The sequence below is a fragment of the Apodemus sylvaticus genome, chromosome 4 (assembly GCF_947179515.1).
Source record: "Apodemus sylvaticus chromosome 4, mApoSyl1.1, whole genome shotgun sequence".
NCBI classification, from domain to species: Eukaryota; Metazoa; Chordata; class Mammalia; order Rodentia; family Muridae; genus Apodemus; species Apodemus sylvaticus.
Window position 1 is genome coordinate 57175901 of NC_067475.1, and position 72089 is coordinate 57247989.

Consider the following 72089-nt stretch of genomic DNA (forward strand, 5'->3'; position numbering starts at 1 on the left):
TTTTCAATAATCTGTCCACAAAATCCTGAAAAAGTTCATCAGGAGCCTGTCTGACACCTGTTAAGCTTCCACTAAGATCTCCCTTCAATGGTAAAAGATTCCAAACATGGTGGGCAGCCATCGCAATCTGTGCATACACTGCAATAGGAAACCCAATCTGATTAGTATTCCCTTCATATACACCTTCTCCCAGTAACATATCAGCATCCCAATCTGGATGGCCTGCCTAAGTATTTACGGTGGCAGTCCTCTTACTAGCCTCACGCCACTCAGAAATCCAAAGCAAAAAATCTCCTCCTGACAAAGTAGCCTTACACAGAGTTCTCCAATCCCGTGGAGTTAAATTTGACTCTATCACAGTATCCAATAAAGCTTGTGTAAAAGGAGCTGTAGGACCCTACTGAGCCACAGCTGCCTTTAATTCTTTTATCACTTTGAATTCCAATGTCTGATATCGTCTAATCCTATTCTCCTAGTCTGTGATCTCAAGGACAGGAAAGGCTAAGAGTTCTGATGTATCCTGCCCTTCTCCATGAACCTGACTTACAGCTCCTTCTAGTGGCTATTGGTGCGTCTCAAGATCATTGTTCTCTCTAGTATTTGATACCCTTTTTAGCTCCTGTAATTCATTAGTCAATCTCTGTAACTCCAATTTTTGTAACTGCATATCACTCTGGATCTCGTCTCCTGCAACCAAAGTCATAGGCGGAGCAGAGGGCATGGTAGGGGCCCATTCTTCCCATGAAATTCTGAGAAATCATTAGCTCCTCTTCTCAGTGGTTTGCCTGCTGGGATTAAAGGACTTCCTGTCTTACAGGTCCAGGGATTTTTCCAGGTGAGACTGCCCTGAGGCAGCCTTGATTTCCAGGTGAAAGCAGCTGTATTGTTCTCAGAAGAACAAAGGTCAGGGATAATACAAGTGGAAGACTGGGGGTGGCGGCCAGGAATGTTGCAGGCTGATCAAATGGGCTGAGAAGCCCAGCTCAATGCTGTGGGGGAAGGGACACTTTTAAAAATAAATGCTATTCCAGATCAATTTGCAAATTGTTCTTTCTAACTCTATGAAAAAATGAATTGGATTTTTGATGGGGATTACCTTGAATCTGTAGATTGATTTTGGCAAGATAGTCATTTTTAATAAATTAATCTTGTCAATTCAGGAGCATGGGAGATCTTTCCATCTTCTGAGGTCTTCTTTGATTTCTTTCTCCAGAGACTTGAAGTTCTTGTCATACAGATCTTTCACTTGTTTGATTAGAGGCACCCCAATATACTTTATAATGTTTGTGACTATTGTGAAGGGTGTCATTTCTCTAATTTCCTTCTCAGCCTCTTTATCCTTTAGTATAAAAGGATATTTAGTATCCTTTAGTAGTATAGGAAAGCTACTGATTTTTTGAGTTAACTTTATATCTGGCCACATTGCTAAAGTTTTTTATCAGCTGTGGAGTTTTTTGATCACTTAAGTATACTCTCGTATCAACTGAAAATAATAATAATTTGACCTCTTTCTTTCCAGTTTGCATACTTTGACTTCCCTTTGTTGTCTAATTGCTCTAGCTAGATTGCTGAGTACTATATTGAACAGATACAGAGAGAGTAGGTAGCCTTGTCTAGTCCCTGATTTTAGCAGGATTGCTTCAAGTTTCTCTCCATTTAATTTGAAGTTTGCTGTATATTGCTTTTCCTATGTTTAGATATGGGCCTTCAATTCTTGATCTTTCCAAGACTTTTAGCATGAAAAGATCCTGAATTTTATCAAATGCTTTTCGGTATCGAATGACATGACCAGGTGGTTTTATCTTTCAGATTGTTTATGTAGTGGATTACATTGATGGATTTTCATATATTGAACCATCCCTGCATCCCTGGGATGATGCCTACTTGATTGTGGTGAATGATTGTTTTGGTGTGTTCTAGGATTCTGTTGGCAATAATTTTATTGAGTATTTTTGCATCAATATTCATAAGGGAAATTCGTCTGAAGTTCTCTTTCTTTGTTGGATCTTTGTTTGGTTTTGGTGTCAGCATAATTGTGGCTTCATAGAACAAGCTGGGTAGTTTTGCTTCTGTTTCTATTTTGTGGAATAGTTTTAAGGGTATTGATGTTAGGTTTTCTTTGAAGGTCTGATAGAATTCTGCACCAAAACCTTCTGGTCCTGTGCATAAACCCAGGACAGCAAAAACTATTTTAAATAGTAAAATAACTTCTGGGGTAATCAGTATCCCAGACCTCAAGCAATACTACAGAGCAATAGTGTTAAAAGCTGCATGGTATTGGTACAGTGACCATCAGGTAGATCAAAAGAATAGTATCAAAGACACAGAAATGAACCCACACAGCTACGGTCACTTGATCCTTGACAAAGGAGCTAAAACCATCCAGTGGGGGGAAAATATAGCCTTTTCAACAAATGGTGCTGCCTCAACTGGTGGCTAGCATGCAGAAGAATGCAAAATCAATCCATTCTATCTCCTTGTACTAAGCTCAAGTCCAAGTAGATCAAGGACCTCCACATAAAACCAGACACACTGAAACTAATAGAAAAGAAATTGGGGAAGAGTCTTGAACACATGGGCAAAGGGGAAAATTTCCTGAACACAACACCAATAGCTTATGCTCTAAGTTCAACAATTGTCAAATGGGACCTCATAAAATTACAAAGTTTCTGTATGATAAAGGACACTGTCAATAGGATAAAACAGCAACCAACACATTGGGAAAAGATCTTTACCAAACCTACATCTGACAGAGGGATCATATCCAATATATACAAAAATTCAAGAAGTTAGACTCCAGAGAACCAAATAACCCTATTAAAATGGGGTGCAGAGCTAAAGAAACAATTTTCAACTGATGAATATTGAATGGCTGAGAACAACCTAAAGAAATGTTCAACATCCTTAGTCATCAGGGAAATGCAAATCAAAAGAACTCTGAGATTTTACCTCACACCTGTCAGATTGGCTAAGATCAAAAACTCAGGAGACAGCAGGTACTGGCAAGGATGTGGAAAAAGTTGAATACTCCTCCACTGCTGGTGAGATTGCAAGCTAGTATAACTACTCTGGAAATCAGTTTTGTGGTTCCTCAGAAAACTGGGCATAATACTATCAGAGGACTCAATTATACCACTCCTGGGCATATATCCAGAGGATCCTCAAGCATGTATTAAGGAAACATGCTCCCCTATGTTCAAAACAGCCCTATTTATAATAGCCAGAAGCTGGGAAGAACCCAGATGTCCTTCAACAGATGAATGGATACAGAAAATGTGGTATATTTACACAATGGAATACTACTTAGCGATTAAAACAATGAATTCATGAATTTCTTAGATAAATGGATGAAACTGGAAAATATTATCCTGAGTGAGGTAAACCAATCACAAAGTAACACACATGCTATGCACTCACTGATAAGTGGATATTATTCCAGAAACTTGGAGTGTCCAAGACACACTCTGATCCTTTGTAGAAGGGGGAACAAAATACCTGTAGAAGGAGATACAGAGACAAATGGTGGAGAGTCTGAGAGAAAGACCATTCAGAGACTACACCACCTTGGAATCCATCCCATATACAGTTACCAAACCCAGAGTCTATTACTTATACCCACAAGTGCTTGCTGACTGCAGCCGGATATAGGTGCCACCTGGGAGGTTCTGCTAGTGCATGAGAAATACAGAGGGGCACACCCTCAGCCAGCCACTGAACTGAGCACAGGGTCCTCAATGGAGGAGCTAGAGAAAGGACCCAAGGATCTGAAGGGGTTTGCAGTGCCATAGGAGGAACAACTATGTGAGTCACCCAGTACTTCCAGAGATTCCTAGGAACAAAACCATCAACCAAAGAGTATATATGGAATTACCCATGACTCCAGATTCATAGGCAGCAGAGGATGGCCATGTTAGACAAAAAAGGGAGCGAGGCCCTTGGTCCTGGAAAGGCTCGATGCCAAAGTTTAGAGGAATACCAGGACAGAGAAGTTGAGAGGGTTGATTGGTGAACAGGGGAAGAGGAGATGGCTTATGGGATTTTCTGGGGGAGGGGAAGAAACCAGGAAAAGGCACATTTGAAATGGAAATAAAGAATGTATCTAATAAAAAAGATAAATGCTAAAATAGTTTTTCTTTTTAACTGCCAATTATTGCCTGCCATTAAGAGAAATTGGATGAGAAAGCTAACTTGCTTGACCACACTGCTAATCTAAAAAATTTTGCGTAGGTTTGAATGTTTGTAGGTTGTTGGTAATATTTTTACCTGTACTTTGTAATGTTATTTCTTGTAAATGAATTGGGAAACATACTATTTTTTCATAATCATTCATTAAAAGAAAACCAAAATATAATCACATTGTAATTATTTATACTGCTTGAAAGATTTTGTTGGTATATGTATCTATGTATATATATGTGTGTGTGTGTGTGTGTGTGTGTGTGTGTGTGTGTGTAAGTAGTAAGTAAGTAAGTAAAATTTGTGTGAGAGTGTTTTGGACTCTCTTCCATTCATCAAATCTGTTTGTATGATATATGTAAAGCTTGTCAGGGTGTGTGTTGGATCATCATTCATCAATCAATGGAGTGAAATGTGTGTGTGTGTGAATGCTTGCAACCTGCTTGTTAGAGCATTGCTCAAATCATTCTTTTTTATTGAAAATGGAAGTAAAAGCACTTTATATTAAAATTAAAGATTAAATGGAAAATATTTCAGATAAAATAGAAGAGATACATACAAAAACAAGTTAAAATTGACAATTTTTAGCGAAAATTAAAGAGTAAAGTAGTAGACATGCAAAACATTGCTAAATAAATTGAAATATGAAACAGAAGCATTTTATGATAGAATTGAAGATTTACATGAATAATATTACTGATAAAATTGTGGAAAAATGTAGAAAAACACATTAGAATTGAAGATTATCATGGACAATTTTATATTGATATAATAATGGTAGGCATAAAAATATTCCTAAATTGATTAAAAGTGGAATTATAAGCATTTTTGATAAACTTGAAGATTTTCATGGAAAATATTTCTGATAAAATTGAAGAAATATATAGAAAAACATGTTAAAATTAACGATTATCATGGAAATTATACAGATAAAAAGTTAGGCATAATGATAATTCTAAGATGATTGAAGGAGGAATTATAAACATTTTCAGATAAAATTGAAGATTTACATAAAAATATTTCTGGTAAAATTCAAGAAATATATAAACAAACATGTTAAAATTAACTATTTCATGGAAAATTTTACATGTAAAATGGTAGATATAAATACTCTTTCTAAATTAATTGAAGGTGGAATAGAAAATATTTGTGATAAAATAAAAGATTTACATTGAAAACATTGCTGATAAAAATAGAGGGAATACATAGAAAGACATTAAAATTGAAGATTATCATGAAAAATAATGCAGATAAAATGGTAGACATAAAAACATTACTAAATTAATTAAAAGGGGAATTACACACATTTTTTGATAAAATCTAAGATTTTCATGAGAAATATTTCTGTTATTCTATGTCTTTTTATTGGGGAGTTGAGTCCATTGTTGTTAAGAGATATTAGGAGTAGTGATTGTTGCTTCCTGTAATTTTTGATGTTATTTTTATGTTTGTGGGGTATCTTCTTTTGGGTTTGTTGGAAGAAGATTACTTTCTTGCTTTTGCTAGGGTGTAGTTTCCCTCCTTGTGTTGGCATTTTCCATCAATTATCCTTTGTAAGGCTGGATTTGTGGAGAGATATTGTGTAAATTTGGTTTTATAATGGAATATCTTGATTTCTCCATCTATGATGACTGAGAGTTTTGCTTGGTATAGTAGCCTGGGCTGGCATTTGTGTTCTCTTAGGGCCTGTATGAGGTCTGCCTGGGATCTTCTAGCTTTCATCAACTCTGGTGAGAAGTCTGGTGTAATTCTGATAGGTCTGCCTTTATAAATTACTTGCCTTTTTTTCCTTACTGCTTTTAATATTATTTCTTTGTTTAGTGAATATGGTGTTTTGATTATTATATGCTGGGAAGAATTTCTGTTTTGGTCCAGTCTGTTTGGAGTTCTAAAGGCTTCTCATATGTTCATGGACATCTCTTTCTCTAGGTTAGGGAAGTTTTCATCTATAATTTTGTTGAAGATATGTACTGGCCCTTTAATTTGGAAATCTGTGCTCTCATCTATACCTATAGGTTTGGTATTCTCATTGTGCTCTGGAATTCCTGGATGTTTTGGGTTACCAGCTTTATGCATTTTGCATTTTCTTTGACTGTTGAGTCAATGTTTTCTATGATATGTTCAGCACTTTTGTTGTTGATCCTTACATATATGACTCCAGAATTCTTTCCAAGGTTTTCTGTCTCCAGAGATGTCTTACTTTGTGATTTGTTTATTGTTTCTACTTCCACTTTTAGATCCTGGATGGTTTTGTTCTGTACAGAGCCATAATGGGGTGTCAAGCCACGTGGTAGGAACTTGACCCTGGCCAAGGACAATTACTGGCTTCAGGCAGGAATCTGACATTAGGGTATAATAGGGAAGTAGATTACAGAAGGGATTTTTATCCTAGGGTGGAGTGCTCAGAGTGTACTTGACATTGGTCAAGGTGAACTTCTCCCAGTCTATGTTGAGCACAGATTTCCATGCTAGTTAGGATCCTGCTCCACCTAAGGTGGAAAAGTTCAGAGTGAAGGTTAAGTTCATTGTTCCTCCAGGTCTACAAATTCCTGAATTAAGTAGGTGACCCACCCAGCTGCCTCAGCAGTAGAGTGAAGGACTGCCAGAAGACTTCCCCAGAACTCAGCCCAGGGTCTGTGGGGAGGGGCTTGCCCAAACTGTTAAAAGGTCTGACCTCGATTAAAGTTGGGGCCTCGATCTGTAAACTATCATCCTGGCCTCATTCTTTTCACCTCTTCCCATCTATCCCTCAGCTTCTGTTCCAGCAACCCAGTTCATAGTAGCTGCAGGCAGCTACAGAATATAGCATTGTTCAGTTCCTCCACTTGATTGTGCTTTCCTGTAATTCTTTTAAGGAATTTTTGTGTTTCTTCTTTAAGGGCTTCTGTCTTTTGACTGATAATCTCCTGTATTTCTTTAATGGATTTTTGTGTTTTCCTCTTTAAGGGCTTTTACCTGTTGACTGATGTTCTCCTGTATTTTTTAAGGGAGTTATTTAAGTCTTTCTTGAAGCCCTCTATCAGCATCATGAGAAATGATTTTAAATCCAACTCTTGTTTTTCAGGTGGGTTGCAGTATTCAGGACTTGCTGTTGTGGGAGAACTGGGTTCTGATGGTGCCATTGTAGCCTTGATTTCTGTTGGTATGGTTCTTGTGCTTGCCTTTTGCCTTCTGGTTATCTCTGGTGCTAGTTGGCATTGTTGTCTCTGGCTATATTTTTTTCCTCCTGTGGGCCTATAAGCCTGTGTCCTCACTCCTCTGAGCTCAAAAGGTGAAAGCACTGCTGGGAGATCTCTCTTCTGGCAGGCTATGCTAGAAGGCTGTGGAGTTTCCCAGCTCCCTGGCGCAATTGGTGGCAGGATTTCCGTCCAAGCTGCTCCACTGATCTTATGCCCTGTGTGGTCCTAGCTGTTCCCCTTCAGAGAGAAGGTGGAGATTTCACCTCTGCCTTTAGAAGTGAAAGTACTCCTTGGAGATCACTCTCTCCTGGCGGGCTATGCACAGAAGTCTGTGGAGTCTCCCGGCTCCCTGGTGCCAATGGCGTCAGGAAGACTTCTGTCCTAGCTGGTCCACTCTGCTCAAGCCATTCAATGTCTCAATATATATGTCTTTCTATAGTAGTGTATACATATATTTATGCATGTATGTATATATGTATGTATGTATGTATGTATGCATATAGGCATATTAATATTTGTATGAATAAAGTAAATGGAGTCTAAATGTTTTCTTTCTCTCAGTGTGTATACATGTATTTGTGTGTGTAGAAATTTTCTCCTTTTTGGGGTTTTGTTTTGCTTTGTTTTGTTTTTGAGACAGGGTTTCTCTGTGTAGCACTGGCTGCCCTGGAACTCTGTAGATCAGGCTAGCCTTGAATGAGTCAACGTGTTCTGGGAACTTTAGAAAGAAGCCTCAAGCCTAGGACTTAGAAATAATGTAAATAGAATTTGGAGTGGTTTGGTTCAGAGGATAATTAGAATAGATCTTTTGTATTTTCTTGTTTGCAGAAATTTATAATAAAGGAATTTTTGTTAAAAAGAATTCTCCTTTTACCACTTCTTTCCCATTGAGATCCAAGGTGATAAAAGAGTCAAGTTTTTCCATAGCCACAAATAGTTCCAGGCTCAGTTCATTGAAATTTGTTTGCTCAGAGAAAAGACCATTGAGTAATTTATCTAATTGCTGGCTCACATAGACAGCATCCTCTGTCAGTATCTGTACTTACCGCCCCCCTCAGCTTCTCTTATCATTGAACCCCACTAGCTGCCTACCTTTTTTTACCCTGTGGTGTCAAAGCTGGGCATTGACAGCAATGGAATGTTTAGTTAAAAATGGATATGCTGAGAAGTGATAAAACATAGAAGAACCTGAGAAACATTATACTGTGTGACAATACTAATTTACATTATGAAAAATGTATATTCTTTTTATTTTCTTTATTTTTTATTTGATATATTTTTTATTTACATTTCAAATGATTTCCACTTTTCTGCCCCCCTTTCCCTGAAAGTCCCATAAGCCCTCTTCCCTCCCCCCTTTTTTCCTATCCACCCCTTCCCACTTCCCTGTTCTGGTTTTTCCCTATACTGCTACACTGAGTCTTTCCAGAAGTAGGCCACTCCTCCATTCTTCTTGTACATCATTTGATGTGTGGATTATGATTCGGGTATTCCAATTTTCTAGGCTAATAACTAATATTACTAATATTAGATATACTACTATCCACTTATTAGTGAGTGCATACCATGATTAATCTTTTGAGACTGGGTTATCTCACTTAGTATGATGTTCTCCAGCTCCATCCATTTGTCTAAGAATTTCATGAATTCATTGTTTCTAATGGCTGAATAGTACTCCATTGTGTAGATATACCACATTTTTTGCATGCATTCTACCGTTGAGGGATACCTGGGTTCTTTCCAGGTTCTGGCTATTATAAATAGGGCTACTATGAACATAGCAGAGCATGTGTCCTTATTACCTGCTAGGGAATCCTCTGGGTATATGCCAAGGAGTGGCATAGCAGGATCCTCTAGAAGTGACATGCCCAGTTTTCTGAGGAACTGCCAGACTGATTTCCAGAGTGGTTGAACCAATTTGCAACCCCACCAGCAGTGGAGGAGTGTTTCTCTTTCTCCACATCCTTGCCAACACCTGCTGTCTCCTGAGTTTTTAATCTTAGCCATTCTGACTAGTGTAAGGTGAATCTTAGGGTTGTTTTGATTTGCATTTCCCTAATGACTAATGAAGTTGAGCATTTTTTAAGATGCTTCTCAGCAATTCAAAGTTCTTCAGGTGAAAATTCTTTGTTTAGCTCTCTATCCCATTTTTAATAGGGTTATTTGGCTTTCTGGGGTCTAACTTCTTGAGTTCTTTGTATACATTGGATATTAGCCCTCTGTCTGAAGTAGGGTTGGTGAAGATCTTTTCCCAATTTGTTGGTTGCTGATTTGTCCTTTTGATGGTGTCCTTTGCCTTACAGAAACTTTGTAATTTTATGAGGTTCCATGAAAAATGAATATTCTAAGAATCCAAATAAGATTCTTAGAACAACAAAAATCACAGAAATGTGTTATCTTAGCTTGTGAGTAGAAGTAGGAAACTTACTTATTGTTAAAAATAGAGGTTAATTTCTGTCACACACAGTACTTGTGAAATTGGATGACAGTAATGCTTAGATAATATTAGGTATATTTCTAATGGTGCTGAATTTCATTCAATGGTCATGGTAGAGTATATATCTACTTGACTACAACAATGAAATGCCAACAGCATTCAAAAAGTGAATGCTATTTAACTGTCAAGCCAGGTAATCAGGGGACAGCAGAAGATAACTAATACTGGTTTTATTATATGAGGTATCTTAGGAAGAACTTTCTTCAGTCTCAAAAATGTGAAGGAACCTCATAAAAAGTCCTTCCAGATCTTTCAAATCAACAAACCTAGGAAGTTCCCAGATAGTATTGGGTCCTCATAAGGCAAGAATGAATTTCCTTGAAAGCATTAATGGGCCATCAAAGAGCAATGTGTATCAACTAGAATACTGTAGTAGTTGTGACAACTTGTAGAGTTTGGTCAATGTGGCACAGAAACTTCTTTCTGCATTCTGAACATTTATGAAACATCAAATATTGCCTTCTTATAGTCTCCTACTTAATGCAGAAGCAGGTATGTAAATAGAATACAGAAAGAATATTAGAACTAGCTTTGCTCCCACAGGTGCTTTCAGCAAACAATACAACCTATAAACAGATGGCATCAAACAGGAATGAATGATTTGCTCAAAATGACACACTGAACACACGGATGGTAATGCTTTGAATGCAGATTTTATTTTAAATTCTAGGTAATAATAAGAAAGCCTTATAAGAAGCATGGGAGAGCATTCAGAGCTTGGAGAAGCCTGAAAGCTGAAGACCACACTGATTGCATCACAGCTGTTGCTGAAGGGAAGACCCACATTGCAGTTAAGTTGTGCTGATGTGTGACTCAATTCAGGCTGGAGCAGAATTATGGGAGGGAGACATAGAACACAGTGCCCCAGTGCTACGGTTCTTGCATTTATTCTCACAATTGAAGTCCAATGGCAAGCTAAAGCTCCTTATGGTAAAGGCACTTATCACCTAAGACATAAAACAAAAGGATTAGAGTGCTTTTCCTGGAGGTAAGGCAGTATATTCTAGAACTGAATAGAAGTATGTGCATGCTGGAATGCACTGGGGAGGCAATTAACTCATAGCCTTTTATGTTAGATAAGAGGTTTAATGAAGAAGTCAAATACTGTGAGGAAAACTTACTGCACAAATCACGTTTTTATTAGTTCTAGCTCTTCAAGGCCTACCCCAGATAACGTTGGATTAACAATAAAATTTACTGCCTTTACCAACATTAGGACTAGCATTATCTTATGAGTAGCCAGTGAGTAACAAAGTTTGATAAAAATCTCAGTATTCACAGTTCATCAGAGAGTATATTGAGAGTCATATGCAATGCAATACTTTTGAAGTCTTTCTTGAAAGGGTCAGGGTAACACTAATGAATATTGTTAAAGAATGGAAGATTCAGGAAGTAAACCACTAAACTTTCTGTGAATTCTAATGCCTTGAAATTTAGTAGACATGAAATATCCTACCATAACATTTGGCTACTTTATGGGTTCCTATTTCTCTCACCCTTCTCTCTTCCAACACCCAATTCAATTTCATTACACTACTTCATGCTGTTCAAGGGCATAGAGTTCCCTGGGTCAATTTTGATGATTGTCACCATGTACAACAAACAATCAGCCACTAGCATCAATCCACCAACCACTAGCACCCAGGCACTAGCAAACAGAAAACAACAAATAGGAACAACAGAAGTAGCAGCAGGACCAACCAGCAGAAGCAACAGGAACAGCAAGAGAAGCAGCAGCCCCTCTACCCACTGGACTGTAGCTTTACTATACCCTCTCAAGTATCCCAAGGATTCAAAACATTGTACATTTGCACAAAGTATTTGAAGCTCGGGATGTCATGCTCCTGTCAGAGCATGAGAAAAATCACAGGCCGTTATGGACAATCTGATGCAGGCCCGGATTGAAACAAAAATGTATTTCTATAAGAATTTTACATTTTTAGCACAATCAAAATCTTTACTACCTCCAACCCCTTCTCCACAATTTAGATGTTTTCGAAGAAGTATGCAATACAATTTATGAGATTCAAAGAGAATCTCAATTTATGAGATTCAAAGAGAATTGGAGAAATCAGTAACTTTCTCTCATCTTAGAACATTCCCAAAAACAAAATGGAGAAATTCTTCCTGGCAATGGGGGTGGGCTTTTCAAGGCTACATTTGAATTGACAAAGGGCATTATATATCAACAATAAAATCCTGCTCTCACTTACTTGCTACAATCTCTTGGAAAACATTTTTTAAGACCGTGATCAAAGGAAACTTGGCATTGTTTTGGTTACAGAAAGTACCAGTGAAGTCATCCATATCCAGGGCCCAGACCATAGCACCTCCAAAATTGTTCTCCTTGAGCCACTGAGCCTGTTTTAAAGATGAATATGGTTACCTGTGAGTCAGTGCTAAGATCCCAGCACATCTAATTGACTGAGCTTACCTTCTTCTTGAAGCTCTGGACATTATCATAGCCAACCCAATCTAGGTTCTTAAAAGCATAGGGCACTTCCTGATTGGCATTCCATTTCTCAGTGGCTCCCTCCTTCAGGAAGCTGCAAATCTTTAAAATGCAACAGATTCAAATATTTGAATCTCAATTCAAAGATAGAAAAATAACATGACCTTTGCTTTTCTTTCTTTATATTCTCTTCAGAGATGTTCTTTTTCTGAAGGAGATTTATTTGTCTTAAAGAAAATCGAGACAATGTTCTTTACCCCTGATATGCTTGACATTCAGGCCTTGGCTCAGGTTAAGTAAGTGATTTATTTATAACAGAGGTTCACCTTGTTTTTCCATTCTGACAGAGGCTAGGTCTATAACAAAGACATTCTACAAACTAATCTCCTGCCCAGGCCTCTTCAGGTTAAGATTCTAGGAGTGATGATCCACAGATTTGAGTAAATATTCATGGCATGTACTTGCCATATGTGATTTCATTTTTATATATAGTAATGGCAACAGCACACAAGGGCAAACTCATCAAACAAAGTTGGAACACAGAGACATTATCAAGGTATGAATATTTTCATATTCATATATGGCATTCTTATATTGCTGTATAAGTTTGGAATCCACAAAATTCCTACAAGACATGATAGGTAATTATTTGTATTGTATCCATAATCTTGTAAATATATTTAATGGTATAATCTAGTTTAAGAAGAATTTTTTATTCTTTAAGTACTATTAATAATTAATATTTAAATATTATAAAAATAAAATAATTTAAAATATCCATTCAAGTTAGGGTATGTAGATACTGGATATAATAAAGATCTGGTTTCAGCGGATTTTTGTTCCCAGTTTAAAGAACTGGGCCAGCAATTCACTCAACCTACTGACCTCATAGTAGGCCCAAATTCCTGCTTCTTTTGTGTACCTCCCTGCTGGTCCAGCACTACTGGTAAGGACACCAATTCCATTATCAGTGGGGTCCCTCAAGGTGAAGGTTTGTCCATATGTTGGGAATCCAACAATAAGCTTCTCAGGAGCACAACCATTGTTCTTCCAGTAGGACATGATATAATCCTGTAGTAGAAGATATTTAGTTGTAGAGTCAGAGTGGCTGGAGATTGGTGCTTATTTAACTTAGTTGCCTGTTCTGAAAGCTCAAATTATATAATGTTACCAAAAAGATGCATTCTAAAATATATTGCTAATTTTAGTTTTTCAAATATTCTAAGTATCTTAAGAGGTCTGTATAAGTTCAGCAAGCAAAGATGAGGTATGAATACCCCACAAGACATAGAACATATCTCATTTTCATTTGAATTTTTCCAGTAACTTACCACACTGAGGTAGGTGCTAATGCCATGATCAAATGGAGAACTGAAAAGGGGACTGTTTTCTCCAGAATAGCCATCATTAGAGCTATGAAGACTATATGTCATAACCTGAATATAATCAAGGGACCTGGAAAGAAACATAAATTCTAAGAATCATAATTTACTTTAGTTAATTTTTTAAAAGTCCCTCATTGTACCATTCCCCATATGTTGAGACTTTAAACTTTTGACCTCATCTACTCCCATGATTGATTTTAATTTTATTTATAATGAAGGGTTCTGGAAATGAACGTGATTTTTTTTTGTTGTTTTATATATATCCGAGATACCCAAAACAACCCAGCATGTTGCCATTTTTCTTTGATGATGACTGAAATTTAATGCAAATACCTTATCATTGAATATGGTAAACATTAACTCTAGACAGAGAAGTCAACCTAAAATTGACAGTGCAAACTCTCTTACTGTGAGCATGCATACATCATGTTAAAATATGTTATGATATTTGGTAGGAAAGAAAATACAATAGTTGTCTTACTTAGTGGTAGAATAACCTGTGACATATTACATGTTATATGTTACAGCAAATTTGTTCAATTTAGTGGGTAATAATTTATGCAGACAGTTCTTGTTTAAAGTACAAGAACTAACTAATTTTGATTCCACAATAGTGAAATAGACATATATATTAGAATGTATCAACTTCAAGCATCAATGAATATCATAAAGATGGTCATGAAAAGAACTTATGTAATGGTTACTGAGATGTTCTCAGTCCCGGACAATGCACAGTTGTTGGAAAATATAACTTGTAACCTGAAATACATGTACAAGATCAAGGCAGGATCAAGCCATGCAAATTTAAAGTATGGATGGGTCAATGCCCATTCCATACAAGAACTTTGTGAAGAAGCTTTTGGTATTTATAGCATAATGAAGCAAAAAAAAAAAAAACCCTCAGATTTTCTTGGGAAGGTTTTGTGAAATTGTGGATAACAACACAACCATGTATGTACACATAGGCAAAACTGATTGGATCTCTGTGTTATGAAGATATAAATAACCCCCAAATTAGGAAACATAAAAACTCAATGAATTAAATGCTGTATATTGTGAGGAAGACATGGAGTGAGACATTAGTTTGAAAAATGGTCAAAACTCATCATGTAAATGCAAAAAACATTTAAAGAATAAAAATCTCATTTAAAACTTCAAATCCAATTCATTCTGAGTCCTTTTGTTATTTCCAAGATAGCTAAAACACTCCCTTTATGCAGACCATTCTTAGAACACTAGAGCACCAAAAGAGACAAGGGGAAATAGGTATTAAGTTCTGAAAATTGATTCCCACTTACTGTGACAGTTCTGGGATTTTATAGCCAGACTCAGTGATTGAGATGATACCAGACACTGTGGCAGTGATTAGCAGCCTTGTCCTTTGTTCCTTTAAAGATTCTTTCTCAAATGCTTCACGAATTTCCTACAAAAATTAGGCAATGATTTTATTTCAAGTTTATTTCAATTTTTCCCAAAATATTTTCATAGTATTAAAATAATTTCTTGGTACATTTTCTTGTTTTATCTTCATTTTTACTCTGTGGTAAATTCCCAATAATTTCAGATTAAGTAAAATTAGTATATATGCCATACTGCTCTACAAAATCATTCAAAATTTTGATAAAGTCCTACAGTCATGGCCAGAATCCGGGATTCAAAGTCGTTTCAGAAATACTCTTGAATTTGGCTCTCTGGTAATGACTCCAGCCTTGGTCTACAACCTTTTGCAGTACTGTGGAGAGCTGCTTCTATTTCTGAATCAACAGCCCTACATCGGCCCCACATTCTGTCTATTGATGTGCTGAATTAATGGGCTAAAAAGGTAGTAAAAGCGGATAACAGGCTGGAATCCATGTGCAGGGTACTCAGCCAGAATTATGTATAATTCTAATATTGTCTTCATATTTGCATTATCTCTCATCTCTGGTTTTTGTAGGTTTGGGGTGGTTCCAGACACTTTTTCTAAACAATATCTCCAGTATTCACCATGTATGAAACAAGTCAAATAATGAGAAAACTTACTTGTGAAAGTGGCATAAGGAAATTTGTTATTGATACCTCCAAATATTAATTGCATAAAATTCCACATGGTTACTTTAATTTTGTCTAGGGACATAAAATCACCTAGAAACAATGGCTGAAAATGTAAACTCACAAAAAGTTTTGTATCATTTCATTATTTACATGCTACTTATTTCATAGTTATTGATCATGAGCTTCCAGTCATTGACTAGGCACTTAATATTGAAAGTTTTCAGAGAATGGGTAAATATCTAATCATTATAGTATTAATGAAAATAATTTGTTATTGAGTTTAGATTTATAGCTCATTATTTGAGCAATCAAACACACACACACATATATACTAGTATTTATGTAATGTATATGCATATATAAGAGAAGATATGATGTTTTAAAAATGTCTCTATACATTCTTTTGATCTTTGCTTGAATATTACTACTCTTATTGAAAATTCCAGTACAGTTTATCAAATCTGGTCCTAAATCATAAAATTTGTTTAACTCTTAGTCAGCACATTGCTTTCATGTACACACCACATGTTCACTATTTTCGTAGGTAAAATAATAAGTTCTTCTCCCTCCAAATCAACTCTTAGTCTATTTTATTCTCAAGACAGTAATATATACTGATATTGTGCTTCATGTATTAAAACTGGGTGGTTTTGTCAACTCTAACACAAATTGGCCCCTGGTTATTATTAAAATTTATGTTCTTTGTGTTTATGCCCTCTTTCTCTCTTATGAAACCATTGTTTTTCTCTGAGAGCATATCTCCTAGTTTACCTAAAGAGCTTACCACTGAGTTAGTGGCTTCTCACTCTATGTATTTATACTTAACATAACAATACCTATTCAAAAAAACTATGACATATTTGTCTACTACATATAACCCTGCAAAGTATCTCAAGTTCTTCCAAGTGAATTGCATAACTGAATCTATCTATAAAGCACCCAATATTCTGAACTTGGCTTATATGTAAATTTACCTGTCTTACAAAGAAGTTTGCTCATTATTCTCTATTTCTTCATTATCACAAAGCCAAGCTTACTTTCATTTGTAAAAAAACAGTTTTATTTTTAGACTCAATTCAAGTTTTACTTTCTCTAAAGCTCTTTCTGATCCTTCTTCATTCAGAGTCAATTTCTAACATGTTTGAATTTCTCTTGAACCCTCTTGGCTTTTCTCATGTCTCTTATCAAGGTGGGCTTTAATTGTTGCCTATGTAAGAGTGTTCTGCCTTAGTTTTGGAAAATTTGCTGCAAAAGCTTCTGTTTAAGCCTGTGCCTTTTAACTGTCATTGAGCAAACAATACTCAGTAACATTAGTCATTCTGATGCAATTGTTATGACGTTTTACATATGTACAGAAACAAAATTACTTATGATGCTCTTTTCTAAGTGATTCTTGTAAATGTTTTAAAGATTTATAAATGTATTTCGACACCTTAGTTATTTGTCTATAATGAAAATACCTTAATGACTCTGGAACTCACACCATATATGCCACATGAAAATATATGATGGTTCTACACCTGCTTGTAGAGTAGTGTTACACATGTATGCTGTACAATGAGTGATATTTGAGGAACTATGCAATGCTAACATTATTCTAACTTCAAATTTGGTTTCCACTAGAAGAAATCATTACATCTTGAAAAGCAGAGACTTTGAATCTTCTTGGATAAAAGACATTTCAGGATTTCCCCACCTTCACTAAGACAGTGAAGAGATACTTGTCCTTAGGAGGGCTGCCACGAGAACCAGGATACTGCCAGTCCAGATTCAGCCCATCGAAGTTATGGTCACGCAGAAATTTGACGACTGACTTAATGAATGTCTCACGGTTCTTAAAAGTAGATACCATGACACTGAACCTGTGGGAGAGCAATAGAAAACGGATTATTTATGTGAAATTACCACATTGGGAAAAGAAAATCGACAGCTAATTTTAGATTCCAAAAAATCAGATTTTGTGTTCTTTACCATGACGCCTTCTTTGTGCTCATCCTCCCCTTGCATTCAAACCACCAGCCAGAAATGTCCTTTCATCATCACCTTTATTTTCTTTGTGCTGCTGTAGCTACTAGCATGTTGCCCCCTTTATGTATAAAAGCTTTCCAACCTTGTTGATCAATCACATACTGCCTCAAATCACACTCTAGTTCACATTAACTCATAGAATTTTTTTCCTGTATGAGGAACCCTCAATTCAATTCTTGAAAAGGTGGAAAGAAACAATATATAAACCTCCTCTTACTTGGGATATTTAAATACTTTAAGAAACACCTTTTTGTGTTAGGTACCATTTAATTGGTATTTGTAGTGAAGTAAAATTGGATTATCCTATTTACCCAATGTATACTCTTAATTTCTTTCATAAATGTGAATCTATGCACTAAGATTTTATTGCCATAGCTTTCCTTACACTAGTAACAATAGTATAGTGTTATAAAAAGTAACAATAGTATATGTGTACAAAACTTACGGGGCAGATCCAAAGTTCCAGCCTCCAATAGCCAGGAGAGTTTTCAGCTCTGTGTTTCTTCAAAACAACAATAAAAACAATTCTTGGTTTCTTTTATGTAAATTAGCAATGTTATTTGAATATTCTTCATATTATTTAGTGCTACGTTGCCATGAAAATGAACACACTCCAGTTCAATTTTCAATTACTTTTGAAAAATTTCTACCAAAATTATTGTTATACTTTTACTGAAGGGTCTTTAAAGGAAGGTTCTCAATAAAAGTTTGCCATGCAGTCTATTGACTGAATTTCTATGTCACAATTTAATACTATAGTTAAACTCATATCTTTCATGATCACTTAAAATAACAGATTTTTGGACTTTATTCATGTCACTATATCCATAAGGGAATACAAATCATTTTTTCAGACATGCATATCCTATGGTAATAGTTGTTTTGAGACATTATTTTCCAAATAATTATGATTAGCAGTGTTGGAAAGGCATTAGTGTTATAGGTTTCTTGACTCTCTCTTAGAGATTAGGATTCTATGGTCTGGAGTAGGGGTAGATATTACTATCAGTTCTTTATTTAATTTTGATGCAAGTAAATTAAAGAATAAAAGTCTAAATAAATTTCCATAAGAATCCCCACGCTCCATCCACTCTTTAGCTGTGGGTGTCTGCATTTGTCTGAGTCATGTGGTAGGTGGAGCATCTCAGAGAACAGCCATGCTGCACTCGTGTCTCAAGTATAACGGAGTATCTCGATTAATAGAGTCAGAGATTGGTGCTTGAACACGGCAATGGGACTCAACAGGAAGAGTAGGAAGAAGGATTGAAATCCCTTAGGAGATAAAAACTACACAAGAAGAAAAACAGAATCAATTAACCTGGGCACTTGGAATACTTAGACTAAACCATCAACCAAAGAACATGCATAGGCTAGACCTATGTATGTATGTATATATGTATATATGTATGTATGTTCTCCCAGAACATACGTAACAAATGTGCAGCTTCATCTTCATGTAGTTCCGGAACAACTAGAGTGAAGATAGCCTAAAAGCTATTGTCTATACATGGGAAATTCTCTTCTCGCATGGCTGCCTTGTCTAGCCTCACTGGAGACTTGAGGTGCTAAGGTTGGGGGGATACCCCACTCAGAGGAGAAAGGGCTAGGGGGCTGCAGGTGGAATCATGGAAAGTGGTGAATAGGAGAGATGCAATGATTGGGATGTGAAGTGAATAATTAAGAAAGAGAGAAAGAAAGAAAGAAAGAAAGAAAGAAAGAAAGAAAGAGAAAGAAGGAAGGAATAAATGTAAAGATAATTATACTGCATGCATTTATTTGTACTTTGGAATCATTTCTGATGGTAGAAATCATGGACTTTTGCTTGGATTATGAATAACCAAAGTAAGAAATGTGGATTTTTTTATATAATTATGGAATATATGAATTTAGTACATTATTAAACAATGAAAAACTGAGACAGGTAAAATCAAAATTTCTGATTCTATGGATCAGTGCTACCTACATCCTAATAGGCTCCAATTTCTTTATTTTAAACCCCTCCAATGCATAACCTATCCCAGATACTATGCCTACCAGAGAGCATATAGAGGCTGATATGGCCACCGCCTTTAGCCAGTCAGGACTATTGGTGAAGGAAGAAGTACAGCAAAACCACCCACAAAATATTCATCCCAAAAATTTTCATGCCAAAAAGATGTGATGGAATGAAGATGGAGCAGAGATTGCAGGTATAGCCAAATGATGACCAGCACAACATGAGACACATACCATGGAAGAGAGCCTTAGGCATACAACAATACTGTTGGAGAATAAAAAGAATGAAGACTGCTTTTACAACTCTGTTTTGTTTTAATCTGGTCAAATTTATAGGAAGTGTAAAATGTTATTTAAAAACAAATAGAATATGGTCTATCTTAAGAATGCCAGCTAAAATTTTCAAACTATGTAGAAAGTAAATGTAGAAGGGTGATATTCAAGAAAGGGTAGGAAGAGATTAAACAGAGAAAATCTGACAAAAGCCTAATTATGTATGAAATATATGTGCAAAATCAACAGGTAAGAATTTTTACCACATTCAATAGGGTGAGATGACATAAACATAACTGAAGTCATAAGCCATGTGGAGTGTAGATAGAATTCAAGGGCAATATTCAATAAATAAATATCTGTTTTTTCTCAATTTAAGATATAAAACAACTACTGGCAGATTGTCAATTGAAACACACTTTTTCTGAGCTGTCCTTAAATAACCTTTGAGGTGTGGCAAGTATTGGCACACAGATTACAAGCCAAAAAGGTATCTCCTCCCAGGTATTTCTTCCTGAAACTTTCTCTTACCTGGTTTTCAGATTATTTAATTCTTCATACTCCTTTGAGTCCTCCTGACTTATCATGGTGATCTCATTGTTCTGCATCCCAGCATATGCATAGATAAGGTGAGTACATAAGAAAGGGTCAATGTTACCAGGTTTGAAACTCCCCACGTCCGGACGTTCCTTTGCCCATCTGGTATAATAGCACATCAGCTGGTAGGTAAAACCTAGGAAAATTATCATAAAGCAATACCATAATGTATATACCAGTACATTTGCTTACAATTTTGCCAGGATTCTTTCAGTTTTCATGCTTCTTACATCAATCATACAGGGTGTTTCAAATCAATAATTGTTCAATTATTGATAACTAGTGGAAATTCGTCATTAAAGCTTAGATAAGCAATAAAGCCTCTTGTGAAAAAAGCCCATTCATTATTCCTGTGAAATGCAGAAATTGCCAGTTGCAATTTCTCACCAACTCTCACCAACTCATTAGAGAGGAGAGGAGTGAGAACAGAGATGAGTCTATGAAACTCGAAGCCAACCCAACCCTTTTGCTGACACAAATTAAACTCTTAACATTTTTGCCAATAAATCAATATGAGAAAGCAATATTGAACTGAATTATGATAGGCAGACAATTATGTTAGGAGTCATTAATTAGAATCATAGACATATTGAATAAGGTTTTTGCCAGCAACTCACCCAACTGAGCATTCAGCACAATGGCCAAACCTACAGAGGGAAGACACATTTTCTCTGGGTCAGTTGCTAGAAGCATAAGGATATAATTTGCAGTTCCTGTGGGTCATCCTACTGACTATAGATCATTGAATCCCCTAGAAACATTACATTCGTAAAAGGTGCTGCCCTTGAAGTCATCTTGCAATTCAAGTATCTCTTCACTGATTAGTAAAACCTGGCAATGTTCTCCTATGTCCTAATTGTTGCAAAATTTTAATATCTTAATTTTTCCAATATTATTGAATGAAATTACTGACAAAATTATCTACTTAATGAACAAACAGACAGTAACAGTACCCTCAATATCTAGAGCTTCAATGCATCACGTTTTCTCCCAGTCACGAAAATATCTAAAGTATATCATTCAATATCATTTGGAACTTTGCCAGTATTTGGAAGTTTATGTCAAGAGCATTGCTTTAGGGAATATAATCATTTCTTCCAAATGGCAATTTTAGCTCTACAGGAACCACTGAAGTTTGAGGATGTTTCTCTTTTCCTGTGATCTGTGGCCATTTATATAAGGTGTCTCTGTGTAGTCCAGGCTGCCCTTCTACTGAAGAGACTTCTGACTGTGTCTCAGTAGTGTAGAGCTTTGGAGTTTGAATCATGGTCATGTAGCTAGAACACCCCTTCTGTGAATATTTTAAACATTGGGCTTCAGTCTTAACTTGAAGAAAGTTACGAAGCTGAAAAATTGTGTAAGGCATAGATTTAGAGCTACTAATAAGTTCTGAAGAACTTGGCTTAAAACACCTAAATAAAATCTCTTTGAAAAACTGAATGTTTCTTCCTGTGCCAACTTGAGTTATCAATGAAACAGGACAATGGAGGATAGATGGAAAAAATCTGAAAGGAGAAGGGCAAAGAAACCTCAGATTGCTCTATCTCAGATTATATTGGTGTCCATCTCTGAAAACCTTGTTCTAGAACAGTAACATGAATATAAGCAGAACAGGAATTTAGGCAGGTGGCAAAGCATGAGGAGCAGAATACCGAATGACTGGGAAAGATGGAAGGACAAAAGAAGCCTTGAATGAAGGTGAGCCATTACTCTTATGTCTTGGTCTCAGTGAAGACAGAGGTATTCTCTCAGCCTATGGACTCATAAGAGCTAGGGAAGGACTGAATAAATAAGAAAATGTGAAATTACAAAGAATGGAAAAGCAGAGAATAGTAGTGTCCAAATAGCTTCCTTGCCAGATCCTGTGAGGGAAAAACCAGACAAGACTGAAGTTCTATATCTCATCATCAACTCACCCGTGACAAGAAGGAGCTTGGCCATGGTGTCCTCAGGATTGCTTCTGGAGAACTTCTGCTGGCTTTTTATACACTCTGAGTCTATGATTTTCACAATGTTTTTGAAAATGGAAAATATAGAGCAGGAAGTATTTACAAGTAATCTTTAAATTCATAGCTCCATATCGCCTATTAAGCTCCCATATTACATAACCAGCACATTTTATCATCTCTTCAGAAAAAATAGCTATGTTTCCAAGAAGTGGGTATATATTCACCTTATGCATCAATCATCCAGCTAAGATCATTGTGGCAGTTCCCAGGGACTCAGCTAATCTTGGGATATTGGAATTAATACTTATTGTATATATTTTATACCTAAGCAAATCTCATTCACATTGAAAAGTAAACAAGTTCATTCCATGGAAGGCATTGCACATCATTTATTCATTTACCTAAATCCTGAGATCATTATCTAAGGGCATTTTTTATGTTATGGGCAATTATCTGGACACTGCTCAACTTTTTTTTTTCAGGAGGAACTCTATGGGCAAAATCATGGTGCATCTCATATCCCCAAATCCTTGTTAATCCTTCCATTCTGTCTCTTGACATACAGAGTGAGGAAAGCTATTCTCTTTTGCTTAAAGGATGATCATGTTAAAATGGCAATTTTATGCCAATGTCAGCCATATAAGTAATTATAGAATTCCATGTATAGTATTCATTCCAGTCCTCTCTTTTCAAACACCATGCGAAAATCACCAGGTTTATTAAATTTTGATTTCTACAAAATTATTTACATTCGACCTTAAAATACCCTTTATATGCCACTCTTCTATTCTATTGTCTGCCATGATTTTCAATAAAACCCATTCTTCAAAGTTCAGATCATGACGTCTCTGTTACAATGAATAATATTCTTTTCCTCATAATACCTCTAGATATTCTATTTTCTGTCCTTATTGTAAGGAGTGACATGGTAATACACCTCATTCAGATTATGGACAAAAGTTTATTATCAAAAAACATAAGCCCCTTGCCTGAGTTTATGGAAAACTACATGATTGTCTCTATTTAAAACAAATTGTAATTTAAATTTGCCTGTTCAACAAAGGTGCCTAGAACTATCAGGACATCACTGTTTATTTCCCACTTACAGGAGTACACAAATCTTGTTGTAATCTTCTCTGGAATAATGCTCTTGTAAAGTAATCATAAATAAGTTGTAAAGGCACTGATTTTATTTTAGAGTTAGGATGAGGACTTTATGTCACTGTATCATTTCTCATCCTCTGATAAAATGCCACTTAAAGCAGAAATAGTCTGTTTGCCTTTAAGTTTCAGCCACATGCCATTATTTTAAAGAAGTCAGGAAGTACCTGAAATACACATGCACAGTCTAGACCTTAGAGAGTATAAAACATGGCTCCTCATTTGTTTTTACCTATCTATCTTCTTTTATTTAATATTCATTATCTAGAGAAATTCTGTCTAGATAATTGTATACCACAATAAGCAGAACATTACTTCATCAGCTAATATAAGAGACATCTCTTGAATATTTCTAAATGCCAAACACTTGTGGATAACCCCCTCATTAAGACCCTCTCTTCACATATGATTACAGGTTGTGACAGCATGAAAGGCAAAAGTGGACAGCAAACATCTATGTACTAACTATAATCATATGCATACTACTAACAATGTTTACATTCAGGCATTATATTTCTTTGCTGAAGAATATATACATATAACTATGTAAACATGAATGTTATAATTGTGTTATGATATAAAAGATAAATAACATAAACTCAAAAAATCACAATCACTTAGCATAATTTGCCAAGTATCACTATACTTAAAATTAGTAGAATTCAGAACATTTTTCTATTGTTTTGCCTTCCCTTTTTGAAATAATAAGTAATAATTCATTCTACCTCCAAATCTTTTCATGTATCCTTCTTTTCACACTTTAATTTTTTGTCTTTCCCCCCACTAATCATCTTTCATGCATACATGTATATGTATATATACATATATATGTATATATATACTCACATGTATATATACACATGTATATATGTATATATATAAAACATGTGTGTATATGTGTGTGTGTGTTTATGCATATATACACTTTTAAATATGACCTGCCCAGTTGATATAATGTTGTTTGTATGAACCATTTTGTTATGTGGTATTGAACAAACAATTGGTAGTCTTCTTCCTTAGTGTGTATTCTGTCTAATTCTCAGCACTCCTTCTTTGCTTGCAGTTCTTTATATAGGACTGAATCTTAGTGTAGTTTATCTATTCACATTGGCATATCTATTGCTGTTGACCTTGTATAGCACATGTTAGGCATATATATTGGTGCAATTTTTCAGTGCTGATTCCTACAGTAGAAGACAGAGTATTAAGCAAACTATCTGACCCTCTGGGTCTTAAAACCTTTCTTCCCGTTGACCTATAGTTTCAGAGTTGTTTTATTAATGTGTTCATTGAGGCTACAATTCAAAAATATAGATTTTGATTGCTTGTGATTTTCAGAATAGGTCTCTTTCTGTTGCAAAGGAAACTTTCATTGATATGGTTTGAGGACTATACTTACTTGTTGGCAAAAGAAAATATATTTACAGTGTGGTTGTATGTTGTAGTCATTAAGTAAGGTTTTGTTTGTCAGTCCTCCAAGATCTATGACTTCACTAACCAATGTCTAGTTTCCAGAAAACACATAATATTCTACCTATTGAGGAGTACATAAATCCGATGACTCATTATTACTAGCAACTTTTGTATGTTACCACTGCACCATTAGAGCTATTGTGCCCTTAGAACCCTTGTTGCACCTCATTAGCATAAAAGTTTAGAAGGATATTTAGTGGTTTGGCTCTTTAAAAGCTTGTATTGTACCTTCTAATACCACATAGGTAGGTCTTCAGGGAAGAGTCAAGGGCTCCTGGGCCATGTATCTAAACTGCATTAGGGATAGATGGAGGGATTAATGATGGCGCAGCTTGAGACTCATGCCATGAAAGGGACACCCACACACACATCCTGCACTACACTACTAATGAAATTTTGCTATACTTGCAGACAGGAGCCTAGCATAAATGTCATCAGAGAATCTTTACCCAGCAACTGATAGAAACTCCCATAGAACCTCAAGGCTTAGAATATAGTGGAGCTTGAGGATTCCTGTGAAAGAGCGAGCAGAATGATTGAAGGTGCCAGAGGAGTCAAGGACACCATATGGAAACCTATAGAATCTCCTAATCTATAGGGGCTCACAAAGACTGAACTGCCAACCAGAGAGCATGCATGTGATGGTTACACTTTACAGTTGTACAGCCGGATCCTAATGGGGTACTCCTAAAGCAGGAGCATGGGCTGCCTCTGAGTATATTGTCTGGTTTGGATACTTTTCTCCTAACTGGACTGCCTTGTTTAAACTCAAGGGATAAAGATGCTTGTTAGGGACCACCCCAGTCAGGTATGGTGGTCCCTGAGATAAGAGTTTTTGAAGTCTAGGTGGGTAAGGATTGGTTGGTGACAAACAGAAACAAATACAGAGGCAGTTTGAATCTGAGTGTATTTTGTAGCTCTCAAGTAGGGGATTTTATACATTAAACTAAACATAACAAGTTTTAGAAACTGTATCTAGTGAAACAATCATGACTACTACCAAGAATCATTTGGCACAGTAAAATATAAAAATCATCTAAACATTATGACTTTGAAATTATATGTTTAGTGAATCACAAACAGAACAGATAATGTCACCATCAAAATATAATAATTTTAAAAGAATATATTTAATAGGGCAGTGGTCTAAGGCTAGTGGTCTATTTTCAAGAACAGGTTGATAAATATTTATGGTCTGTGTTTTTAACTTTTGAGCTAACGTTTAGTCCCTATGATTAATTATTGTTTTACATCTAACGCCTGATTTTAAATAAATCTTCAAAGCATAAATTTAAATTATTTTAATTTTTTAATTGAGGATTTTTTATCATATATCAAAACCCACCTCTGATGGCACATGTGTAGTTATATGAAATTTATTGTTGGGAAAGATTTATCTATCATAATAACTTTATAAATGATTTGAAAATTAAAATGTTGGTTTCCCTGGAGATAATGGCATGTTAGTGAGCCATCTTAAGGGATGGTTTTGTATCCATTATTTTTGTTTAAGATCATGGTCTGGGCTATCAGGAACCTCTAACTAAGAAAATGAATGAAAGAGAACAAAACAAAAAAAATTGCCATAAGAGCTATAGTTCAATATGTTGGTTTTGGCTGAGAGTTTTATAACTGGTTCCAGGAGATCTCTGTTTTTAAAGTCTAATATCTCAATCTGTGGAGCTTGTCACACAGATTTTATTGGGGTCAATGTGGCAGATGCTCCTAGTTTTAATGCAATTTCATATTCTAAGATTGGTTGCTATCCTTTTTTAAGAGGAGAAGGAGTGGAGAGGTGGATTTATTGCAAGGGAGATGAGAGTAGGATATTTGAAGGAGAGGAGAGAAGAGAAGCTGCTGCCAAGATGTAAAAAAAAAAATCAATAAAACAAACAAAAAAGTAAACAAAACAAAAAAAGAAATAATTTCCCTGGTGATTGGAAACACAATGAAAGCACTGCTAACATAAAATTTCATATCACTAAGTATTTCGCTAAAGAATTTAGAGAGATTCCATACTAGCAATGTAAAAGTATAGCTCTAGGGAAAAAGAAGACAGAAACAGACATGACCAGGAGGAGTAGATGGCAGGAAATAACTGAAATTATGACTGAGATCAATTAATTAGAAACAATGAAAACAATACAAAGAATCAACATGTCCAAGAACTAGTTTTTTTGAGAAAAATCAACAAGATAGACAAACCCTGAGTCAAACTAAATAAAAGACACACAGAGAGTATCCAAACAAACAAAATCTAAAATGAAAAGACAGACATAAAAACAGACTCTGAGCAAATTCAAAGAATATCTAGTTCTTACTTCAAGAGCCTGTATTCCATAAATTGGAAAATCTAAGCAAAATGGAAGATTTTCAAGACAAATACCACTTTTCAAAGTTAAATCAAGATCAGGTAAATTATTCAAACTCCCCCCAAAAACCTTAGAAAATAGAAGAAGTCATTAAAAGTCTTCTAACCAAAAGCCAAATAGTTTTAGGGCAGAATTATACCAGACTTTCAAAGAAGAAGCTAATTCCAAAACTTCTCAAACTATTCCACAAAATAAAAATAGAATGAGCAGTGCCAAACTCATACTATGAGGCCTCAATCACACTGAAGCCTAGACTGCCAAAAGACTCAACGACAAAAGAGAATTTGAGATCAAATTTCCTAATGAACATTGATTCAAAAAATATCCAATAATGTACTCTCAAACTGAATCCAAGAAAAACATCATCCACAATGATCAAGTAGGCTTCATCCATGAGATACAGGGATGTTTCGATATATGAATATGTGTCAACATAATCCACATTATAAACAAACCAAGAGAAAAAAAATCACATGATCATTGCATGAGATACTAAAAAATCTTGAACTAAATACAACAATCCTTCCTGTTGGAAGTCTTGTTGAGATCGCAGATACAAGGGGCATCCCTAAACATAACAGAAACTACAAACAGCATGGCAATTTCCAGGATCAAATTAGAGAGAAACTCAAAGCAGTCCCACTAAAATCAGGGAGAAGACTAAGCTGCAAGCATCTGCCTCTGTATATGTCAAGATCTGGCAGAGCCTATCAGGGCCTATCAGTCTTCTGTCAGCATGTACTTCTTGGCATCCACAATAGTGCCTTCATTTGGTGATGATATGTGGGATGGATTCTCAGGTGGGGCAATCTCTGGCTGGCCTTTTCTTCAGTCTCTGCTCCACACTTTGTCTCTGTATTTGCTTCCATGAGTATTTTGGTTCCCATTCAAATAAATGCATTATTGAATTCGCAGAGTACTTAATGTTGAAACTTTGCAGATGCTGGGTAAGTATCAAGTGGGCAGAGTATGACTGAAAATAATCTGTCTCTGAGTATGAAGCTCAGTGGAAAAACAACATTTCAAATATGAAATTTGTGAATACTCATTTTGCAAATACATCTAAGAAAAACACATTTTAATAAAATTCTCTAATCTTTGCTAAATTATTCTATTGATGTTTCTGGGTTATAACTTCAGTAATATATATCATGCCAAGGTCCATATCATGAAGTCCAAATCAACATTTTTTCAGTGCTTCTTTTTTCATGCATATAATTCATTCTCTGGTTTCATATTATAAATTTTGTTAGGTGGACTTTTGCTACTATAAGCAAATCCTCAAACATCAATTCTCCAAATCTACAAATCCTCAAACATCAATTCTATACAAATAATTACAGAAAGTATTAAAGCATGCTCACAAAGGTTCTAAAACATGACACAGTACGAAAATGAAAGAACACACTGGTATAAGTAATTTGTATATCTATCTGATACATTGTTATTTACTACAATATGCTAATGTCAGTCATATACAATCAAAATATTTTTGCCTGCTCTGGTCCATAACAAGACTACTGTAGTATGGTCAAAACTATGGTTTTAAATGTTCAGAATATTTAATGAATCAAACTAGTTTTTATCACTTTTGGTGAGTTGTAATCATTGGTATGTGGGAGTCATATTATAAACCTATTGCCTCAGGATTTTGTTGTGGAACTCAGAGATAAAGAAATATCAATTTAATACATACAGAAGAGTAGAATCATTATAGTTGAATGCATAGTCTTGGACACTGAATAATTAAATGTGTTTTAATCAGAGCCTATTCTTCAGAAAGAAGTGAGTAAATCTTACAAAATTCTTCCATGGATAGATTTCTTAAGAGGAATAAGATTCCAAAGAACTTGCTTGGCTCTAAGCCAAAGGTAGGGCAAATGTTATCTTGAAAGAATTAGGAATTATGACACAATAAGAATTGCATGTTGCTTGGTTTTTGAAATCTTGTTTAATGATTTGCACATTCCTGCAATTTGGGAAAGAGTGAAGTAGTGAAGCAGTTGGACATCTATGACAAGGAATTGAGTTCTGTCTCCAAATATGGTCAAAAGTTGTAAGTTCAGATTCATTAGTTTATATATGATGATCAACAAAACTGTTCAAGGGGCAGAAAAATGAAAAGGAGACCCTGTTGATAATCACATAATTAAGGTGGACATTAGCTAGTAATCAAGGGAAACTTTGCTATCTGTCTCAATAACTCTGCTTCTATCACCTTGTCTTTCTTCACATACTGTTCCTCTTCTTTCCTTGGTAAGACATTACTTTATCTTAATTACTTTACAGAACTATGAGAACTTGATATTGACTGTGAAATCTGTCCTAATTTAATACTCTTGGAAGTAAAATTGGTTCAAAGGCCATAACAACACTTATAAAAATCACTATGATAGATTAGATTACAAAGATGACATACAAAGAGTGGACACGCAGAAAACAAATCAACAAACTGCCTATTTCTTTCACTCTATATAACTCACAAATAGCACAACTCTTCCCACTTATTCCTTCTTTAAAGTCAGTTGTAAGAGCACCTTATATGGACTCCTGCCTCAATTTTTGCTCCCTGACAGAGCACAAGGGCATCACCAGGTACTGAAATATCCCAAGTTTAAGATCTCTGGGGGCGCAAACTGCTGGGGGTCTGCCTGTGTCCAGGACCTGGGTAGATCGGTGGTTCGTCTGTGTGCCAGCCAGTCGTGGGTTCTGTGCCCTATGAGGTGATCAGCATTTGGTGTGACTCCCACCTACATTTTCACTCCCGGATGGAGCAGAGGGGCATCACCAGGTACTGAGTTATCCTGAGTTTAAGATCTCTGGGGGGCTTAAACTGCAGAGGGTCTGCCTATGTCTAGGACCTGGGCAGATTGGTGGTTCATCTCTGTGCTAGCCAGTCATGGGTACTATGCCCTACGAGGTGATCAGCATTTAGAGTGATTCCCCATCCACATCTTCTCTCCCTGAGAGAGCAGAGGGATATCACCAGGTACTGAGACATCCTGAGTTTAAGATCTCTGGGGACGCAAACAGCTGGGGGTCTGCCTGTGCCCAGGACCTGGGCAGATCAGTGGTTCATTTGTGTGCCAGCAGGTCATGGGTCCTGTGCCCTACATGGTGATCAGCATTTGGAGTGACTCCCCACCGCCATCTTTGCTCCATGACAGAGCAGACAGGGAGCACCAGGTTCACTGAGACAACTCAAGTATAACATTGCTTGGGGCAAGACACAGCAGGGCTCCAACAGCACACAAGAGGAGGGCAGCACATCAGCAATCTGTGCCAGGGGAAACCCAGTCATCCAGTATTGTGGAAATAGACTTACAGGTTCACAGGAGGTTGAAGCACCAGGCAGTGACAATAAGACCAAATAACACCAGTGAGAACTAGATGACAAAAGGCAAATGATGGAACATTAGTAACAGAAATCCAGGCCATATTGCAGCATCTGAACCCAATTCTCCAACAACAACAAGTCCTGGATACCCCAACACACCAGAAAAACAAGATTTGGATTTAAACTCACTGGTCATGATGCTGTTAGAGGAACACATGAAGGACATAAATAAATCTCTTAAAGAAATTCAGGAGAAAACGGATCAAAAGTTAGAAGCCCTTACAAGGGAAAAACAAAAATCATTTAAAAAAATTGAGGAGAATATGAGTCAAAAGATAAAAGCCAATAAGGAGGAAATGCAAAAGTCACTTAAAGAAATATAGGATAACTTTGCTCAACAGGCAGAAATCACGAAAGAGGAAACACAAAGGGAGACAACTTTGGAGATAGAAAACCTTAGGAAGAAATCAGGGGCCATAGATGCAAATATCAACAACAGAATACAAGAGAGAGAAGAAATAATCTCAGATGCCAAAGATATCATAGAAACCATGGACTCAACAGTCAAAGAAAATGCAAAATGCAAAAAGCTTGTAACCCAATGCATCCAGGAAATCCAGGACACAATGAGAAGACCAAACCTGAGGATTATTGGCACAGATGAGAGTGAAGATTTCCAACTTAACGGGTCAACAAAATCATGGAAGAAAACTTCCCTAACCTAAAGAGAGAGATGCCCATGAATATACAAGAAGCCTACAGAACTCCAAACAGACTGGACCAGAACAGAAATACCTCCTGTCACATAATAATCAAAACCCCAAATGTACTAAACAAAGAAAGAATATTAAAGGCAGTAAGAGAAAAAGGCCAAGTAACATATAAAGGAAGACCTATCAGAATCACACCAGATTCTCACCAGAGACCATGAAAGCTAGGAGATCCTGGGCAGATCTCATGCAGACTCTAAGAGAACACAAATGCCAGGCAAGACTACAATATCCAGCAAAAATCTCAATTGCTATAGATGGAGAAAACAAGATATTCCGTGACAAAACCAAATTTACACAATATTTGTCAACAAACCCAACACTACAAAGGATAATAGGCAGAAAAAACCAATACAAGGAGGGAAACTATACCCTGGAAAAAGCAAGATAGTAACCTTCTTTCATCAAACCCAAAAGAAGATAACCACTCAAGTATAAAATTAACATCAAAAGTGACAGGAAGCAATAATCGCTACTCCTCAATATCTCTTAACATCAATGGACTCAATTCCCCAATAAAAAGACATAGACTAACAGATTGGATAAGGAAACAGGACCCTACATTTTGCTGCATACAGGAAACACACCTCAGTGTCAAAGACAAATACTACCTTAGAGTAAAAGGCTGGAAGACAATTCTACAAGCAAATGGTCTCAGGAAACAAGCCTGAGTAGCCATTCTAATATCAGATATAATTGACTTTCAACCTAAAGTCATCAAAAGAGACATGGAAGGACACTTCTTGCTGGTCAAAGGAAAAATACACCAAGAACTCTCAATCCTGAACATCTATGCTCTAAATGCAAGGGCACCCTCATTCATAAAAGAAACTTTACTAAAGCTCAAAGCACACATTGCACCTAACACAATAATTGTGGGTGACTTCAACAACTCACTCTCCTCAATGGACCCATCAGAAAAACAGAAACTAAACAGGGACAGAGTGAAACTAATTGAAGCTTTGCACCAATTGGACGTAACATATATAAATATAGAACATTTTATCTTAAAGCAAAAGAATATACCTTTTTCTAGGCACCTCACGGTACCTTCACCAAAATTGACCATATAATTTGTCACAAGACAGAACTCAACAAATATAAGAAGACTGAACTATTCCCATGCCTCCTATCAGATCACCATGGAGTAAAAGTGGTCTTCAATAGCAACAAAAACAACAGAAAGGCCACATACACATGGAAACTGAACAATACTCTACTCAATGATACCTTGGTCAAGGAAGAAATAAAGAAAGAAATCAAAGACTCTTTATAATTTAAAGAAAATGAAGGCACAACATACCCAAGTTTATAGGACACAATGAAAGCAGTGCTAAGAGGAAAACTCATAGCCCTGAGTGCCTCCAAAAAAACTAGCAGCTTAACGGCCCTGGAACAAAAAGAAGCTAATTCACCCAGAAGGAGAAGAAGACAGGAAATCATCAAACTTGGGGGTGAAATCAATCAAGTAGAAACAAAGAGAACTATACAAAGCATCAACAAAACCAGGAACTGGTTCTTTGAAAAAAATCAAGATAGATAAATCCTTAGCCAGACTAACCAAAGGGCACAGAGATAGTATCTAAATTAACAAAAGTAGAAATGAAATGGGAGAAATAAAAACAGAAACTGAGGAAATTCAAAAAAATTATTAGATCCTACTACAAAAGTCTATACACAACTGAAGAATCTGGAGGAAATGGATAATTTCTTAGCCAGATACCAAATACTAAAATTAAATCAGGATCAAACAGGTCATCTGAACAGTCCCATAACCCCTAAAGAAATAGAAGGCATCATAGAAAACCTTCCAAGCAAAAAAAGCACAGGACCAGATGGTTTTAGTGCATAATTCTATCAGACCTTCAAAGAAGACTTAACACCAATTCTCTTCAAACTATTCCACAAAATAGAAACAGAAGGAACACTACCCAACTTGTTCTATGAAGCCACAATTATGCTGATACCAAAACCACACAAAGATCCAACAAAGAAAGAGAATTTCAGACCAATTTCCCTCATGAATATTGATGCAAAAATTCTCAATAAAATTCTTGCTCACCAAATACAAGAACACATCAAAACGATCATCCACCATGTTCAAGTAGGTCTCATCCCAGGGATGCAGGGATGGTTCAATATACAGAAATCTATCAATGCTATCCATTACATAAACAAACTCAAAGAAAAAACCACTTGGCCATTTAATTAGATGCTGAAAATGCATTTGACAAAATTCAGCATCCTTTCATGCTAAAAGTCTTGGAAAGAACAGGAATTCAAGGCCCATACATAAACATAATAAAAGCAAAATAAGCAAACCGGTAGCCAGCATCAAACTAAATGGAAAGAAACTTGAAGCAATCCCACTAAAATCAGGGACTAGACATGGCTGACCCCTCTCTCCATATCTTTTCAATATAGTTCTTGAAGTCTTAGCTAGAGCAATTAGACAACATAACAAGGTCAAATGGAACAAATTGGAAAGGACGAAGTCAAACTATCACTATTTGCAGATGATATGATAGTATACTTAAGTGACCCGAAAAACTCTACCAGAGAACTCCTACAGCTGATAAACAACTTCAGCGAAGTGGCTGGTTACAAAATCAACTCAAGCAAATCAGTAGCCTTCCTATACTCAAAGGATAAGCAGACTGAGAAAGAGATTAGGGAAATGACACCCTTCACAATAGCCACAAACAACATAAAGTATCTTGGTGTAAGTTTAACCAAACAAGTGAAAGATCTATATGAGAAGAACTTTAGGTCTCTGAAGAAGGAAATTGAAGAAGACCTCAGAAAATGGAAAAATCTTCCATGCTCGTGGATTGACAGGATTAATATAGTTAAAATGGCCCTCTTACCAAAAGCAATCTACAGATTCAATGCAATTCCCATAAAAATCCCAACTCAGTTCTTCATAGCGTTAGAAAGAGCAATTCTCAAATTCATCTGGAATAACATAAAACCCAGGATAGCTAAAACTATTCTCAACAGTAAAAGAACTTCTGGGGGAATCAGTATCCCAGATCTCAAACATTACTACAGAGCAATAGTGATAAAAAGTGCATGGTATTGGTACAATGACAGGCAAGTGGATCACTGGAAAAGGATTGAAGATCCAGAAATGAACCCAAACACCTATGGTCACTTGATCTTCGATAAAGGAGCTGAAAACATCCAGTGGAAAGAGATAGCCTTTTCAACAAATAGTGCTGGTTCAATTGGAGGTCAGCATGTAGAAGTATGCGAATTGATCCATTCTTATCTCCTTGTACTAAGCACAAATGGATCCAAATGGATCCAAATGGATCAAGGACCTCCACATAAATCCTGACACACTGAAACTAATAGAAAAGAAACTGGGGAAGACCCTTGAGGACATGGGCACAGGGGAAAAGTTCCTGAACAGAACACCAATAGCTTATGCTCTAAGATCAAGAATTGACAAATGGGACCTCTTAAATTATAAAGTTTCTGTAAGGCAAAGGACACTGTCAAAAGGACAAAACAGCAACTACCAGATTGGGAAAGGATCTTCACCAACCCTAAGTCTGATAGAGGGCTAATATCCAATATATACAAAGAATTCAAGAAGTTAGACCCCAGAGAACCAAATATCCCTATTAAAAATGGGGTACAGAGCTAAACAAAGAATTTTTACCTGAAGAACTTTGGATGGCTGAGAAGCACCTTAAAAAATGTTCAACATTATTAATCAGTAGGGAAATGCAAGTCAAAACAACCCTGAGGTTTCACTTCACACCAGTCATAATGGCTAAGGTTAAAAACTTAGGAGACAGCAGGTGTTGGCGAGGATGTGGAGAAAGGGGAACACTCCTCCGCTGCTACTGGGATTGCAAGATGGTACAACCACTTTGGAAATCAGTCTGGCAGTTCTTCAGAAAACTGGACATGACATTTCCAGAGGACCCTGCTATATCTCTCCTAGGCATATACCCAGAGGATTCCCTGGCATGTAATAAGGATACATGCTACACTATGTTCATTGCAGCCCTATTTATAATAGCCAGAAGCTGGAAAGAACCCAGATGTCCCTCAATGGAGGAATGGATACAGAAAATGTGGTATATTTACACAATGGAATACAACTCAGCAATTAAAAACAATGAATTCATGAAATTCTTAGGCAAATGGTTGGAATTGGAAAATATCATCATAAGCGAGGTAACCTAATCATTAAAGAATACACAAGGAATGCAATCACTTATAAGGGCATATTAATTAGCCCAGAAGCTCTGAATTCTCAATATACAATTAACATATCAAATGATATCCAAGAAGAGGTAAAGAGAGGGCCCTGGTTCTGAATAGACATGATCCAACATTGTAGGGGAGTACCAGGACAGAGAAATGTGAGGGGGATGATTGGGAAATGGGTGGAGGAAAGAGGGTTTATGAGACCAATGGGGAGGTGGGAACCAGGAAAGGGGAAATTATTTGGAATGTAAACAAAGAATATAGAAAATTAAAAAAAAATTAAAAATTAGAAAAGAAGGGCTTAAAAATATTTATTCCAAATTCTTGAACATGATGACTGACAACCAAATTACTATTCCCAGCAATACTATCTATGAAAATTGAAAGATACATGAAATCTCAATAAAGGGAGGCAGAGGGAGCAACATATGTGGAAGAGGGGAGGGCTTGGGAAAAGGTGAACATGGTCAAGTATAGGGGGTGGGGAACAGGATTGAAGTCCTGAAGGCCAGCAAAACGAATTGAAATAAGCAATCACAAGGAGGGGGAGGTAGAGGGAACTCTCTAGAAGTCCTGGGATGAAATGTCTGACACTGGGGTGAGGGAACTTGTAGAGTCCCCCTTTAGTAGAAAGATAAGGCATCAAGTGGAAGTATGGTATTACCTTCTCACTGTCAAAAACTGTGACCCAGAATTATTTTGGTCTAAAAGAACTACAGGAACAAAAAATGGAGAAAAGACAGAGGGAAAGGCAGTCCACTGACCAGCCCAACTTGGAATCCATCTCAAGGGGAGGCGCCAAGGCCTGACACTATTATTAATTCTATGGTATGCTTACAGACAGGGACCTAGCATGACTGACCTCCAAGGCCACCCAACAAACAGCTGAGAAAGATGCAAATACTTACGTGTAACCTATAGACTGAAGTCCGGGATCCCTTTGCTTAAATTAGGGAAAGGCTTAAAGAAGCTGAGGGCGAAACACCAAGGAAGACTATCAGTTTCAACTATCCTGTACCCCTGAGCCACAAACCAGGCAGCATACACAAGTTGGTCCGAGGCCCTGGAAACACAAACAACAGAGGATTTCCTGGCCTGGCCTCAGTAGAAGAAGATACCCCTATCCCTTGAGAGACTTGAGGTTCCAGGGAGTAGAGAAGCCTGGCAGGAGAACAACCTCTTGGAGAGAAGGGAACAGAGCAATGGGATAAGGAATTGTGGGAGGGCAGTCCATCATGGGAGTAACAATTGGATTCTAAAACAATCAAAGTAATAAAAAGACAGATACATGAAATGTAAGGATGTTAAAAAGATGTTAAAAGAATTTTTTAAAAAGAGGACCTCAGAAAATTCAGAAAGAAACAAACAAAACTATGGATTTGGACTGAAGATAGATATAAGTCCCAAAAAGCATAGGAGAAAAGAAAACAGCACCAGAACAGTTTATCAAATGGGATCTGACTAAAGAAAACAGAACTGTCAAAATGACAGCAATATATCTACTTAGTTCTAGCAACATCTTTGTGTATTGGTTGTCTAACTTCTGCAATAACATAACTAGATAAAAATATTAAATAAATTCTGCAATAAACTGATTGAATGGTGAGATCAAACCATCCTTTATCCACTAACATCCATAACCTAGCTAGTATATGGTCCTTCTAGATTTGACCAGAGTCCGTTATATTTTCTTCTCCTAAAGTGGGACTTAGATATGATTTTAAAAAGCTACTTTCCTATTCCCATAACATTTCTGCAAACATTGAACCAATGTATCTCTCAGGCAGGTCTCTGTTAGAATTACAAGGTTTGTAGCTGGGTAATATTCATGATTACTCCTCTGGTATCATACAGAGCATATTCCAGCATAAAAAATGCACTAGTTTGTAGGGGAAAGCCCACCTTTATTATTCTGCTAAAGGAACATAGCAATAAAATGAGTCCTAAAAAGATATTGCTATTCTGTAGATCAGTGTATCACTCAAACGTCATTAGAGAAGTTCATTTTTTCACTGAATGATAGAAAGTAGAGCAACTCACTCATAAGTACACAGTGTGAAAAGGGTGGTAGACTGTGGAGCACTCTCTCCAAAATTTGATGTTTTTATCAACCTACTCTAATCACAAGTCAAAGATGTATGAGGTAGAAGAGGTGGAACGATTTTAAGAGTCATGGTGATGGATGGTTCTAGTCACAGCACGACTGAAACACACATAAACTCACAAAAACTGTGAGAATATGCACAGGGCAGAAACAGGTTCAATCCAGATAAAATGACAGCACTGAGAAGTGGAGATATAAATAATAAGCCGTGATTAACAAAGAAGCTATAGCAATGACGAGGATGTAATATTACCATGGAACACCAAGTCGGGTATGGGAGTTCCTGGGATGAGGGTCCTCGAAGGCTAGGTGGGTAAGGATTCAGTGGTAACACAGAAAAATGCATAGTCCATTTGAATCTGAGTGTAGTTTGAAGCTCTCAAGAAAGTGTTTTTATCCATAGAGAAACAAGTATTATAACTCTAAGAAGATTTGTTCAGTGAAGCAATTATGAATACCATCATTGCCATTTGGGGCAGTAAAGCACAAAAGCTATCCAAGTATTACAACTCTGAAAAATTTTATTCTGTGAGGCAGTCAACCAAGGCTATTGGCACAGTTCCAAGCGCAGATTAATAAATTTTTATGGTCAATTATTGTTTAATATCTAGTGCCTGATTTTTTTTTGTAAATCTTCAAAGTGAATAGCTAAACTATTTCGATTCCTTCTATTTAAGGCTTTCTTGAGAGCTTTCATATTTAGCCATATGAAATTTTATTATTGGGAAAGTTTTTATCTATCATAATATAATTACGTAATTTTGTAAATGATTTATAAAGTAATGTGTTCCCCCCCCCCCCCCGGAGATAAGGTCATGGCTACTAACCCCATCTCAAGGGATAGTTTCTTACCAATTTTTCCTGCTTAAGATCTTAGCCTAGGCTATCAGGAACATGTTGTAAATAAGAAGAGAAATAAAAGAAAATAAAACAGATACATTGCCATGAGAACTATGACTCAGTATTTTGTTCCAGGCAAGAGTTCCACAATGGGTTCCAGGACGCCTTCTTTTCAAGTTCGCCCCTCAGTCTGTAGAACTTGTCACATAGATTCTACTGGGGTTGGTGTGGCATAATATGAAAAATTAATTAATTAATAGAAAATATTTCTCAAATATCAAGAAGACAGTGGACTTATAATTTGATTCATGGAATACTGTGCATGGGGAGGGTTCTTTATTATGAATAAAATCAGTCAGAGACTGGCATATTTTTTCTGTTCCTATCATTCTAGCCCTTAGAAGGTAGGATGACTGTTTTCTAAGTAAAAACATCTAAATACAAGACTAGCCATAAGGACTCCGTGTCTGTAAAATAATGAACATGCAGATTACCTGTTTACAGCTAACTGTGCTGGTCTATGCTTATACTCTCAGAACTCAATGGGATAAGGCACATGAGTCTCTGATGAGAAGTGTATATATGTTGTTATGGAGAGAGTCTTTAAAGTAAGAGAATGGTGAAAATAGTAAGCACATAGGGCATGGCAGTAGAAAGGAGAACACTGGAGAACACTGGCTATTATAAATAGGACTGCCATGAACATAGTGGAGCATGTATCCTTATTACCTGCTAGGGAATCCTCTGGGTATATGCCCAGGAGTGGTATAGCAGGATCCTCTGGAAGTGACGTGCCCAGTTTTCTGAGGAACCGCCAGGCTGATTTCTAGAGTGGTTGTACCAATTTGCAACCCCACCAGCAGTGGAGGAGTGTTCCTCTTTTTCCACATCCTCGCCAACACCCGCTGTCTCCTGAATTTTTAATCTTAGCCAGTTTGACTAGTGTAAGGTGAAATCTCAGGGTTGTTTTGATTTGCATTTCCCTAATGACTAATGAAGTTGAGCATTTTTTAAGATGCTTCCCAGTCATCCGAAGTTCTTCATGTGAAAATTCTTTCTTTAGCTCTGTACCCCATTTTTAATAGGGTTATTTGGCTCTCTGGGGTCTAACTTCTTGAGTTCTTTGTATATATTGGATATTAGCCCTCTATCTGATATAGGGTTGGTGAAGATCTTTTCCCAATTTGTGAACTTCTGGCAAAATCACCATCCCTGACTTCAAGCTGTAACAGAGCAATCATGATAAAAACTGCATGGTATTGGTACAGTGACAGGCAGGTAGGTCAGCAGAATAGAATTGAAGACCCAGAAATGATCCCACACACCTATGTTCACTTTATCTTTGAAAAAGGAGATAAAACCATACAGTGCAAAAAAAAAGATAGCCCTTTAATCAAATGGTGCTTGTTCAACTGGCAGTCAGCATGCCGAAGAATGCAAACTGATCCATTCTTATCTCCTTGTACAAATCTCAAGTCCAAGTGGATCAATGACCTACACATAAAACCAGACACACTGAAACTAATAGAAAAGTAAGTGGGGAAGATACTGGAGCACAGGGCCACAGAAGAAAGCTTCTTGAGCAGAACTCAAAAAGCTTGTAGTCTAAGATCAAGAATTGACAAATGGCAGGCAGTGGTGGCGCATGCCTGTAACCCCAGCACTCTGGAAGGCAGAGGCAGGCAGATTTCTGAGTTCAAGGCCAGCCTAGTCTACAGAGTGAGTTCCAGGACAGCCAGGGCTATACAGAGAAACCCTGTCTCAGAAAAAACAAATCCAAAAAACCAAAAAAATTGACAAATGGGACATTAAAATTATAAAGCTCCTGTAAGGAAAAGGACAAAATGGCAACCAAGAAATTGAGAAGAGATCTTTACTAATCCTATATCAGGTAGAGGACTCATATCTAATATATACCCACCTATAAGGACTCAAGAAGTTAAACTCCAGAGAGCCAAATAACCCTACTAAATATTGGGCCAAAAGCTAAACAAAGAATTCTCAACTGAGAAATACTGAATGGCTGTGAAGCACCTAAACAAATGTTCAATATCCTTAGTCATCAGGGAAATGCAAATCAAAACAACCCTGAGATTTCACCTCTAACCAGTTAGAATGGCTAAGATAAAAAAACTCAGGTGACAGCAGATACTGGTGAGGATATAGAGAAAGAGGAACTCTCCTCCACTGCTGGTGTGATTGCAAGCTGGTCAAACCACTCTGGAAATTTTTTGGGGGGTTCCTCAGAAAATTGGGCACAGTACTACCTGAGGACCCTGCTATACCACTCCTGGGCATATACCCAGAGAATTCTCTAACATCTTATAAGGATACATGCTCTACTATGTTCATAGAAGGCTTATTTATAATATCCAGAAACTGGAAAGAATACAGATGTCCTTCAACAGAGGAATGGATACAGAAAATGTGGTAACTTTACACAATGGAATACTACTCAGCTATTAAAAACAATGAATTCATGAAACTCTTAAGCATATGGATAGAACTAGAAATTATCATCCTTAGTGAGGTAACCCAATCACAAAAGAACACACATGGTATGCACTCACTGATAAGTGGATATTAGCCCATAATCTCAGAATACCCAAGATACAATTCAAAGACAAAATGAAGCTCAAGATGAAAGAAGACCAAAGCCTGGGTGCTTCTGTCCTTCTTCCATAGATTCTGAGTTCAGTTCCAAGAAGCCACATATGGCTCATAATCATCTATAATGAGATCTGGTGCCCTCTTCTAGTATGCAGGCATATATTAAGCCAGACTACTGTAAGTATAAAGAATAAATAAACATTTTATTTAAAAACTGATTGATATTGGTATAAAAACAGAAAGGTTAAGCAATAGAACTGAAATGAAGACCCCAATATAAACTCACACCACTATGGACAAAGCTCAAAAAACAGCACATACTGGAGAGGTAGTAGAGCAAAGGGAACACTCCTCCACTGCTTGTGGGAGTGAAATTTTTTCCAACCACTCTGAAATTGGTGGCTTCTCAGGAAATTGGGACTAGTTCTATATCAAAACCCAGCTATAGCACTCCTGGGGCATATATCTAAAAGATGTCCATCCACCCCACCAGGGCACTTACACAACTAGATTCATAGCAGCTTTATTCATAATAGCCAGAAATTGGAAATAACCTAGATGCCTCAAACTAAAGAATAGATATAGAAAATGTGGTTCATTTTTACAATGGAATACAGCTCAGCCATTAGAAAACAAGAACATATGGATGGAACTAGAAAATATCCTGAGTGAGAAAACAAATGCAGACCCCAAAGGACATGCACAGTATGTACTTACTTATATATGGATATTAATCATAAAGATCAGGAAACACATGCTCATAATCAACAGATGACCCCAAAAATAAAACAAAAAAATAACAAGGAGGGCCCAAAGAGGGGCCTCAGATGGGGAAACAAAATAGATATTGGAGGTCGATGGAAGAAGGAAACTGGGTAGACGATCAGATGGAGATGGGAGGGGTAGGCCAAATGTAGGGAGATCAGGTGGGGAGAAGGGATAATGGTGGGAGGTCTCTAGGATGTGTCAGAGACTTGGGATAAAGGAAGGCCACAGAAGGTCTATGGGGACAATTCTAGCTGAGACTTCTACCAGTGGGGATACTGATCCTAAAGTGGTCACTTCCTATAGCCAGGCAGGACTACCATTAGTGGGAGAAGGACATCAAACCACCTCTAAAATGTTCTACCAAAAGGTGTCCTGCCTACAAGAAGTGGGGGCACTGCCTGGCTACTGGAGGTGCTTTCTTTGGCATCCATATTCCAAATGTTGGGCATTACAACTAAGATCGCAAGCATTAAGATCTGGAAGCCTTCCTTTTTCCAGGTCTCTGGGAAATCCTAGACATTCACCCCACTTCCAAAAAGCAGCAGCTACATATTTTCATTCATTTTCCTAGCCTTCTAGTCCTCTCTCCTGTCTCTCTCCCTGATACCTGATCCCTCCCTCCCTGTGCTTGCCATGACTATTTTTTTAATTTTTTATTGGTTATTTAATTTATTTACGTTTCAAATATATCCCCCTTTCCTGTTTCCCTACCACAATCACCCTATCCCAGTCTTCCTCCCCCATGCTTCAATGAGGGTGCTCCTCCACCCCCCCATCCAGTTCTGCCACACCAACCTAAAATTCCCCTATGTTGGGGCATCAAACCTTCCCAGGACAAAGGGATCATCGATGCCAGATAAGGTCATCCTCTGCCATATACCGTTGGAGCAGTGGCTGCCTCCATGTGTACTCTTTGGTTGGTGACTTAGTCCCTGGAAGTTCTGAGGGGGTATGTTTGGTTGATATTGTTGTTCTTCTTATGGGGTTGCAAACCATTTCAACTGCTTCAGTTCCTCCCCTAACTCCTGCATTGGGATACTCATGCTCAGTCCAATGGTGGGCTGTAAGCATCTGCATCTATATCAGTAAGTCTCTGGCAGAGCCTCTCAGGAGACAGCTATATCAGGTTGCTGTTAGCAAGCATTTCTTAGCATCAAAAATAGTGACTACTTAAACAAAATATGCAAAAGGACTTAATATCATTTGATAGTGAACAAGAAGTAAACTACAAGAGAAGAAGGGGAAAACAAATGGGAAACACATCTGTTACTAAGGAATTTGTTGGTTTAGGAGGATGCTGTTTCAACCTCAGTACTCAGACAGCAAGTCCAGAGGAATACATAGAGGTCTTCAAAAGCTTCTGGGGCTTCTGTAGCTAGTTCTGGATTATAGACAAAGTACCATAAACCCATTCTCTTCAGGCAGTCATTCTCAATCTGAAACAATTATTAAACATTTCCATATGAACCTCAATCATGAGAAAGCCTGAAGTTAAATAGAAAATTCAAAGCCTCTGTGTTTAACTACTACTTATCACAGTCATTTTATCACTATAATACATGAACAGAGCAAATCTCCCACAACAAAGTTTCCTCAAAATTTCACACGAAACACAGGAGATGATGATGTTTTGAATGTAGAATTTATTATGAAAGCAAGAAATAAGAAAGGTGGTTTTACAGGAAGCAAAAGAAGATGTTCAGTGCTTAGCCAAAGCAGACAGATTAGCAAGGCAGAAGAGCATTTTTTGTTTCTTTCCAGCTCATACAGGAAACAAGATATCCATCTTAGTAGTACTACTCTGGGATTCCATTCATGCGGGCCCACAGTTTAATTATATTATTCTCCATGGAAGCATGATGCAGAATCCACTGTGGAAAAGCTATTGAGAATTCTTATATTCTGACAGTTTCAAAGAAAAATAATTGGTCAAAGCTCCCCTAATAAGGACCCTTACAACCTGAAACATATAGAACAAGACACAGTAGTGACCCTAGAGGGAAGTGGAGAAGAAAAGTACAATCTAGGTGACATGCACTAGAGAAGCAATTGACTTCAGCATCTTTCAGGTTATATTTGAGAAAAAATAAATGCAGATATACTATTTAGGGAACTTGAAATTATTATATCCCCTCCTCCTAAAAGTTGATATCTGAGTATTAATAATGAGAATTCTCAGTAAATTTTATTGCTTATACTGCCATACTGTGATTCCATCTATCTATCCATACTTCTGGCCATTTAATTTGAAGTCAAGCATATCAAAATAAGCAAGGAAGCAAAATAAGCAAGGAATACTAGTGCTTGACTTATTTTTAAAATGATCATATGTTGCCCTCATACATGTAGTGTATTTTCAGAATCCACCCTAGCAGGAAATAGATGCCCTGTTGTCATATTTAGGAATATTAATCTTGGGTCTGTTGTATCAACTTGTATATTCTAATGTATCTTATTATTAATTATTTGAAAGAATACTATAAAATTATATAAGCACTTGACATATTGAATCTACTTAGGGAGAGTACATACTGGATACAATGAACATACCCTTTCTGCTGATTACAATTCTCAAACAGAGAAATGGGTCTGTAATACACTGGGCACACTATATCTAATATATTGACCTCATGATAAGCCCAGAGTCCTGGTTCATCTGTGTACTTCCCTGGTGGGCCAGCATTAACAGTAGGGGCACCAATTCCAGTGTTAGGTCACTCAGGATAAAGGTATATCCATATGCTGGAAATTCCACAATGAGCTTCTCAGAAGCTGCTCCATGTTCCTTCCAATAGGTAATGATGGAATTTTGCAGTGGCAAAAAGTAAAATTATTGATAGAGCATCTGAGGACCTGTGCTTATGTAGGCTAAGTCCCTACTCTGATATCATAAATTGTGTGATTTTATAGCAAATAAATAAAATCTGTATTCCAAATAGATTACTGAGTTACAGTATTTCAGATATATTAAATGGCATAGACTCATGAATTAATCTCTGAATTGTACTTTAATCTGTTAATATATTACCATATTGAGATAGGTATTCTTTCCAGACTCAGTTGGAGATTTAAAGATGGGACTATTTTCTCCAGTGTAGCCATTCTAGAATCATGGAGATTATATATAATTATCTGAATATGGTCAAGAGACCTGCAGAAAAGGAACGATCTTAGAATCTGTTACATTTCTTCAAGTTCATCCTAATATATTTACCTAATATGTATCCTAATATATGCATCATTTTTCACCCCAAAATACTTCTGTCCAGGTCTATTATTTCATTTTCTCTACAGCTATGGTTGCTGAAAAATGTATGAGTAAGGTTATAATCTACCACTCAAAAGAACAAAAATAAATCAAAGGTATACTAGAATGTCAGTGAAATAAAAAAGGAGTTAGACTGTAAATGTATTTAAGTAAGCATGGGGATTTGGGAAGACTACGGGGTTGAGAATCACTTAAAAAGAAATAAAAAATAGAAATGAGAATTAAGTTAATATACTTGCTCATAATCTAAATAAAATATAATACTCATTATATAATATATTTGAATATAACTAATCTGCATGGGTAATAATATTTCTCCAAAACCACATAAGCTATTAAATTAACATATCAGTGTCAGGCATGTTACACTTCTAATACATTATTTTTCCTGCAGTCATTAGAGACACAGAAAACAATCTATCATATTGCATACACTCTAGGATGTTCACCATAGCTTGATGCTGAAACCATACTACTGAACCCAATGCACACTAGCTCTAGACAAATTTCTAGGGAAATCGACCTGAAACTTACAGTGCAATCTCTATTCTTACAGGAAGCCTACACCATAACAAATATGTAATGTAGGCTTTGGGGATAAAAGGACACAAATGCTCTTACCCAGTGATAGGCCCCGGATGCTATAACAACAACACATTATACAAGATAGTCACTAAAGGCATTATTGTTATAGAGGTAATAACCTGCTTTTTTATTGTGTTTGAGGCCTAACATTGGGTGTATTTTATACCTGTCACAGTAAATCTAGCCAAACATTTATGACTTAGAAACTTACAGGCCCAACATGTAACCAACATTTGTTGTTTTGCTAGATTTTCATAGTATTAAACTGGCATTCAGATATGCAATTATGTCCATAGATATAAGATGCTTTCAAGTTTTTTCCAGAATGTCCACTCTTTTTTGAGAAAAATTCTTAGCTGGGAGGTAGGGGCACATGCCTTTAATCCTAGCACTTGGGAGGCAGAAGCAGGCGAATTTCTGAGTTTGAGGCCGGCCTGTTCTACAAAGTGAGTTCCAGGACAGCCAGAGCTACACAGAGAAACCCTACCTTACAAAAAAGAAAAATTCTTAATTGATAGACTCATTATTAACTAATGTACAGAATCTTAAGTAACTCTGATTTCTCAGCTATAGACATAACATTTCTACTAACATCCCTCATATTTAAGATTCAAGGAATATGACACAAGAGGGTTTGGGAACAATATACTGCTGCTGAAGAATAGAAGGAGGATGTTGAAATGCTGATTTCTTCACTACTGTGGTCATTGAAACATTATTTTATAGCAGTTGGTGTTATATGCACAATATCTATAGGATATCAAGTCTCACAAAATTGCAGGCTTTTGAACAGGCAGTTCCATTCCCAAGCCCAAAATATTGTTAACATCCAAAGGAAACTGGACTCCCACATGTTCTAGCATACCCAGGATCACTGGCGAGGAGGCTACAACATCCACCCCAAACAAGAAGTGCCTGGAAACCCCAGGGTTCTGGGGATACAGGAATAATAAAAATCCAAGGATAGCAAAAACTATTCTTAACAATAAAAGAACTTCTGGTAAAATCCCCATCCCTGACTTCATTCTGTACTACAGAGCAATCATGATTAAAATTGCATGGTATTGATACAGGCAGAGAGATCAATGAAAAAGAATTGAAGACCCAGAAATGAACCCACACACCTATGGTAACTTAATATTTGACAAAGGAGATAAAAACATCCTGTGGAAAAAAAGACAGCATTTTCAAGAAATGGTGCTGGTTCAACTGGTTACCATGTAGAATAGATGCAAATAGATCCATTCTTATCACCTAGTACAAAGCTCAAGTACAAGTGGATCAAGGACCTTTACAATAAAACCAGATACACTGAAACTAAAAGAAAAGCAAATGGAGAAGACCCTTGAGCACATGGACAAAGGGGAGAAGTTCTTGAATGGAACACCAATAGCTTATGCTCTAAGATCAAATATTGACAAATGGAACCTTATAAAATTGCAAAGATTGTGTAAGGCAAAGAAAATCGTGTATAGGACAAAATGGCAACCAACAGTTGGGAAAAAATCCTTAACAATTCTACATCAGATAGAGGGCTAATATCCAATATATACAAAGAACTCAAGAAGTTAGACACCAGTGAACCAAATAGCCTTATTAAAAATGGGGTACAGGCTCTGCTTAGGGATCTGAACAGCCTGGGCCATGGCACTCTGTCTCCAGGAAGTACAAGAGGCCTTCTGTGCACCCGGAGGCAGGCTGGGAGGATGCAGCCTGCTCCTGTGGGTACAGCCCCATAGAGTTTAGGTTCCAGTCCTGAGGCCTGTGGCAGGAGCCTTCAGATCTCTGCTTCGGAATCCAGAACAGCCTAGGCTACAACACCACATCTCCAGGCCCTGCAAGAGGCCAGAGGGGTACATGGGAGACTGGCTGGGAGGAGTCAGTGTGCTCTGGTGAGTCCAGCAGGCCCCGGGCGGGAGCCTTCAGGTCTCTGCTTCAGGATCTGAACATCCTGGGCCACAGCACTCAATCTCCAGGAAGTGCAAGAGGCCTGCTGTGCACCTGGAGGCAGGCTGGGAGGACTCAACATGCTCTGGTGGGTTCAGCCCCACAGAGCTTAGGTTCCAGTCCTGAGGCCTCTGGCAGGAGCCTTCAGATCTCCGCTTCTGGATCCAGAACAGCCTGGGCTACAACACCACATCTCCAGGCCCTGCAAGAGACCAGCTGTGCACCCGGGAGGCCCGCTGGGAGGAGTCAGTGTGCTCTGGTGAGTCTGGCTCTGCAGAGCAGAGGATCCAGTCCTGAGGCCTCTGGCAGGAGCCTTCAGGTCTCTGTCTCTGGTTCTGGAACAGCCTGGGCCACAGCACCCTGTCTCCAGGCAGTGCAGGAGGGCAGCTGTGCACCAAAGGCCAGCTGGGAAGAGGCAGCTTGCACTGGTGAGTCCAGCATTGCCAACAAGACCAACTAACAGCAGTGGGAACTAGATGGCAAAAGGCAAACACAGGAAGGTCACTAACAGAAATCAAGGCAAGATGGCAGCATCTGAACCCAATTCTCCTTTAACAGCATGTCCTGGATACCTCATCACACCAGAAAAACATTTGGATTTAAAATCACTGGTCATGATGCTAGTACAGCAACATATGAAGGACATAATTAAAGAAATTCAGGAGAAAATGGATCAAAAATTAAAAGCCCTTACAAGGGAAACACAACAAATGTTGAGAGAAATTCAGGAGAATACAAAGGTCAATAAGGAGGAAACGCAATAATCATTTAAAGAAATACAGGAGAACTTTGGTCAACAGGCAGAAGTCATGAAAGAGGAAACACAAAAATCTCTTAAAGAATTATAGGAAAACACAAACAAGCAAGTGAAGGAGCTAAGTAAAACCATCCAGGATCTAACAAGGAGGAAATGCAAAAAACACTTAAAGAAATACAGGAGAACTTTGGTCAACAGGCTGATGTCATGAAAGAGGAAACACAAAAATCTCTTAAAGAAATACAGGAAAGCCCAAACAAGCAAGTGAAGGAGCTAAGCAAAACCATCCAGGATCTAAAATCAGAAGTAGAAACAACTAAGAAAACTCAAAGGGAGACAACTTTGGAGATAGAAAGCCTTGGGAAGAAATCAGGGGACAGAGATGCAAATATCAACAACAGAATACAAGAGATAGAAGAAAGAATCTCAGATGCTGAAGATTCCATAGAAACCATGGACTCAACAGTTAAAGAAAATGCAAAATGCAAAAGCTTGTAACCCAAAATATCCAGGAAATCCAGGACACAATGAGAAGACCAAACCTAAGGATTATAGGCATAGATGAGAGTGAAGATTTACAACTTAAAGGGCCAGCAAATATCTTCAATAAAATTATGGAAGAAAACTTCCCTAACCTAAAGAGAGAGATGCCCATGAATATACAAGAAGCCTCCAGAACTCCAAACAGACTGGACCAGAACAGAAATACTTCCCGTCACATAATAATCAAAACACCAAATGTTCTAAACAAAGAAAGAATACTAAAGGCAGTAAGAGAAAAAGGCCAAGTGACATATAAAGGAAGACCTATCAGAATCACAGCAGACTTTTCACCTGAGACTATGAAGGCTAGAAGGTCCTGGGCAGATCTCATGCAGACTCTAAGAGAACACAAATGCTAACCAAAACTACTATATCCAGCAAAACTCTCAATCACCATAGATGGAGAAACTAAGATATTTCATGACAAAACCAAGTTTACCCAATATCTATCCACAAACCCGGCCCTAAACAGGATAATAGGAGGACAACACCAATACAAGGAGGGAAACTTCACCCTGGAAAAAGCAAGATAGTAACCTTTCATCAAACCCAAAAGAAGTTAAGCATTCAAATTTAAAAAATAACGTCAAAAATGATAGGAAGTAACAATCACTATTCCTTAATATCTCTTAACATCAATGGACTTAATGCCCCAATAAAAAGACACAGACTAACTGACTGGATACGTAAACAGGACCCTACATTTTGCTGCTTACAGGAAACACACCTCAGGGTCAAAGACAAACACTACCTTAGAGCAATAGGCTGGAAGACAATTTTACAAGCAAATGGTCTCAGGAAACAAGCTGGAGTAGCCATTTTAATATCAGATAAAATTGACTTTCAACCCAAAGTCATCAAAAGAGACTCTGAGGGACACTTCTTGCTGGTCAAAGGAAAAATACAACAAGAAGAACTCTCAATCCTGAACATCTATGCTCCAAATGCAAGGGCACCCTCTTTCATAAAAGAAACTTTATTAAAACTCAAAGCACACATTGCACCTAACACAATAATTGTGGGTGACTTCAACACTGCACTTTCCTCAATGGAACGATCAGGAAAACAGAAACTAAACAAGGACACAATGAAACTAATTGAAGCTTTGGACCAATTAGATTTAACAGATATATATAGAACATTCTATCCTAAAACAAAAGAATATACCTTTTTTTCAGCACCTCATGGTACCTTCTCCAAAATCGACCATATAATTGGTCACAAGACAGACCTCAACAAATATAAGAAGATCGAAAAAGAATCATTGTGATAAAAAAAAAACAAAAACAAAAACAAAAAACCAACATCCCGTATTCTCTCACGGGAACATAAACATAGTTTATGTGGATTAAGCAATGAGCTCAGGAATAACATGAAGCTGTCACCTGAGTCTGTTGCTCTGCAGGTAGGCCATGGAGTCTATCCCTTCACTGGACAAGGGAGGAAAGAGGCATCTGTCGATACCGCTGCTCCTTCACTGCTCCCGGATAACACATGCTGCATTCATGCTGGGGCAGCCTTTATCTTGGACGACATTTCATGCTGCAGACTGCTGTATGGGTTAGTCAATCACATTGGCCATATGGTACTCAGCCTGCGGTCCTTTGTACCAGGCATGAAGGAGGGTAGGAAACTCCTGCCTCATAAGCATCTGCTCTATAGATTCTTCCTCTGGGAGCTACTTTGCAAACTGTACCAGTGGAGTTTAAAGATTTAGTGAAACTATAAACGAAAAATTAAAAGCAAAAACAAATGGGGTACAGAGCTAAACAGAGAATTCTCAACTGAGGAATACGGAATGGCTGAGAAGCACCTAAGAAATATCCAACACCCTTAATCATCAGGGAAATATAAATCAAACAACCCTGAAATTACACCTCATATCAGTTAGAATGGCTAAGATCAAAACTTAGGTGACAGCTGATACTGGAGAGGATGCGGAGAAAGAGAAAGATTCCACCATTGCTGTTATGATTGCAATCTGGTACAACCACTTTGGAAATCAGTTTGGTGCTTCCTCAGAAAATTGGATATAGTACTACCTGAGGACCCAGCTATACCACTCCTGGGCATATACCCAGAATATGCTCCAATATGTAATAAGGACCCATACTCCACTATGTTCATAGCAGCCTTATTGATAATAACCAGAAGCTGGAATGTCCCTTAACAAATGAATGGACACAGAAAATGTGGTACCTTTACACTATAGAGTACTATTCAACTATTAAGAACAATGAATTCATGAAATTATTAGACAAATGGATACAACTGGAAAATATCCTTCTCAGTGAGGTAAGCCAATCACAAAATAACACACATGGTATGCATTCATTGACAAGTGGATATTAGCCCAGAAACTCGGAATACCCAAGATACAAATCACAGACCATGTGAACCTCAAGAAGAAGGAAGACCAAAGTGTGGATACTTCAGTTCTTCTTAGACCGATGATCAAAATCCCCATAGGAGGAGATAGAGAGACAAAGTGTGGAACAGAGACTGAAGGAAAGGCCATCCAGAGGCTGGCCACATGGGGATCCATTCCATTTACGTTTACCTAACTCAGACACTATTATGGATGCCAACAAGTGCTTGCTGTCAGAAGCCTATTATAGCAGTCTCACAAGAGGCTCTGCCAGTGCCTTACAAATACTGAAGTGGATGCTCACAGCCATCCATTCAACTGAGTACATGGTCCCCAATGGAGGAGACAGAAAAGGACCCAGGGAGCTGAAGGGATTTGCAGCCCCATAGGAGGAACAACAATATGAAACAACCAGTACTCCCAGAGATCCCAGGGACTAAACGACCAACCAAAGAGTACATATCAAGGGAACCAGGGCTCTAGCTGAATATGTAGCAGTGGAGGGCCTTGTTGGACATCAATGAGAGAAGAACTCCTTGCTCCAGTGAAGGTTCCATGCCCCAGTATAGGGGATTGCCAGGTCAGGGAAGCAGGAATAGGTGGGTTTGTGAGCAGGGGGAGGGGGTTGAGATAGTGGATTTTCGGAGTGGAAATGAGGAAAGGGGATAACATTTAAAATGTAAATAAAGAAAATATCTAATAAAAAAAGGAAAAAATAAACTTTTTAGACTTAACATGGCCCTTTTAAGAGCTACATAGGTAAAATACTTCAGAGTTGACATACAGCATATTGTACCCAAATATAAGCTTAATTTTGTATCAGTATACAGAGATCTGTACTAATGTAAGATGTTTTGCTAGTAGTAGCTCTGTAGTTTAAGGGTAGATTCAATAATCTACTCTTTATTCCTATTATTCTTTTATTGTTCCTACATGCCATTCCTTATTTTATTTTCAACATTTTCCTACATTTACCCCTTAGAATAAGAAGGGAAAACAGAGAAAGAACGATAGAAGAAAGAAAAAGAAAGAGAGAAATCCCTGAGATTGACCTCCCAGATTTTGTTCACCTCTCCGTCATCAAAACCATTAACAACTTGGGTCCCATTGGGAAGGTCACTGGTTGACCGTTCCTAAAGTCTTTGTTCCTTGTCTCCTTGCATTTCCTTTAGACAGAACCAATTTTGTGTCAAAAGTTTTGTAGGTGGGTGGATGTTCCCATCCCTCCATTGCAGATAATGTCTAGCTACTGGAGGTCCTTTCTTCAAGTTTCATATATCAACTGTTGGACAATTCTGCTAAGGTAATCTGCATTGACTTGTATGGGCCTGCCTCATTCTGAGTCTCTAGGACTTCCTAGATATTCCCCCAACTCAGAGTCTCGCATCTGCATATTTCCATTTATTCTCCTGTCCACATTGGACACACTTCTGTCCCTCCTCATGTCCGATCCTGTCCCCATAATCCCCTACCCAGAGGTGTCTCCCATCACCTACCCAGATACCACCTCTCTCTTCCTCCCATGGCTATTTTGTTCCATCTTCTAAGCACTCAAGCACCCCAGTTGGGCCTTCCTTCTTGTTTAACTTTTTGACTCTGTGGGGTGTGTAATGTATATTCTACGCTTTTTGACTGATATCCACTTATGAGTAAGGACATACCATGCAGTTACCTTTAGGAATCAGCTACTTCACTCAGGATGATGTTTTATAATTCCATACATTTGCCAACAAAATTCATGATGTCCTTGTTTGTTATAGACCAATAGCAGTGCACTGTGTAAATATACATTTTCTGTATCCATTGTTTGGTTCAAAGACATCTGGATTGCATATAGTTTCTAGCTATTACTAATAAAACTGCTATGAATACAGTGAAGCACTTGTCCTCAAAGTATGGTGGGCCATCTTTAGAGTATATGCCCAGGAGTAGTTTACCTGGGTCTTCGGACAGAACTTTTTCAATTTTCTGTGAAACCTACAAATTGTTTTCGAGAGTGATATTACAAGTTTGCAATCCCACCAGAAATGGAGGTTTGTTCCCATTTAGCCACCTCCTCACCAGTGTCGTTTTTTTTTATTGCATATTGTATTTATTTACAGTTGAAATGCTATCCCCTTTTCCAGTTTCCCCTCTAATACTCCCTTATCCCATCCTTCTAGACCCTTGCTTCTATGAGGGTGCTCACCCAATGGCCCACCCACTTCAGCGTTCCTACACTGGGGCATTAAGCCTTTCCAAGACCATGAGCCTCTCCTCCCAATGAGTATGGGGTCTCCAGTGGAGGAGTTAGAGAAAGGACTAAAGGAGTTTAGGAGGATTGCAACCCAGAGGAAGAACAACAATATCAACCAACGAGACACCCCCCCCCACCCCCCACCCCCGCTCCCCGAGCTCCCAGGAACTAAACCATAAACCAAAGAGAACATATGGATGATCCCATGGCTCCAGATACATATGTAGCAGAGGATGTCCTCATCCCCCATCCCTTTTACTTCTGAGAAGGTAGCACCCTGAGTATCTCACCACCCTGGTGCATCAAGCCTTTGCAGGACTAGACAAATCATCTTCCACGGAAGCCAAAACAAGGCAGCCCTCTGCTATATATGTACCAGGAGCCTTGGACTAACCTGTGTATACTCATTGGTTGGTGCCTCAGTCCCCGGGTGCTCCTAGAGATTCAGGTAGGTTGACACTATTCATCTTCCTGTGGTGTTGCCACCCCATTCATTCATGCCCTTCAATCCTTCTCCTAACTCTCCCAAACCAGTTCCCCAGCTCTAACCAATGTTTATCTGTGGGTTTCTGCATCTGTAACACTCAGATGCTAGGTAAATCCCCTCAAAGGAAGCATTAGCTCCTGTCTGCAAGTATAACAAAACATTACTAATAGTACCAGGGATTGGTGCCTACCCGTGGGATAGTTCTCAAGTTGGACTGGCCGTTAGTTGGCCATTCCTTCAGTCTCTGTTCAATTTTTCTCCTTGCATTTCTTTATATAGAATTGATTTGGGGGGGGTCAATGATTTGTGGGTAGGTTGTGTCCCCATCCCTCCATTAGAGGCCCTGTCTGAGTACTAGAGGTAGCCTCTTTAGGTTCAATATGCCCACTGTTGACATTTTGACTAAACTCACCTTCATTGACTCCTTGAAGTCTGCTTTTCCTCAGGTCTCTTGGACTTCCTAGATGTTCCCACCACCATCTCATCCTCTGCAGATGCATATTTCTGTTCATTATCCTGGGCCTCTGGCCCTCTCTACTGTCTTGTCACATACCAATACTGTTTCCTTATTCCCCTGCCATCTCCATTCCAGAATACTCCTTTTCTCTGACTCTGATGATTTTTTTTGTTTTCCCTTCTAAGTGGGATTAAAGCATCCTGACGTTAGCTTTACTTCTTGTTTAACTTCTTTGGTTCTGTGGCGCATATCATGGTTATTCTGTTATTTTAGCAAATATCCACTTCTTGGTGAGTACACACCATGCATGTCATTTTGGGTCTGTATTACCTCACCCAGAATATATTTTTAGCTCAATCCATTTGTCTGCAAAATTCATGATATCCTCCTTTGTAATAGCTGAATAGTATTCTATTATGTAAATGAACCACATTTTCTTTATCCATTCTTGGGTTGAGGGACAGTTGCTTACAGTTTCTGATTATTACAAATAAAGCTGCTATAAACAAAATGGACCACATGTCCGTGGCAGCCTACAGGTTGGGAAAAAATCTTCACTAACCCTATATCTAAGTAAGGGCTAGTATCCAAAATATATAAAGAACTCCAGAGGTTAGACTCCAAAAAACCAAATAATACAATTTTAAAATGGGGTGCAGAGCTAAACAGAGAAGTCCCAGTAAGAATCTTGAATGGCCGAGAAGCGCTGAAAGTAATGTTCAACATCCTTAGTCATCAGGGAAAGGCAAATCAAAATGACTCTGAGATTCCACCCCATGCCAATCAGAATCACTAAGATAAAAATAAATAAATAAATAAATAAATAAATAAATAAATAAATAAACACACTCAAGTGGAAGCACATTCTGGCAAGGATATGGAGAAAAGGGAAGACACTTTCATTGCTAGTGGGATAACAAACTTGTACAAGCAACCTTGAAATCAGCCTTCAATTGCTAAGAAAATTGGAAATACTTCTACCAAAAGAACAAACTGCAATTATTATAAAGAAAAATACTTAATTCAATGCTATAGTCCATTATCATTATGGTAGGAAGCATAACAGCATCCAGGCAGACATAATTCTGGAGAAGGAGTTATCTACAGGTAAGCAGAAAGAAATTATGTGTCACATTGAAGATAGCTTGAGCATATGAGACTTAAAAGGCTACCTCCATAGTGAAATACTTCTTCCAACAAGGTAAGTCCTAAAGCAATATGGCTATACCTAAAAATCCCAGTTTCCATGGACCTATGAAGGTCATTTTACTCAAACTACCACAATCATGTGTTTGGTATGTTTTTTTTGTCCTTTCAGATTGTTTATATTGTGGATTATATTTACTGATTTTCTTGTATGAAAACATTGCTGCATGTCTGGATTGAAGCCTACTTGTCATGCTGGATAATGGTTTTGATGTGTTCTTAGATTTAGTTTGCAAGTACATGATTGAGTATTTTGGCATCTCATGTTCATAAAAGAAATCAGCTCATAATTAACATTCTTAGTTGGCTCTTTATGCTGTTTGAGTTTCAGTCTAACTGTGGCTTCATAACATGAATTTGGCAATGCTCCTTTAGTTTCTATTTTAAGGAATAATTTTAGGATGTTGGTGTTAACACTTCTTTGTAAATCTGGAAGAATTTCAAGCTAGAACTAACTGGCTCAGGGGGTTTGTTTTGTTTTGTTTTAGCCATTTAATGACATATTTAAATTGCTTGTCTCATCTTAACTTTGGTAAGGGGAACTTACTGAGGAAATATTCATTGCTTCTAGATCTGCCAGGAGCCATCCTCCCTTAGATCTCAATGCCAAGAGCTCTCAGCACCAGGAGCCATCCTCACCTAGATCTCCATGCCAGGAGATCTCCATACCAGGAGTCATTCTCACTTAGATCTCCATGCTAGGACCCATTCTTACGTAGATCTTAAAACCCCCTCCTTTTGAAGCTCATCTGTGGATAGGTTACTATAGCAACCCCTTTCCATGCCACCTCCTCATGACCCCCTTTTTATCATGCCAAGATTCCAGCAGCAATAACTAGCCTTTCCCAGAAATGATGAGAAACTGTTTCCTAGAAATGATGCCAGCCTCCGGAGATTGTTCCCCCTTAACCCCTCCTTACACCTATACCTTTCCCTTTAAATTGGCTTGTGTAAAAAATAAAATTTGACAGCTTGATCACAATCAGACTTGATGTCCATCTTCTCGTGTCTCTTGTCTCTTGCCTTTCCCTTAGGTAGCTCCGGGGACCCTGTTGACTGTCCTGCAGATCAGGACATAGATCTTTCAAATTTCTGTAGTACATGTTTTTAAAAGATACCCTTGTGATTTGCAGGAATTACTTAATGTATTTTGTCAGGTCTCTCTTTTTGTTTCTTATTTTGTTAATTTGGATATTTTCTCTCTACCTTTTACTTAGTTTAAATAAGTGTTTATATCTTGTTGCTGTCTCAGAGAACCAATTTGTTGTATCATTCATTCTTTGTACTCTTCTCTTTGATTCTGTCTTATTGATTTCAGAATTCAGGTTGGTGGTTTCCTGCTATTTACTCCTCTTTCGTGTATTTGTTCTCTCTTTCTCTCTCACTCTTTATCTCTCTCTCTCCCTTTCTCTTTTTCTTGCTTTTTGTTGTTCTTTCTTCTTTTTCTGTTTTTATTTTGATAGAGCTTTCAGTTGTGTTGTTGAGTTGCTAGTATGAGATCTTTCCAGTTTATTTTGTAGGCAATTAGTGCAATAAAATTGCTTCTTAAAGCAGGATTCATTGCATCACCAAAGTTAGGGTATGTTGCGTATTCTTTTGATTCATTTCAAAAAAGCCTTTGATTTCTTTCTTAATTTCTGTCCTTGCCCACATTTCATTCAAAAGTGAATAGTTAAGTTTCCATGAGTTTATTAGTTTTATGTTGTTTTGGTTGTTGTTGAAAACCATCTCTAATCCTTTGTAGATAGGAAGGAGATGCTATTTAGATTGTTATGTATATATTGAGACTTGTTGTGACTGAGAATATAATCAACTTTAGAGAAAATTTCATAATGTACTGATATGCATGTCTTTTGACTTTGTTAGTCAGATATTCATTCCTTGTGTTTTCGTATTTATAGTTAACCTCTTTAGATTGGTCTTTACCTTCTAGCACCTCTGTGAGGCTGGATTTGTTGATAGATTTGCTTAAATTTGGCTTTATTATGGGATGTATTATTTTCTCTATATTTGCTAATTGAAAGTTTTGCTAGATATTTTTTGGGATTAATACTCAGGTAAAACACCTGAGGTGCATATTTAACACACTGAAATTGACCTGCCCTCCAAGTTCTCCCAATATTCCTCAATCCCTGCCTGATATATACCACCCTCTATGATGAACTTTCTTGTCCAGGGGCTGGGCTTCTTCTATTACAGAGGCCTTTTTTCTATATACTACAGGTATTTTGGACTCTCTTTTCTCTCTCTCTCTTCTCCATTCTCTCTGTTTTCTCTTACTTCCTATCTACCTACCTCCCCATGGCAACTTCTCTAACCTTTATTTTTCTAGGGACAAGTGAACCTGCCTAAGTGTGGCTTCCCAATAAAACTTCCTTTATATATTTTAATAGTTGCTTGAATTGGTGACATCTCACAGGCAGAATAATTACTTATCATCTGATGCTGTGAATGGAATGGAGTTGTCACTTAGCCATGTGAGAATGGGAAATCATTCCTTTTACTCACTTTTCTTTCTACTTATTTGATCAAGACTGGACTCCATGAGTAGCCACCTTCCAGCAGCCTTAGAGTACTGGGTGCTCCTTCCAGGTCTCTAGACCCCCGGGATACTGGGCCAGAAGCCAGGCAGCAAGGGCAAGTCTTTCCATTCTGAAACAAAGATCAGGTCTCTGTTCCCACTATGGAACCTTGGGTTCAAAAACGTTTGACTTGAGGCTCTTCCCCACCTGCATTGTACAGCCCCAGGTTTATTTGCAAGGTGTTAGATATTTGAGCCTTCAGTTTTCAGCAAATCCAGGAAGAATGCTTCCTACCACATCGGAAATTGAAAACGTTTTCCATATTGGTCTCAACTCCCTATTCCATTCTCCCTGTCCACGCAGCTCCAGGTGTCACCTAGCTTAGCTTAGCTCCCACCCTAGTTCCTTCACATCTATATGTGGTTATGATGGCAACAGTGGTGGTTAGGGATCAGATTGCTCATTTTAAATTACCCACTGAGCCTGCTTAAATACATTGTGGCCCGCAGTTGGACAGAATTTGCGGTGGGTATAGAAGATGTGATTATTTCCTATTTTCACTGTAGGATAAAAAAAAAAAGTATAGCCATAGCATCACCACCATCTTGATTAGGAGCAGCCACACATGGCTGGCACTCACATCCCTGATAGATTGTAAGAAAAAAATGTGTGTATTGTTTGGTGGACCTGATAGCCAAACTTCTTTATCTTCTTAAAATTATGGTTATGCTAGATGTCTTCACTCTTTAAAAGGTACTTTATTTTAATATCACAGTCACAATTTGGAGCAAATAACCTCAAACTTTATTTACCCTCCTATATGTTTTCAAGGTTAAACCTAGAACTGGTAACTAGAAAAGAGCAGTTTGTCCATTCAAATATACCTTAGATATCTAGATGGTTCTCATGCACTGCAGAGACCTGTTTAAAATGGCATTTAAAATGCTTAAAATTTCTATGGCAGACAGAGACTCCCAAATTTTAGCAGTGATACCCAGCCCCAAGTTCTTCTAGAATATATGGGTACAACCACAAAAGATTTCACCTGGATTGTGTTACATTAACCACTGAGTGCAACTGTTCCAATGCCTCAACCAATGCTAGAACCGTGCCCAAAAAAAACACTGGACATACCTCAAGATCAGTCTCCCAAGTTCTGCTTCCACAGGAAGGACTCCCAGATTTACTGGGCCTGTCAGCCAAAGACTGATCCTGCTCTTGGACCTCTGTCTCCAACTAAGCCATGCATACTACAGAAACTTAGTTGGGGGTGGTGATCTAGGTAATGGATAAGTTTGTCATTTTAATTTATTCATAGGACATTTGGATTATACTTCCTGCTTTCTCAGGTAAAATTAATCCTTCTCAGGTCTCTGTGGTCTCTGAAGAGTTCAGAGACCTAACATTAAACAGTGATAATACTACCCTACCTAAAATGTGTCTCTTTGTATAAGTTGAAAACTTTCTTATAAACTTCAGGTAATCTGCTTCAATTCACCTCATAGGTTAGTCAGGGTTTATATTCCTGCACAAACATCATGACCAAGAAGCAAGTTGGGGAGGAAAGGGTTTATTGAGCTTACACTTCCATGTTGCAGTTCATCACTAAAGGAAGTCAGGACTGGAACTCAAGCAGGTCAGGAAGCAGGAGCTGATGCAGAGGCCATGGAGGGATGTTTCTTACTGGCTTGCTTTCCCTGGCTTGCTCAGCCTCATCTCTTATAGAACCCAAGAGCACCAGCCCAAAGGTGATACCACCCACAAGGGGCCCTCCCCACTTGATCACTAATTGAGAAAATGCCCACAGCTGGATCTCATAGAGGCACTTCCCCAACTGAAGCTCCTTTCTTTGTGATAACTCCAGCCTGTGTCAAGTTGGCACACAAAGCCAGCCAGTACATAGGTCAAACAGAATCCAGATAAATACTATCAATCAATAGCCTGCTTGCCTTCTCACCTGCCTATTCCTAAGGGTGTGATCTGTTCCCCTCTTCCTTATCATGGGGTTACCCTTCTCCAATTATCAAGGATTAAAGTTTTAAATGTATACCCAAGAAAAAGTTCTCCCTAAACTCCCTAAATTTATATTCTGCCACAAATATTAATATCTGTTCTAGAATTCTGATAGGTCCAGTTGTTTCCTAGAACCTGCATCTTGGATTACAATGTCTGCTCCTGGGATGGATAAAGAAACAAGAGGGGTAGGGATGTTAGGAGGGGAGATTGAGAAGAGGGACTTCTGCAGGAATTCTATTGTAGAGCTGGAGATAAGTTTGGCGGATTTGATTTGGATGAGCATAAGAGAAGGTCTAGTTTGCCTATCTGCTTCCCTGGCAAGAGCAGCATGTATGTTCACAGAGAGTACCCGCTGGATTCAGAGGGTAGAATAAACTAAAGAATGTGGAAGGAGATGAAGATGAGAGGATCTGAGCGATCTACTAGGGATAAGAAGGAGATGGCCTCATGTGTTCTTCTTCAGAGAAACTGAAGACTGGGGAATTGTAGTTGGAAGAATAAAAAGAAGTTAAGATTTGCAGTGAGTCTACCTGCTTTCTAAACAGGAGTGTACTATGACTTCCTATGGAGTGACTGCTAGATTTAGGGGCTGGGATAAAACAATTAGTTGGGTGGGGGTTTGAGTAAAGTGAAGAGAAGATCTATGAGATCCTTTGAACATTAATGGAGACTGCAGCAGATGTTCTTTTGCAGACATGAAGGTGGGACTGGGTTTTTTGGTTTGGAAAAGCAGAAGAGCCTGTCTGCTTTCCTGGCACACCTGTAAATTTCATGGGATAAAAAGCACTTTTTTATTTTCTATATTCTTTGCTTACATTCCAGATGCTTTCCCCTTTCCCAGTGCCTCCCTCCCCTTATGTACCATAAGTCCTCTTCTCACCACCCATACTCCAATCACTCTTAAATAGTGATCAAACTTTCTATACCCTTGATCAATAACTTGTAAAAGAAATGAAGACTTTACCTAGGCTGTTTTGAACTCTCAGATCATTTTACCTTAAATGTCTCAGTGCTGGAATCACAGAAAAGTAATGATAAGCATTGTTACTGCCTGCCTTTTGATTGATAATTTAGGTATCATCCATATAAAAAATAGATCAGTTTAAATATTCCCATCCTCAGGTCAGACAATTTTCTATGTAGACACACTGATATGCAGGAGGAAAAGATATTTGTAGGCATAGAAACTAAAATAGTTGTCATTGTATTATTAGATGCTTCAAACATTCTGGATATAATAAACTCAATCATTAATTTAGATTTCATTATTCATCGCCTACTCAAGCAATACCTTCAAATGTGTAACATGACATTAGTGCATGGTTTGCTCAAATGTGGCTAGCTTATTATTAGCTTGCCACTAAATATAATCACAATATAAATATGACTTCTATTTGCAGGTGCTACTTTATTATGTACCTTACAAATGAGAAGGAGTGAGATGCATAGAGACCACAAGAATTTTAAAGGTCAAACTGTGTTGTAGTAGATCCATGACTCAGTTGCAGGCATCCTTACACTATACTCTAGCTTTATCTATCCTACTGTTTATTGTCCACTAAAGCTGATGTGATTTTTATTTCATTGCAAACTAAGTCTGTAAGGCAATGATGGCAGTTCTTGGTCTATGATGGTGCTGCTCGTTTTGGAACTGATGCAACTTTGGGGGTTGGAGTCAAATAGTAAAAATGGGTCACTGAACATGAGCCTTGAGGTTCTAATCACCTTTCTTTCTGGTTAAGCTTTCTGTCTTTTTTGACCAGCCCCATTCAAGGAGAATCTACGTCACACATGTGAATTGTAAATAAACTATAATTCCATTTATACTCATACATTGTAGACTCAAATTGCTCTGAAGACATGAAAATAAGATCCCTTTCATTCTTTGTCACAGTGACAAAAGTAAATAAATATTTTTTTTTAAGAAAACACAAATAAATTAGTTTGTAGCTCTCTAAGAATTTCTGATGATTTTGGCACAAGATTCTGATGCTTCAAAGATCTCTGAAAAATAAATGTCTAGGAAAGAGGAAGAGGAGCAAGAGAAAAAGCAGGAATAAGAAATAAGAAGGAGGAGAGGACATGGAATGAGCTGTCCAGTGTTTCTCTCTAACCCCAGATGTACACTGTGATTTGTGAGTCTTTTCTCAGATATTTACAAAGAAAAGTATCTTTCCTCATGAATTGTTAGAGAGATCATCCCAAAAATTTCATGGCCTGGACTATGAGACATTTCAAAAGTCTCCTTGACTTGATGAGATGAAAAATCAGTACAAGGGGAAGAATTTCATAATATTCTTGGGATGACTGTAGAATGAAATACACAACTAAATTTAACCAGAGGCTCTCTCAGATTATTTTTACTTGATGGTGCTTTACTTTCAGAAATAAAGAACATAAGTTTTAACTGAAAACACTTTAAACATTTGTTTTTTTCACCATTCTTTATTGAAGAATAATCAATACAGTCAATATACTCTACCGGAAAATCTTACTGATCTTGAGTAAAGAGAAAATTATTGACAATAACTATCATATATTTTTCTTTTTTATTCGATATATTCTTTATTTACATTTCAAATGATTTCCCCTTTACTGGATGCCCCCTCTGCAAAAGTCCCTTAAGCCCTCTTCCCTCACCCTGTTCCCCAATCAACCTCTTCCTGCTTCACTGTCCTGGTATTCTCTTACACTACTGCATTGAGCCTTTCCAGGACCAGGAGCCTCTACTTCATTCATCTTGGGCTTCATTTGATCTGTGAATTTTTTATTGGTTATTCTGAGCTTCTGGGCTAATAACTGCTTATCAGTGAGTACATAGCATGTGTTCTTTTGTGATTGGATCATCTCACTTAGGATGACATTCTCCAATTCCACCCACTTGCCTAAGTATTTCATGAATTCATTGTTTTTAATAGCTGGGTAGTATTCCATATTGTAAATATACCAAATTTTCTGTATCAGTTCCTCCATTGTGGGACATCTGGGTTGTTTCCAGCTTCTGGCTATTATAAATAAGGGTGCTATGGACATAGTGGAGCATTTGCCCTTACTACATGCTGGGGAATACTCTGAATATATGCCCATGAGTAGTATAATGGGGTCCTCTGGTAGTATCATGCCCAGTTTTCTGAGGAACCATCAGACTGATTTTCGGAGTGGTTGTACCAGCTTGCAGCTTCAGCAGCAGTGGAGGAATGTTCCTCTTTCTCCACATCCTCCCCAGCACCTGTTTCTACTGAGTTTTTTATCTTAATCATGCTGACTGGTGTGAGGTGAAATCTCAGAGTTGTTTTGATTTGCATTTCCCTGATGACTAAGGGTGTAGAACATTTCTTTAGGTGCTTCTCAGCCATTTGATATTCCTCAGGTGAAAATTCTTTGTTTACCTCTGTTCCCCATTTTTAATAGGGTTATTACGTTCTCTGGAGTCTAAATTCTTGAGTTCATTGTATATCTTAGATATTAGCCCTCCCTTGGATGTTGGGTTGGGAAAGATCTTTTACCAATTTTTTGGTTGTCATTTTGTCCTTTTGACAGTGTCCTTTGCCTTACAGAAACTATAATTTTATGAGGTCCCATTTGTCAATTCTTGAACTTAGAGCAAAAGCTATTGGTGTTCTATTCAGGAAATTTCCCCTGTGTCCATGTGCTCAAGGCTCTTCCCCAGTTTCGTTTCTATTAGTCTCAGTATGTCTGGTTTGATATGGAGGTCTTTGGTCCACTTGGATTTGAGCTTAGTATGAGGAGATTAGAATGGATTGATTTACATTCTTCTGCATGCTGACCTCCAGTTGAACCAGCACCATTTTTTGAACAGGGTATCTTTTTTCAATTGGGTGGTTGTAGCTCCATTGTCAAAGATCAAGTGACCATATGTATGTGGGTTCATTTCTGGGTTTTCAATTATATTTCACTGATCTACTTGCCTGTCCCTGTACCAATACCATGTAGGTTTTTAACACTATTGCTCTGTAGTACTGCTTGAGGCTGGAGATACTGATTCTCCCAGAAGTTCTTTTACTGTTGAGAATATTTTTAGCTATCCTGGGTTTTTTGTTATTCCAGATGTATTTGAGAATTACTCTTTCTAAGTTTATGAAGAATTGAGTCGGGAATTTTATGGAAATTGCATTGAATCTGTATATTGCTTTTGGCAAGATGACCATTTTTACTATATTAATCCTGCCAATCCAAGAGTATCGAAGACTTTTCCATCTTCTGAGGTCTTCTTGGATTTCTTTCATCAAAGACTTGAAGTTTCTGTCATACAGATCTTTCACTTGTTTGTTTATAGCCACACCAAGATACTTTATATTGTTTGTGGCTATTGTGAAGGGTGTCATTTCCCTGATTTCTTTCTTAGCCTCTTTATTCTTTGAGTATAGGAAGGCTACTGATTTGCTTGACTTTATTTTATATCCAGCTACTTTGCCGAAGTTGCTTATCAGCTATAGGAGTTTTCTGGTGGAGTTTTTTGGGTCACTTATGTATACTATCATATTATCTGCAAATAGTGTTAATTTGACTTCTTTCCAATTTGTACACATTTGACCTCCTTTTGTTGTGTAATTGCTCTAGCTAGAAATTCGAGTACTATACTGAATAAATATGGAGAGGGCAGACTTGTCTAGTCCTTGATTTTAGTAGGATTGCTTCAAGTTTCTCTCCATTTAGTTTGGTGTTGGCTACTGGTTTGCTGTATATTGCATTATGTATGTTTAGGTATGGGCCTTGAATTCCTGTTCTTTCCAAGAAAGGTTGCTGAATTTTGCCAAATGCTTTTTCATCATCTAATGAAATGACCATATTTTTTTTTACTTTGTTTATGTAGTGGATTACATTAATGGATTTCTATATACTGAACCATCCTTGCATTCCTTGGATGAAGCCTACTTGATCATGGTGAATGATCATTTTGATGTGTTTTTGGATTCGTTTGGCAAGTATTTTATTGAGTATTTTTGCATTGATATTCATAATGGAACCTGGTCTAAAGTTGTCTATCTTTGTTGGATCTTTGTGTGGTTTTAGTATCAGCAAAATTGTGGCTTTATAGAACGAGTTGGGTAGTGTTCCTTCTGTTTCTATTTTGTGGAATAGTTTGAAGAATATTGGTGTTAGATCTTTGAATTCTGCACTAAAACCATTTGGACCTGTGCTTTTTTTGGGTTGGTAAATGGCCAATGACCACTTCTATTTCTTTAGGGGTTATGGGACTGTTTAGATGGTATATATGATCCTGATTAAACTTTGGTAGTTGGTAACTGTATAGGAAATTGTCCATTTCAGCCAGATTTTCCAGTTTTGTTGAGTATAGGCTTTTGTAGTAAGATCTGATAAGTTTTTGAATTTCCTCAGTTTCTGTTGTTATTTCTCCCTTTTCATTTCTGATTTTGTTAATATGGATACTGTCTCTGTGCCCTCTGGTTACTCTGGCTGAAGGTTTATCTATCCTGTTGATTTTCTCAAAGAACCAGTTCCTGGTTTTGTTGATTCTCTGTATAGTTCCTTTTGTTTCTACTTGGTTGATTTCAGCCCTGTGTTTGATGATTTCCTGCCTTCTACACTTCTTGGATGCATTAGCTGTTTTCTGTTCTAAATTTTTCAGGTGTGCTGTTAAGCTGCTAGTATATTCTTTCTCCAACTTCTTATTGGAGGCACTCAGAGCTATGAGTTTTCTTCTTAGCACTGCTTTCATCGTACCCCATAAATTTGGGTATGTTGTAACTTTATTTTCATTAAGTTTTAAAAAGGTTCTGATTTCTTTCCTTATTTGCTCCCTGACCAAGGTATTATTGAGTAGAGAATTGTTCAGTTTCCATGTGTCTATGGGCTTTCTGGTTTTTTTGTTGCTGCGAAAGACTACCCTTACTCCATAGTGACCTGAGAGAAGGCATGGGATTAGTTCTGTCTTCGTATATCTGTTGAGGTCTGTTTTGTGACCAATTATATGTTCACTTTTGGAGAAGGTACCATGAGGTGCTGAGAGAAAGTATATTCTTTTGATTTTGGTTGAAATGTTCTATAGATATGTATTAAATCCATTTGGTCAAAAATGTCTTTTAGTTTCATTGTGTCTCTGTTTAGTTTGTGTTTCCTTGATCTGTCCATTGAGGAGAGTGGGGTGTTGAAGTCACCCACAATTATTGTGTGAGATGGGATGTGTACTTTAAGTTGTATTAAAGTTTCTTTTATGAATGATGGTGCACTTTTTTTTAATTCATTTTTTTCCTTTCTTTTTTTATTTTTTATTCGATATATTTTTTATTTACATTTCAAATGATTTCCCCTTTTCTAGACCCCCACTCCCCGAAAGTCCCATAAGCCCCCTTCTCTCCCCCTGTCCTCCCACCCACCCCTTCCCACTTCCCCGTTCTGGTTTTGCCCTATACTGCTTCACTGAGTCTTTCCAGAACAAGGGGCCACACCTCCTTTCTTCTTGTACCTCATTTGATGTGTGGATTATGTTTTGGGTATTCCAGGTTTCTAGGTTAAGGGACTAGACAGGGCTGCCCCCTTTCTCCTTATCTTTTCAATACTGTACTTGAGGTACTAGCTCGGGCAATTCGACAACATAAGGAGGTCAAAGGGATACAAATTGGAAAGGAAGAAGTCAAACTATCATTATTTGCAGATGACATGATAGTCTACCTAAGTGACCCAAAAAACTCCACTAGAGAACTCCTACAGCTGATAAACAACTTCAGCAAAGTGGCAGGTTATAAAATCAACTCAAGCAAATCAGTGGCCTTCCTATATTCAAAGGATAAGCAGGCTGAGAAAGAAATCAGGGAAATGACCCCCTTCACAATAGCCACAAACTGTATAAAGTATCTTGGGGTGACTCTTACCAAACATGTGAAAGATCTGTATGACAAGAACTTCAAGACCCTGAAGAAAGAAATGGGAGAAGACCTCAAAAAATGGGAAAACCTCCCATGCTCATGGATCGGCAGGATCAATATAGTTAAAATGGCCATTTTGCCAAAAGCAATATACAGATTCAATGCAATACCCTTCAAAATCCCAACTCAATTCTTCACAGAGTTAGAAAGAGCAATTATCAAATTAATCTGGAATAACAAAAAACCCAGGATAGCTAAAACTATTCTCAGCAACAAAAGAAATTCTGGGGGAATCAGTATCCCTGACCTCAAGCAATACTACAGAGCAATAGTGTTAAAACTGCATGGTATTGGTACAGTGACAAGCAGGCAGATCAATGGAACAGGATTGAAGATCCAGAAGTGAACCCACACACCTATGGCCACTTGATCCTGGACAAAGGGGATGAAAACATCCAATGGAAAAAAGATAGCCTTTTCAACAAATGGTGCTGGTTCAACTGGAGGTCAGCATGCAGAGGAATGCGAATTGATCCATTCTTGTCTCCTTGTACTAAGCTCAAATCCAAATGGATCAAGGACCTCCACATAAAGCCAGATACTCTGAAGCTAATAGAAAAGAAACTGGGACCTTGAGGACATCGGTACAGGGAGAAAGTTTCTGAACAGAACACCAATAGCATATGCTCTAAGATCAAGAACTGACAAATGGGACCTCACAAAATTACAAAGTTTCTGTAAGGCAAAGGACACCATCAAGAGGACAAATCTGCAACCAACAAATTGGGAAAAGATCTTCACCAATCCTACATCAGATAGAGGGCTAATATCCAATATATATAAAGAACTCAAGAAGTTAGACTCCAGAAAACCAAACAACTCTATTAAAAATGGGGTACAGTGTTAAACAAAGAATTCTCACCTGAAGAACTTCGGATGATGGAGAAACATCTTTAAAAATGCTCAGCTTCATTAGTCATTAGGGAAATGCAAATCAAAACAACCCTGAGACCTCACCTTACACAGGTCAGAATGGCTAAGATTAAGAATTCAGGAGACAGCAGGTGTTCGAGAGGATGTGGAGAAAGAGGAACACTCCTCCACTGCTGGTGGGGTTGCAAATTGGTACAACCACTCTGGAAATCAGTCTGGTGGTTCCTCCAAAAACTGGGCACCTCACTTCCAGAAGATCCTGCTATACCACTCCTGGGCATATACCCAAAAGATTCCCCAGCATGTAATAAGGATACATGTTCCACTATGTTTATAGCAGCCCTATTTATAATTGCCAGAACTTGGAAAGAACCCAGGTATCCCTCAACAGAAGAGTGGATGCAAAAAATGTGGTATATATACACAATGGAGTACTATTCAGCCATTAGAAACAATGAATTCATGAAATTCTTAGGCAAATGGATGGAGCTGGAGAACATCATACTAAGTGAGGTAACCCAGACTCAAAAGATGAATCATGGTATGCACTCACTAATAAGTGGATATTAACCTAGAAAACTGGAATACCCAAAACATAACCCATACATCAAATGAGGTACAAGAAGAACGGAGGAGTGGCCCCTTGTTCTGGAAAGACTCAGTGAAGCAGTATAAGGCAAAACCAGAACAGGGAAGTGGGAAGGGTTTGTTGGGAAAACAGGGGGAGGGAATGGGACTGATGGGACTTTTGGGGAGTGGGGGTCCAGAAAAGGGGAAATCATTTGAAATGTAAATAAATATATCAATAAATTAAAAAAAAGAAAAATGCAAATCAAAATAACCCTGAGATTCCACATCACACCAACCAGAGTGTTTAAGATCCAAAACTCAGGGGACAGCTGATATTGGCAAGGAGGTAGAGAAAGAGGAATATTTCTCCATTGCTGGTGGGATTTCAAGCTGATAAAACCACTTTTAGAAAGAAATCTGATTAGTGGGATCTGATAGCTCTGGAAGTACAGAACCTAAGTGCTGAGGACCAGGTTTCTAGACCCAGACTTCAACTTTGTAACATTCGTCTACATTGGGACTTGTAATAAAACATGAGAGACAGAAAAAAAAAAGAAATACCAAAGTCCTACCTAGAAGCAGGAGCAAAATAATCATGAAACATGGCAGTAGGGACCAAGGAAAGAGAGGGGGAAGGGGGCAAAGGGAAGACAGGATCAGGCATGGGAGGAGATGGAGATGGACAGAGGGACAGGAAACTGAAGGGAGGTGTGTAGCAGTGGGGGATGAGGAACTGGGGGTAGCCACTAGAAAGTCCCAGATGCCAGGAAAGCAAGAGTTTCCCAGGACTCAAAGGAGATGACATTAGCTGAAATATCCAACAAAGGGCAGAGAAAACCTGTAGAGACCATATCCAGAGTTTCACATGACCCCTAGTTGAGAGATGGAGCCACTTACTCATCTCAAAAGTATTAACTCAGTTTGGATTTTCTTTATTGCTTCTATTTCCATTTTCAAATCTGACAAACTTCAATTCATTTCCTTCCACTGCTTGTGTTTTTATTGGTGTAAATGAATTTATTTCTTTCTTCTCTGAGTAACTCTATCATATTCATAAAATTTGCCTTAAAGTCTTTTACTTGTTTAGGTGCTAATTTAAGGGGTTTGACTTTATAAGTTGTTTTGTTTCTTGGTTTGTTCCCTGTCTGGTTCTTAGAAGGGTCAGTTCTACATGTTGCCTGAAAGAAAATCGTCTGGGGTACTGATAGGTATCAAGTGGATCTAAGTAAAATGTCTGTCTGGATGTTGAGACCTGAGACTTAAGAATGGGCTGGGCTGGAATGGTAGTTGGGCTTTGCTATAGGAGGAAAGCAAGGGGTTCTAAGATCTGCTTAGTTTGTCCCCCTTTAATTGGGATGGGGAGTAAAGAGAGGGAACAACTAAAGGTCTCCTAATGATCTGAGGTAAAACTGAAGGACTGGACTTGGAGGAATGGATGAGAGGTGAGTAGTCACAGTCACTCTACCTACCTGCGTCCCTGGCACGGGTAGCCTGAGTGATCCCAGGAAGTCTCCTCCTGGGATAGGATAAAGGAACAGGTGGGGTAGGAATGTTAGGAGGGGAGATTGAGAAGAAGGGTTTCTACAGGAATTCTATTGTAGATCTGGAGATAAGTCTGAGGGATCTGATTTGGATGAGCATAAGAGAAAGTCTAGTTTACCTATCTCCTTCCTTGGCAATAGTGCCATGTATGTGCACAGGGAGTGCCTGCTGGATTCAGAGGGTAGGATAAACTAAAGAATAGAAAGAGGTAAAGATGGGAAGATCTGAGGGAATTACTAGGGATAAGAAGGAGATGGCCTCATGTGTTCAACAGAGCTTGCATGAGACTGGGAAATTGTAGTTGGAAGAAGAAAAAGAGGTTAAGATTTGTGGTGAGCCTACCTGCTTCCTTAACAGGAGTGTACTATGGCTTCATAGGGAATGCCTGCTAGATTTAGGGGCTGGGATGAAGAGATTTGTTGGATGGTGGTTGAGTAAAGTTAGGAGATGTGTGAGACCTTCTGAAGATAAATGCAGGCTGCAGCTGATGTTCTCTTGCAGACCTGAAGGTGGGACTGGGGTATTTCATTTGAAAAAGCAGAAGAGGTAAAGGTTTGCTGTTAGTCTACCTGGAAGGCCTGTAAATTTCATGGGATAAAAACACTCCTAAATAGTGATAAAATTTTCTATACCCTTGATCAATAACTTGTAAAAGAAATATATGAAGACTTTACCTAGGTTATTTTGATCTCTTAGATCATTTTACCTTAAATGCCTCAGTGCTGGAATCACAGAAAAGTAACAACAAGCATTGTTACTTCCTGCCTTTTGATTGATATTTTAGGTATAATCCATATAAAAAATAGATCAGTTCAAATATTCCCATCCTCAGGTCAGACAATGTTCCATATAGACACACAGATATTAAGGAGGAAAGGATATTTGTAGGCATAGAAGCTAAAATAGTTGCCATTGTATTATTAGACTCTTCAAACATTCTGCATATAATAAACTTGATCATTAATTTGGATTTCATTTTTCATTGCCTACTCAACCAATACCTTCAAATGTGTAACATGACCTTAGAGCATGGTTGGCTCAATTGTGGCTAGTTCATCATTAGCTTGCCACTAAATATAGTCGCAGCCCCAATATGACTTCAATTTGCAGATGCTATTTCATTATGTACCTTACAAATGAGAAGGAATGAGGTACACAGAGACCACAAGAATTTTAAAGGTCAAACTTGGTTGTACTAGACCCATGCCTCAGTTTCAGGCATCCTGACACTGTAGCCTAGCTTTATCTATCCTACTGTTTCTTGCCCACTAAAGCTGATATGGTTTTGCTTTCATTGCAAACTGAGTCTGTAAGGCAAGCATGGCAGTTCTTGGTCTATGCTGGTGCTGTTTGTGTTGGAGGTGATACAACTTTGGGGATTGAAGTCAAATAGTAAAATTGGGTCACTGAAGATGAGCCTTGAGGTTCTATTCACCTTTCTTTCTGGTTAAGGTTTCTATCTTTCTTTGACCAGCCCTACACAGGGAGAATCTAGGACACACATCTGAATTGTAAATAAACTCTAATTTTATTTCCACTCATCCATTGTAGACTACAATTGCTCTGAAGACACGAAAATA

The 72089-nt window shown here is 37.8% G+C and overlaps 1 protein-coding gene across 1 annotated transcript; it reads right to left on the reverse strand.

Annotated features, from left to right (window-relative positions):
- Positions 1 to 11716: 11716 nt before the first annotated feature.
- Positions 11717 to 22557, reverse strand: LOC127683580 (chitinase-like protein 3). Its single transcript, XM_052180915.1, has 11 exons — positions 22533 to 22557; positions 21234 to 21263; positions 20551 to 20752; positions 18197 to 18253; positions 17420 to 17585; positions 14988 to 15112; positions 13636 to 13759; positions 13190 to 13375; positions 12287 to 12406; positions 12066 to 12213; positions 11717 to 11772 (listed from the first exon to the last, which is right to left on the reverse strand). Exons 1-11 carry the CDS (start codon positions 22555 to 22557, stop codon positions 11717 to 11719), a joined length of 1239 nt encoding a protein of 412 aa, XP_052036875.1.
- Positions 22558 to 72089: the final 49532 nt, after the last annotated feature.

Excerpts from the sequence above, each read along its gene's own strand:
- LOC127683580 (XM_052180915.1), bottom strand. The coding sequence starts at position 22,557 with ATGGCCAAGCTCCTTCTTGTCACGG. Across the intron at positions 21,264-22,532 it reads CAAGCTCCTTCTTGTCACGG|GTTTGGCCATTGTGCTGAAT; the intron begins GTGAGTTGATGA and ends TTCCCTCTGTAG. Across the intron at positions 12,214-12,286 it reads TCCAGAGCTTCAAGAAGAAG|GCTCAGTGGCTCAAGGAGAA; the intron begins GTAAGCTCAGTC and ends TCTTTAAAACAG.